Raw genomic sequence first — 72,089 nt, 5'->3', positions numbered from 1 at the left:
CAAGTTCCATATTTTACTACGGACCCTCCGGAACCGTCAAATCATGGGTCCGGGTCCGTTTATACAAATTGTTGACCGAAGTCAACTTAAATTAATTTTAAAGGCAAAACTCAATATTTTTTTAAAATTTTCATATAAGGCTTTCCGAAGGCATGCTCGGACTGCGCACGCAAATTGAGGAGCAGGAAAATTAGGTTTTTAAGACCTCAGAATATATGGAATCGGATTCAAAAACAAAAGATGACCCTTTGGGTCATCACAATTATTGCTTAGTTATGTAATTAATAGTACTTATTATCTATACTTATTTTAGCATGACCTATATAGTATTTTTAGATTATGTTAATTTTCATTATGGCTTATTAATTAGCAATACTGCTTTACGCAATTTTATTATCTTTGTTATTGAATATTTTAGTATAATGCTATGACTTATCTCATATTATTGTGTTATTTTCTTGAAAAATACAATATATAGTTGTATCTAAGAAATACTTGGATCACAAGTTACATATTTTGTGCTATAAAGACTTTACCGAAAAAAAATCGAAAATCCAAAAAGTCAAAAAATCCGAGAAAAATCAAGATTGAAAACCCCGATTTTAATAGTTTGGTTTGGTTTATAGATTTAAAAATCCGACACAATTAATTTGATTTCATAATTATAAAATTCGAACCAATCCGATCTATGTGCACCCCTAGTACAGAGGGGACTTAACGTATTTCACATCCCAAAATAAAAAATAAAAAACTTCTAACACAAACTAACTACAAATATTTTTCTTTTGTAAGAAAACTACTCCATAAAATACTATATGTATCAGAATTTAATGGCCTACTTCAATTTTGTAGTGAATCAGATTGTTCGAATTGGATGTCAAATCTAATCAACTTTTTGAGAGCTATTTGAATTTATTTGGTCAATTTGGTCAAAGTCATTGTAGACACTTATTGAATTGGGCAGTGAATCTGATTATTCAAATTGGATTATAAATCTGATTGAGTTTTTAAGAACTTTTTGAATTTATTTTGTCATATTCTATCTGATTGTTCAAGTTGGTTAGCAAATCTGATTAACTTTTTGAGAACTATTTGAATTCATCTTGACATAATATAAGAATTATAGAGGCTTATTGAATTAATAAAAATACTACCACATCATTAATATTTTTCCTGTGGACTAAATTTATTAAGAAATAAAATACTATATTTGCATTTTAGAATCTTAATCTCCAAAATTGTCACGAATCGGATTTTCTACCCTCGGGAGTCGTGATGGCGCCTACTAATGAGAGCTAGGCAAGCCAATCCTTAACTACTTACTTCATTATCAAATTAATTCTTTTTAACAAATATAAGGCGATAACAGAAAAAACTGCGGAACTTTAAATAATTAAGCGGAATATAACATTTAAACATCTAAAATCTGAGTCTATTACAATTGCTTAAGTCTCAACCACCTAAAACATGGTTTCACAGTATCACAGACGGTCTAAGATTTACTACATACAAAGTCTAAAGAAATAATAATACACTATTTCTGAATGTAAGGAAAATGAAACGGGAAAGTAGGGATAAAGGGAGACGCCAGGGCTTGCAGACACCTGCAGGTCTACCTTGGATCTCCGCGTGAACTGAAGGTAACCTCCGCACTACGGTCCAAAAGCTGCTCCGGGATCTGTACATAGTGCAGAGTGTAGTATCAGCACAACCGACCCCATATGTTGGTAAGTGCCTAGCCTAACCTCGGCGAAGTAGTGACGAGGCTAGGACCAGACTACCAAATAACCTATGCAGTTCAAATACATATATAGCGGAAAGAAATACATAAATAACCAGTCAATATGGGAGGGGAAGCATGGTGTGGGGGAGATAACAATTCCGAATAGAAAGACATCAAGTAATGAAAGAAACAATATAACTTGGATATCAACAAAGAATCAGAAATCAACAAATGCACGGCATCACCCTTCGTGTTTTTACTCTCGCTCTCACCAAAGCAATCATATAATAAAAATGTGCATGGCATCACCCTTCGTGCTTTTACTCTCTTTCCTCACCATATAATCAATAAAATTAGCACGGAATGGTACATCGTGCGGCACAACATCACCCTTCATGCTTTACACTCTTTCCTCACAATAATACACGGCATCACCCTTCGTGTTTTACACTATTTCCTTACAAAAATAAACAATGCACGGCATCACCCTTCGTGCTTTAACTCTCTTCCTCACCCAAATTAACAATCACAAACAAGAGGGCAAGGAAATAAAGAAAATTTGCAATGAGAATCCCAGCAAGGGGGCAACAAGTCAACAATTAAATCCCGACAAAGGAACAACATCAATAACATCCATATTCCAGCAAGGGAGATGACAAATAAATCAACAATAGCCCGACAAGGGTGACAACATAATGATCTCTTCTCTTTCTCACTTTTATTTCAAAATTCACTTTACAACTCGAGCCGATGCTCTAGAAGTTCAATTGTCACTTATACTTTCAAAATTTGTTATACAACTTGAGCCAACGCTCCTCAATGTTCATAGGTCACAATTCTTTCCACAAAATTTATACAACAATTAGAAACCATAACCAAGGCATGAAATATACAATAAAGTAATGATAATCACAATATAATGACTCACGGGCATGCTAGACACCAACGTATAGATACTCGTCACCATGCCTATTCGTCGTACTCAACAATTACCACATAGCAAGTAAGACTCAACTCCTAATACCTCAAGCTAAGGTTAGACCAAACAGTTACCTCGATGCTACAAACACAATTCACGATTCAATTATAGCTTTACCCCTTGATTCCACCACCAATTCTCTCGTATCTAGTCACAAGTTACTTAATTACATCAATAAACGCTAAATGAATCAATTTGAATGCATTAAAATGAATTTTCCAAAGTTTTACCCAAAAAGTCAAAAATTGCCCCCGGGCCCACATGGTCAAAACCCGAGGTTCAAACCAAAACCCGTTTACCCATTTCCCCACGAACTCAAATGTATAATTTATTTTGAAATCGGACCTCAAATCGAGGTCCAAATCCCCAATTATTGAAAAAACCTAAGTTCTACCCAAAACACCCAATTTTCCATGAAAATCATTGATTTTGAGTTAAAATCATGTTAAAAGATGTTAAGGAGTGAAGAAAATGAGTTAGGAATCACTTACCAACGTTTTGGAGAAGAAAAGTTATTTGAAAAATCGCCTCTTATGTTTTTGGAGTTTTGAAAAATGAAAAATAACTGAAAATTCTGTCTAAATATACTCTTCTCAGACTCCCTGTGCATACCACACAAAATCAACTGCAGCCACACAGCCTCTCAGACTCCCTGTGCGGTCCGCACAAAATTAATTGCGGCCGCACAGCCTCTCAGACTCACTGTGCGGATCGCACAAAATCAACTGCGGCCGCACAGTCACCAGTGAACCTGTGCGGACCATACAAGATCCACTGCGGCCGCACAACCACCAGTGCGGACAGCACAAAAGCAGTACGGACCGCACTAGCAGGTTCAGAGAGCTATAATTTTCTGAACCTCCAATAGCCATGTTTAAGCCTAAGACAACTCGGAACCTACCCGAAACTCACCCGAGCCCTCGGGACTCCAAACCAAATATACACACAACCTCAAAAACATCCCACTGACTTATTCGTACGATCACATCATCAAAATAACATGTAAAATCATGAATTAAACCTCAAAACTCAACATTTTCATCAAGAACTCTCAAAGTTCATAACTCTCAAACCGAAAGTCCAACTCATGTCAAATAAGCTCCGTTTTTCATCAAACTTTACAGTTATCTTTCAAATACAATATAAAGTTTGTACCGGGCTCCGGAACCAAAATACGGGCCAGATAATAATGGTTTCAATCATTTATTCTTTTCTTTATTTCTTAGATAATTCAGCAAAATAATTTTTTTCAAAATTGATTTCTAAGGCTTCGGACCTCGGAATTCATTTCTGGGCATAAGCCCAAGTACCATATTTTACTGCGGACCTCCAAAGGTTCGTCGTAATATGGATCCGGGTCCGTTTGCTCAAAATGTTGACCAAAGTCAACCATAATCAAATTTTTAACTCTAGAAATTTCTGTTTCTCATATTTTCACATAGAAGGCTTTCCGGATATAGGTCCAAACCACGCACGCAAATCAAGATAAGGTAAAAGAGAGGTGTTTAGGCCTCGGAACACTGAATTCACTTGCAACTCAAGTGATGACCTCTTGGGTCATCACATTCTCCACCTCTAAAGCAACCGTTTGTCCTCGAACGGACAGAAGAAGGAAGTACCTGAGTCGGGGAAAAGATGGGGATAACGGTTCCGCATATCGGACTCGGACTCCCAGGTCGCTGCCTCCGGAGGCTGACCTCTCCACTGAACACGAACAGAAGGAAAACTCTTCGACCTCAACTGACAAACCTACCGGTCTAGAATAGCTACCGGCTCCTCCTCATAAGACAAGTCCTTGTCCAATTGGACAGTGCTAAAATCTAACACGTGGGATGGATCGCCGTGACATTTCTGAAGCATGGACATATGAAACACTGGATGAACAGATGATAAGCTTGGCAGCAATGCAAGTCTATAAGCCACCTCTCCCATTCGATCAAGAATCTCAAATGGGCTAATAAACCTAGGGCTAAGCTTGCGCTTCTTCCCAAATCTCATCACGCCCTTCATAGGCGACACTCGAAGCAATACCCGCTCACCGACCATGAAAGCCAAATCTCGAACTTCATGGTTGGCATAAATCTTTTGCCTGGACTGAGCTGTACGAAACCTATCCTAAATAATCCTGACCTTATCTAAGGCCTCCTAAACCAGATCTGTACCCAACAACCGAGCCTCTCCCGGCTCAAACCATCAACTGGCGACCGGCACCGCCTACCATACAAAGCCTCATAAGGAGCCATCTGGATACTTGACTGGTAGTTGTTGTTGTAGGCAAACTCCGCTAAAGGCAAAAACTGATCCCACGAGCCTCCAAAGTCAATGACACAAGCTCGGAGCATATCCTCCAAAATCTGAATAGTCCGCTCAGACTGCCCGTCCGTCTGAGGATGAAATGTTGTGCTCAACTCAACCCGCGTGCCCAACTCTCGCTGAAATACTCTCCAGAAATGGGATTTAAACTGCGTACCTCGGTCTGAAATAATAGACTCGGGCAAACCATGAAGACGAACAATCTCCCAGATATAGATCTCAACTATCCTCTCGGAAGAATAAGAGACTACCACAGGAATGAAATGCGCTGACTTGGTCAGCCTATCAATAATGACTCACACTGCATCGAACTTCCTCTGAGTCTGTGGGAGACCATCAACGAAGTCCACAGTGATACGCTCTCATTTCCACTCAGGAATCTCAATCTTTTGAAATGAACCACCGGGCCTCTGATGCTCGTACTTAACCTGCTGACAATTCAAACACCGAGCCACATATGCAACGATATCCTTCTTCATTCTCCACCACCAATAATGCTGCCACAAATCCTGATACATCTTCGTAGCGCCCGGATAAATAGAGTACCAACAAATGTGGGCCTCATCTAAAATCAACTCCCGAAGCCCACCCACATTTGGCACACAAACTCGACCCTGCAATCTCAAAACTCCATCATCACCTAAGGTAACCTGCTTGACACCCCAACTACACCGTGTCTCTGAGGACACACAAATGGGGATCATTATACTGCCGATCTTGGACCAACAATGAAGAACGAGCGACGGTGCAAGCTAGCACACGGCTGGGCTCAGAAGCGTCCAACTTCACGAACTGATTGGTCAAAGCCTGAACATCCAAAGCAAGCAGTCTCTCACCGATCGGAATATAAGCAAGACTACCCATACTGGCTGACTTCCTACTCAAAGCATCGGCCACCACATTGACCTTTCCCGGGTGATATAAGAAAGTGATATCATAATCTTTCAACAACTCCAACCACCTCCTCTGCCTCAAATTCAACTCCTTTTGCTTGAACAAATACTGAAGACTCTTTTGATCCGTGAACACCTCACATGCCACGCCATACAGATAATGCCTCCAAATCTTTAACAAGTGAACAATGGCTGCCAACTCTAAATCATGAACCGGATAGTTCTTCTCATGAATCTTCAACTGCCGCGAAGCATAGGCAATGACCTTGCCATTCTACATCAACACTGTGCCAAGTCCAATACTAGATGCATCACAATAAACTATATAAGGCCCTGAACCTGTGGGCGAAACCAACACCGGTGTTGTAGTCAGAGCTATCTTGAGCTTCTGAAAGCTCGCCTCACACTCATTCGACCATCTGAATGAGGCACCCTTCTGGTTCAACCTGGTCATCATGGATGTGATAGATGAAAACCCCTCCACGAACTGACGGTAGTAACCTTCCAATCCCAAGAAACTTCAAATCTCAGTAGCTGATGCTGGTCTAGGCCAGTTCTCGGCTGCCTCTATCTTCTTCGGATCAACCTGAATACCCTTTACTGATACAACATGACCCAGAAATGCAATTGAAATCAACCAGAACTCACATTTCGAGAATTTAGCATATAACTAACTATCCCTCAAGGTCTGAAGAACCACTCTAAGATGCTGCTCGTGCTCCTCCCGGCTACGTGAATGTATCAAAATATCATCAATAAAGACTATCACGAACAAATCCAAGTAAGGCCTGAACACTCAGTTCATCAAATCCATAAAAGCGTTTGGGGCATTTGTCAACCCGAATGACATCACCAAGAACTCAAAATGCCTGTACCGAGTGCGGAAAGCTGTCTTAGGAACATCGGATGCCCTAATCCTCAACTGATGGTAGCCAAATCTCAAGTCAATCTTCGAAAATACCCTGGCACCCTGGAGCTAATCAAACAAATCGTCAATCCTCGGTAATGGATACTTATTCTTGATTGTAACCTTGTTCAACTGCAGGTAATCAATACTCATTCTCATCGATCCATCCCTATTCTTAACAAACAACATTGGCGCACCCCAAGGCGAAACACTTGGCCTAATGAAACCCTTCTCAAGAAAGTTTTGCAACTGCTCCTTCAACTCTTTCAACTCAGGCGGGGCCATATGATACGGCGGAATAGAAATGGGCTGCGTGCCCAGAGCTAAATCAATGCAAAAGTCAATATCTCTGTCAGGCGGCATACCCGGCAAGTCTGAAGGGAATACCTCAGGAAAACTCACAAACAACGGGCATAAAATCAATAGAAGAAACCTTAGCACTAGAATCACGAACATATGCCAAATAGGTCAAACACCCATTCTTGACCGTACGTCGAGCCTTCACATAAGAGATAACACTACAGGTAGAATGACCAGGAGTCCCTCTCAACTCTAAACGAGGTAAACCCGGTAAGACTAAGGTCACGGTCTTGACATGACAATCTAAGATAGCGTGGTAAGGTGATAACCAGTCCATCCCTAATATGACATCGAAATCAACCATGTCCAGAAGAAGCAAATCTACATGAGTCTCAAGACCCCAATCATGACTATACATGAATGATGGACTCGATCTACCACAATAAAATCACCCACCGGTGTAGACACATAAACAGGAGCACTCAAAGAATCACTAGGCATGACCAGATACGGTGCAAAATAAGATGACACATACGAGTATGTAGACCCTGAATCAAATAACACTGAAGCACTCTATCACAAACCAGAACCGTACCTGTAATAACTGCATCTAAAGCCTCGGGCTGGTTGGAAGTGCATAACATTGGGGCTGGGCCCCACCACCTTGAGCTACATCTTTCGGACGACCTACTGCTGGCTGGCCTCCACCTCAAACGACCTAAGCTCCACATCTAATACCTCTACCTCCACCTCTACCCCCACCTCTAGCTAGCTGGGCGGGTTGTGGGACACTTGGTGCCTGAACCATAGCACGGGAACCCTGATGCTGAGAGCTACTCGATGTTCGAGGGCAAAACCCAGCAATGTGACCCATATCACCACAAGTGTAGCAAGCCCTCGACTGCTGAGACTGCTGGCCCTGAAGACCTGAATGACCACCCTAAAAACTCTAGAGCGGCGGTGTACTGATAGGAGCTGGTGGTGCACTGTAGGACTGCTTATCAAAATATTGCATCTGAGGACCACGACTACCTGAAGCATTGTGAGAAACCTGAAGTGCTGACTGAAAAGGCATAGGAAGATGGCCTCTACCATATGAATCCCTACCTCCAGACGAGCTACCATTGAATCGGCCTGAATGACGGGGCCTCTTGTCCGACCTATGACCACCTCCCTGTGACAAAACCATCTCCACTCTACGGGCCACATTGGCCGCCTCCTGAAAAGTAATCTCACTCCCAGCCTCCCTAGCCATCTGAAGACGAATCGGCTGAATAAGATCGTCAATAAACCTCTTCACCCTCTCTCTCTCGATGGGAAGTATGACAAGGGCATGACGAGCCAAGTCGATGAACCTAGTCTAATACTGGGTAACAGTCATAGAACCCTACTGGAGACGCTTAAACTGCATCTGATAGGCCTCTCTCTGAGTAATAGGGAGAAACTTCTCCAGAAATGGCTATGTAAATTGCTCCCAAGTCAAGGCTGGCGATCCAGCTGGTCTAGCTAAGCAATAATCTCTCCATCAAGTCTTTGCGGATCCAGATAAGCAAAAAGTAGAAATATCGACCCCATTGGTCTCAACTATCACCATGTTCCTAAGAACCTCGTGACAACTGTCTAGATAATCCTGGGGATCCTCAGTAGATGCACCGCTGAAAGTAGTAGTGAAGAGCTTGGAGAACCTATCCAACCTCCACAAAGCATCGGCAGACATAGCTGCTCCACCATCGGTCTGAGCTACCACACCCGGCTAAAATGCTCCAACTGGCTAAACCGCTAGAGTCTGAATCTGGGGAGCTACCTACTCCGGAGTGCGATTAGCACGAGTTTGGGCTCCTCCTTCAGCCTGAGAGATGACTGGTGCTACATGAAGCAAACCTGCTTAGGTGACACTCTCCATGAGGTCCACTAGACGGACCAGAATATCCTTAAGAACTGGGGTAGCAATAAACCCCTCTGGGACCACCGAAACTGCTGGGGCCGGAACCTCATCATCAAAGTCAACCTGAGGCTCCGCCATTAGTGCTGCTACTCGGGGCTGAACTCTGCCCCTCGTGGGAGCTGCTGCTAGGGGCTCGTGCTGCTGGTCAGTGGATGAGGAAGCACGTGTTCTCGCCATCTGCAAAAGAACAAAGTAGAAATTCAATTAGCATCGAGAAACTAAACCGCACGACAAGAGAGAATAAATGTGGAGTTGTTCCTAACTCTGTAGCCTCTAGGGGATAAACTCCGTACTGATTCCTCAGACTCTTCTAAGCTTGTTTGTGAACTGTGAGACCCATGTAACCTAGAGCTCTGATACCAACTTGTCACTACCCAGATTTCCCACCCTCGGGAGTCGTGATGACGCCTACTAATGAGAGCTAGGCAAGCCAATCCTTAACTACTTACTTCATTATCAAATTACTTCTTTTTAATAAATATAAGGCGATAACAAGAAAAACTGCGGAACTTTAAATAATTAAGCGAAAGATAACAATTAAACATCTGAAATCTGCGTTTATTACAATTACTTAAGTCTCAACCAGCCAAAACCTGGTGTCATAGTGTCACAAACAGTCTAAGATTTACTACATACAAAGTCTAAAGAAATAATAATACACTATTTCTGAATGTAAGGAAAATGAAACAGGAAAGTAGGGATAAAGGGAGACGCCAGGGCCTGCGGACGCCTGCAAGTCTACCTTGGATCTCCGCGTGGACTGAAGGTAACCTCCACACTACGGTCCAAAATCTACTCCGGGATCTGCACATAGTGCAGAGTGTAGTATCAGCACAACCGATCCCATGTGCTGGTAAGTGTCTAGCCTAACCTCGGCGAAGTAGTGACGAGGCTACGACCAGACTACCAGATAACCTGTGCAGTTCAAATACATATACAGCGGAAAGAAATAAATAAATAACCGAAAGGGAAGCATGTTGTGGGGGAGATAACAATTTCGAATAAAAAGACATCAAGTAATGAAAGAAACAATATAACTCGGATATCAACAAAGAATCATAAATCAACAAATGCACGACATCACCCTTCGTGTTTTTACTCTCGTTCTCACCAAAGAAATAATATAATAAAAATGTGCATGGCATCACCCTTCATGCTTTTACTCTCTTTCCTCACCATATAATTAATAAAATCAGCATGGAATGGTACATCGTGCGGCACGACATCTCCCTTCGTGCTTTACACTCTTTCCTCACAAAAACAATCAATGCATGACATCACCCTTCATGCTATAGCTCTCTTCCTCACCCAAACAAACAATCACAAACAATAGGGCAAGGAAATAAAGAAAATTGGCAATGAGAATCTCGGAAAGGGAGTAACAAGTCAACAATTAAATTCCGGCAGGGGAACAACATCAATAACATCCACATCATGACAAGGGAGATAACAAATAAATCAACAATAGCCCGGCAAGGGTGACAACATAATGATCTCTTCTCTTTCTCACTTTTACTTCACAATTCACTTCAAAACTCAAGCCGATGCTCTAGAGGTTTAATTGTCACTTATACTTTCACAATTCGTTATACAACTTGAGCCAACGCTCCTCAATGTTCATAGGTCACAATTCTTTCCACAAACTTTATACAACAATTAAAAACCATCACCAAGGCATGAAATATACAACAAAGTCATGATAATCACAATATAAAGACTCACGGGTATGCTAGACACCAACGTATAGATACTCGTCACCATGCCTATACGTCGTACTCAACAATTACCACATAGCAAGTAAGACTCAACTCCTAATCCCTCAAGCTAAGTTTAGACCAAACACTTACCTCGATGCCACGAACACAATTCATGATTCAATTATAGCTTTACCCCTTGATTCCGCCACCAATTCTCTCGTATCTAGTCACAAGTTACTTAATTACATCAATAAACGCTAAATGAATCAATTTGAATGCATTAAAATGAATTTTCCAAAGTTTTACCCAAAAAGTCAAAAATTGCCCCCGGGCCTACATGGTCAAAACCCGAGGTTTGAACCAAAACTCGTTTACCCATTCCCCCACGAACTCAAATGTATAATTTGTTTTGAAATCGGACCTCAAATCGAGGTCCAAATCCCCAATTTTTGAAAAAACCTAGGTTCTACCCAAAACACCCAATTTCCTCATGAAAATCATTGATTTTGAGTTGAAATCATATTAAAAGATGTTAAGGAGTGAAGAAAATGAGTTAGGAATCACTTACCAACGTTTTGGAGAAAAAAAGTTGTTTGAAAAATCGCCTCTTATGTTTTTGGGATTTTGAAAAATGAAAAATAAGTTAAAATTCCGTCTAAATATACTCCTCTCAGACTCCCTGTGCGGACCGCACAAAATAAACTGCGGCCGCACAACCTCTCAGACTCCCTGTGCGGACCGCACAAGATTCATTGCGGCCGCACAGCCTCTCTGTGACGACCCAAAGGGGTCATCACCTGTTTTCTTATCCATTATGAGCTTTCGAGGCCTGAAAACCTCATTTATAAATGCCTCGATTTGTGTGCGCAGTCCGGGTGCATAGCCGGAAGCTCAAATATGAAATTTTGTGAAAATTTGCTAAGTTTTGATATTAAAATGAATAACTTTGACTTCAGTCAACATTTTAAATAAACAAACCCGGACCCGTGATTTGATGGTCCCAGGGGGTCCGTAGGAAAATATGGGACTTGGGCGTATGCCCAAAATTGAATTCTGAGGTCCCAGGCCCGAGAAATGAATTTTCGAGTAAAATTGTTTTCTGAAAATATTTAAGGAAAATGGAAATGAAATTTGATTAGAAAGTGATGGTATCGGGCCCGTATTTTGGTTTCGGTGCCTGGTACAGGTCTTATACATGGTTTAAGCACTTTCTGTAAAGTTTGGTTGAAAACAGACGTCGTTTGACGTGTTTCGGACTCAAAATGGAAAATTTGATGTTTTGAGAAAATTTGAAAGAATTCTTGGATTTTAAAGCTTAATTCGTGGTATATGATGTTAGTTTGGCGATTTGATCGCACGGTTAAGTTTGTAGGATGTTGTTGAGTTAGTGCATGTGTTTGGTTAGGAGCACCGAGGGCTCAGGAGTGTTTCGGAGGTGTCTCGGAGAGATTTCGGACTTAGAAAACAGAAAAATTGCAGAAATAGTACCCTGTGAACAGTACCGTATATAGTACCCCGTGAACAGTATTGTGTACAGTACCTCGGGAAGAGGCAATTTTCGGGATATTTTCAGAGAAAACAACTGGGTAAGTGTTATTAACTTAATTTTGGTTAGATTACCCGAATCTATTTCTATTTTTGGTATTTAATTGGTGATTTTAGTTGGGAAAATTTTGAAAACCCTCTTAGTTTAATTTGAAGATTTGAGGGTCGAGTTGATGTCTGATTTTAGTAAAATTGGTATGACTGGACTCGTGGTTGGATGAGGTTTCATATTCTATAATTTTTGTCGGGTTCTGAGACGTGGGCCCCACGGGTGAATTTTTAGTGCAATTTCGGATTTTTAATGAAAAATGTAGAATTTCATATGGAATTAATTCCTATAATTTTTATTGACTGAATCGAATTGCTTATGACTAGATTTGAGAATTTCGGGCACGAATTCGCGAGGCAAAAGCTTGTTGGAATTTTGAATTGGTTGCAAAGCGAGGTAAGTGTTTGGTCTAACCTTAGCTTGAGGGATTAGAAGTTGTGTCTTATTTGGTACATGTTAATTGCGGAGTACGACGTGTAGGCATTGTGACGAGTATCTATACGTTGGTGTCAAGCATGCCCGTGAGTCTCGTATTATAATTGTTATGACTCCGTTGTGGTTTATTGCGCTTCATGTATTATTATCACCATTGTTCCCTTGCCGGGATGTTGTTTGATATTATTGTTCCCTTGTCGGGATGTTTGTTTGATATTATTGTTCCCTTGCCGGGATGTTTGTTTTGATAGTATTGTTACCTTGTCGGGATGTTGTTGAAATATCATTGTTCCCTTGCCGAGAAGTTGTTATATTGCTCTTGTTCCCTTGCCGGGATTCCTTGTGATTATTGTTGGCTTGTAATTGGGAGCAGGTGGTACGCCTACCACAAGATATAATGAAATGGGAGCGGGTGGTATGCCTACCACAAGATATAATGAAATGGGAGCGGGTGGTATGCCTATCACAAGATATAATGAAATGGGAGCGGGTGGTACGCCTACCACGAGATATATGAAATGGGAGCGGGTGTCACGCCTGCCACGAGATACAGGAAATGGGATCGGGTTGCACGCCTGCAACAAGATGTGAAAAGAAAGTGAAATATGCCTTTGTTTTCCTTATTCTTGTTAGTGGTTGGATTTTGATTCCTTTATAATTCTCTTGATATTCATTTATATGTTCAATACTCCAAATTTCAACAATTGTTACATTTTTAACTCAATTAATTTCTCAACTAAATTTTCCTTAAACCGTTTGAGGTTGTACTTTACTTAAAAAGGAATTTCTACTATGTTTTGATTTATTGATTTCTCGTATTAAAGGTAAAGGATTCATTAGATATTGTACTTTAATTGAAAAGGATACCTTCTTTATCAAATGATTTCTAAAAATAACTTCATCTTTCCTTGTTGATTTTCTAATTGGGTTGGAAGTTGTACTCTACTTTATATTAAGTGAATGAGGCGTCTCAAGGTGATAAATTGATTGCACTTGTATCTATTATTTGTTGAGAAACATTTATGGTGTTCTTGTGGCCTGCTATTTACACCACTGGTTGATCATCGTTGCCATCATTGTTATTTGCTTCCTATTATTTTTGTACGCTATATTGCACAGGTTTATTTGGTAGTCTGGTCCTAGTCTCGTCACTACTTCGCCGAGGTTAGGCTAGGCACTTACCAGCACATGGGGTCGGTTGTGCTGATACTACACTTCTGTACATTTTTGTGTAGATACTGATACCGGAGTGCTTGGACCGCAGTGAGGGTGCTATCTTCAGCCCACACAGGCGACACGAGGTAGTCCTGCAGACGTCCACAAGCCTTGGCGTCACCTCCTATCTTTTCCTTTATCCTGTTTCCTTTACTCATTTCAGAAACAGTGTTTATTTTATCTTTCAGACTTTGTATGTAGTATTCTTAGACCGTCTGTGAAGCTGTGACACCAAATTCTGGGTAGAGTTGTATTTAGACTTCCAAAGTTTTGTATTAAGATAAATTGTCAGATTTTGTCTTCCGCTTAATTATTTTCGCTATCTGCATGATATCTACTCATCACTGATAATGGTTTAAAACTGGAAAAAAAAGTTAAGTAATTAGGATAATTTGGCTTGCCTAGCTTTCACCAGTAGGCGCCATCACGGCTCTCGAAGGTCTGAAATCCGGGTCGTGACACTCTGAGACTCCCTGTGCAGACCGCACAAGATTCATTGCGGCCGCACAGCCACCAGTGCGAATAGCACAAAACCAGTGCGGACCGCACTAGCAGGTTCAGAGAGCTGCAGTTTTCTGAACCTCCAATAGCTATGTTTAAGCCTAAGACACCCCGGAACCTTTCCGAAACTCACCCAAGCCCTCGGGGCTCCAAACCAAATATACACACAACCTCAAAAACATGCCACGGACTTATTCGTACGATCACATCATCAAAATAACATGTAAAATCATGAATTAAACCTCAAAACTCAACATTTTCATCAAGAACTCTCAAAGTTCATAACTTTCAAACCGGAAGTCCAACTCACGTCAAATAAACTCCGTTTTTCATCAAACTTTACAGTTATCTTTCAAATACTATAACAAGTTTGTACCGGGCTCCGGATCCAAAATACGGGCCCGATAACAATGGTTTCAAACATTAATTCTTTTCCTTATTTCTTAGATAATTCAACAAAATAATTTCTTTAAAAAATTAATTTCTAAGGCTTGGGACCTCGGAATTCATTTTCGGGCATACGCCCAAGTCCCATATTTTACTGCGGACTTCCCGGGATCGTCAGAACACGGATCCGGGTCCGTTTGCTTAAAATATTGACCAAAGTCAACCATAATCAAATTTTTAACTCTAGAAATTTCTGTTTCTAATATTTTCACATAGAAGGCTTTCCGGATATAGGTCCGGACCACGCACGCAAATCAAAGTAAGGTAAAAGGGAGGTTTTTAGGCCTCGGAATACTGAATTTACTTGCAACTCAAGTGATGACCTCTTGGGTAAAACAATTGAGAAGAATATAGCGCATTCTTGTCAAAGTTAAAACTCATGAAACACTATAGAATTTTAAATCAAGACATAATTAAGTGCCAAATGTGTAAGAAATAAATGATATATTTTAATAACTTTCTCAATTAGTGTTACGTATCACTATTTCCGCGACGCATAAAAGGAAATTCTTGCCGATAATTGATTTAAACTCCCGTTTATTCATACTACTAGTATTAGTACTCACGCGGATGCACGGACACTAATCATGTTAAATATTTAAGTTATTTGGATTGTATGTAAATAATCTTAAAATTTACACTTTCTCAGTAAATATAGATAATCATTAGATATTAACTATATGAAAAAAATTAGCAATTTCTTCCATTTTTCTTTTTTGGTATCATTATTGTCGGTGTCATTAAATCCTAAAAATAGTCAGGAAGCAAAATAATAACTCATATTTATGGCCAAACAATCAAATGTTGAGACAATGAATGACTTTTTGGATAAGACTTAACTCTTTTACTACTACTTGAACTCTTATTTGGTGTGTTGATATCTCTTAAAAAATATTTCTTTCTTAAAATTTCAGTTTCCAAAGCATTATTTTTCAATAATAATTATTTTTATAATAATATAATTGAAAATATTGTTCTTAATTCAAAACTCATTGAACCTAAAAATAGCCACAAAGTGAAATAATAACTCATATTTATGGCAAAGCACAAAGGTTGACACGATATAAATGATTTTTTGATTACGACGTGACTCTTATACTTACGACTTGAACTCTTATTTGGTGTGATTTTATCTATTAAAAATATTTCTATTTTGAAATTTTAATTTCTAAAACTTTATATATATTATAATAATGATTATCTTTATAATGATACAAGTGAAGATATTATCCTTAATTTAAAATTCACTTTAATCGGCTATCTAAAAATTTAAATGATTCTTTGGCCGGATTTATTTCAGTATGACTCCACTTTAAGCTTATCGATATCTCTAGCCCCAGAATTTAAATTTTTAATACCCTATATATACAAAAATTTTGTTCTTTGAATCATTAAATGTTAAATTAATTGATTATTATTATTATAAAACATTGCATATATTGTCTTAAAATTGTCAAGTAATTTATTTTTCAACATCATACTTGGCTTAACCTCAATACAAACTACTCAAATTGCATTCCAATTCAAATTCGAATATCATATCAGTTTGCTAGTAATAGTGATTTTTTAAAAACGACACATAATGTAAATTAAAAAAAAATATTCGAAGATATCCTTATCTTATAATCTATGTATTTGAGTTGAAAAAAATATATTTGAAATCGATGAGATTAACTTTCAAATTTTTTATATTCAACAAAGATGAAACATAAGAAGAAATTTGTTGTCATCTTTTATTTCTCGTTTTTAGATCTTTCCATCATTTTTTTCAATATTTATTTTTTTATCTTATTTTTTATGTCATTATTTTTGTTGTTACAAAAAATTAATTTATTTCACTATAAAAATATGAGTTTTAATAAAAATTGTCTACATATAAACTTTAATTATATTTTTAGTCTTTGGTTGAAATTATTTCATATTTTTCTTTTGGCTTAATCTAATCAGCCTAAGTTGGTGTTCACCCGACCACTTAAATTAAAAAATTGAATGATGTGTAATTTATATATTAATCCATATATAATACATGTATAATCGTGTGTTTTCGGTATATCATCTAATTATATTAGCTATAAAAAGTAAACAATAAATATGGCCGAATATTATGTAAATATTCCATAAGATTTCGGTTTTTTGAGTTTATCCATGATATAACTTCTATTATAATAATTTTAAAACTCTCTACTAATATTCAAAAATATCTTATCTTTTTATTATCTTTGAGTTAAAAAAATAAAGAGATTTTTCGAAATAATTTGTTTACATTTAAAAAAAAGATATTTCATGTCATACCATTTTTTTCTTTATATATACTCTTTGTTACACTTAAAAGTCGCTATAGAAAATATCAATTAGAAACCAATTTATCTCTTGTTGAGTTTGAAAAAAAAAACCTTTCACATACATGATTCAAAACTAATATTCTTCAACGAAAAAAATATTATACCCTTGCAATATTGGCTTGACTACAGCTAAATGAAGGAGTTTCAGTTTATACCCTTCAATTCCTTGAATGTGCTAAATTGAAATTAATGATAACAATTGTATAGCCAAAATTTTGTTATTTGTTTGATGTCCATTTATGCAAATTGACTCTTCAAACATATATTCTTCAAGAAGAAAAAAGAAACAATTTTTTTTAATATTGACTGATTTTGTGTTGTTTCTTTCTCCAGCATGTATGTTTACTTTATTATATATATATATAAGTAAACTTTTATTTAGTTTTGTACCCTTTTTTGTTATTTAGATAAACATAGACGTGTACCCTATATATTACATTTATTTAAAAGAGTTTTGTTTTATTCAAATCTAGCTACAGTATTTCAAAGAACTATACTTATAAGATTTTAAATGTGAAAGAGTTTTATAGTTATATGGAGTAGTTTTTTTTTGCTAGAGGCGAAGTAGTATTTAAATAATTATAGAAAATAACAAAAGTTACTAACATGATTGCATATGATCATTAACCAAATTAAGTATGATAACATGATAAAAAAAGATATATTTTATTTTTAATTTAAATTCAAATTTTGTGTGTGTGTGTGTGTGTGTGTGTGTGTATATATATATATATATATATATATATATATATATATATATATATATATATATATATATATATATATAACTAAAATAGTCAAATATAGAATAAAGTTACCTTATACTATTGACATTTATTAGTTTGTCACTTGGATTAAGCATAATGTCAAATATATATGGTAATTTTCTTGCTTTAATATATATATAGATGAGAATTTTTCACAAAGCACCATCTTTTAGTCCTAATTAGCCATTAATAGAAACCATTTGCTATATTACGTCCTATAGATATCTTTTATGCAATTCTATAATGTATTTAAGGTAGTGTATTTAATAATACAACAAAAATTATTGATACAAATTATATACAAAAGAAGGTATAACTCTTCTATATATATGGCAAGCTTGACAGTTTTGTTGCGTCATTCTGGAAAGTGGAACGATAAGGGCAATTATATCGACTTTTCCATTGAGGGAATACTGATTAAGGAGTATGCTTCCTTTAATGATCTAGTTGGTTCAATTTCTAATCAACTGGGTATATATTTGAGCACAAATACCATTAAAATACAATACAATGTTGAAGGCAATCGCACGCCAATGGAAATACACAATGATATGGGTTACAGAGTGTATGTAAAATTGAAAAAAGAGAATAGAGAATTTGGGATGTATCCTCTGTGCATTACAACTATGGAAAAAGAGCTTATCTCCGGAGATAGTTTAAATCAAGGCGACATTGTGCAGATAGACGAAGCAGTTCAAATGTACGATTCCGATACAGATGATACACTAGCTATAGAACTTGCCAATTCAGGAGAAGCGATTGGAGTGTTCGAACTCCAAAAGGATTTGATAATTTCAAAAACTAATCAAAAGGAGGTTATGGCTGGACAAGTTTATAAGGATAAGGCTACATTGAAAGAGGTGATGGAGAATTATGTTATAGCTCAAAGGTTTCAATTCCGTGTTGATCGGTCTAATGCTGTCAGGTTTGATGTTTTTTTAACTTTGTTGTATTTAGTTGTATTTGTGTGTTTCCTCCAGATGATGAACACCTTTGAAAATTTATATTTGTTTAGTATTCTTAATAATATGTATTCAGGTGTATTTTACTATTGAAAAAATACAACAGTGGCTATGATTATTTTCATATTATGTCTATAATGTTATTAAGTGTTTGATTATTCATACGAATGTATTTAGTTGTATTTATTGTATTTAATCACATCTAACAATATTGGAATTCGTTAGTACACAAAATTACATATACACAGATATCAATTTGGTACTTTATGAATAAGAAGTATATATGTCAGAATTGTTAAGTTGTCTGATGTATGAACTTTTTTTTCCATCTATGCATTAATATGTATTTCAGAAGATTGTGATTGGAGGTTTAAAGCTTCAAGCATTAACAAATCGGAATTATTCAAGGTGAGAGAATTCAATGACAACCATACATGTCCGCTGAAGGATAAAGTGTACGAGCAGCGACATGCTAGTAGCAGCCTTATAAGTGGTATTATAAGGACAAAGCTTACAAACCATAAGAGGAAATACACTCCGAGGGACATTATTGATGACGTGAAATCAGATCTAGGGGTTGATGTTAGCTACATGTTGGCGTGGAGGGCTAAAGAAAAGGCAATGAATTTTCTTAGAGATGAACCGGCTGATTCATACAAAAAATTACCAGGATACTTATATACAATGGATAAGACATATCCAGGTTCTCACATAAGAATGGAAAAATCGTCAAAGAATGAATTCATGTACGTGTATATATCATTGTATGCATTTATAAGGGGGTTTGATCATTGTAGACCAATTGTTGTAGTGGACGGAAGTCATCTAAAATCCTACTACACCGGGACATTCGTTTCTGCAAGCACGTTGGATGGTGCAGGTGAGTACCTCAATAATAATACAATTTGTTAATATTTAAAGCATTGGAAAACATGTATTTAAAAACAATTATATTCAATTGTATTAAACAGGTCATATATTTCCACTAGCATACGGTGTTATTGATTCAGAGAACGATGCTGCTTGGACGTGGTTCTTTGAGCAATTCAAGATAGCATACGGTGTAAGGGGAAACATGTGCATTGTTTCGGATAGAAATGAGAACATCATTAAATCTGTATCGAGAGTGTATCCGTATTTACCGCATTGTGCTTGCATATGGCATCTATGGAATAACGTATACAAGAAATTCAAAAAGAGACATGCCAAGTTGAGTGAGATATACTTCTCGATGGCAAAAGCATACACACAAACTGAATTTGATAGTCTGATGGAGAAGGTTGAGAAGGTAGATATTAGGGTGAAAGAATACTTAGAGTTAGCTGGTTATGAAAAGTGGGCTAGGTTGTATGTACCTGTTAACAGGGGATGGACAATGACGTCAAATATCGCTGAGTCAATCAATGCAGCACTAGTTTCAGAAAGGGAATTGCCAATATATGACTTCCTCGAAGAAGTTAGGAAGATGTTTGGTCGTTGGAATTGTAGTAACCTTAAAGAAGCTACTCAGACATACAAGACGCTTGGGAAAAAATACCAGGAAATGCTGGAGTTGAATGATACCATGTGTACCCGTATGACTGTAAGTTAATTTTTTATGGCATTGCTGTATACAACTGAATACAATTTTTTTTTTAGGCAGAACTACCCGTTAATTTTTATGAATATTTGCTTGAACTAGTAAATAATATAGATTAATACAGGTAAATATATGTGATTATTAAGACTGTATGCACGTGATAATGATTACAATGGAATTCAGGGGATTGATACAGTTTAAATTGATTGGAAATACCTGAATACAGTTGCTCAAAAAAGGTTGAATACAAATGCATACAAATGCAGACTGTAGAGTAATACAGTTGAATACAGTTGCATACAGTTGCTGGAATCAGCTGAATTTAACTGAAATTGGATGAAGTTGCAATTTTCGAAGTTGATAGTAACCATTTAACTCAGTAGTATATATTTATTAATTCATGTAAATGTGTTTAAAACTTATATTTCTGTTTTTAAATGTAGGTGGTACCCTCAACTGAATACTTACATACTGTTAACGATGGTGGGAGGAATTACACAGTCTGCCTGCTCGAGAGAAAATGTGTTTGTGGGAGGTTCCAAATTGATGAATTGCCATGCCCACATGCCTGGGCTGTATTGAAGAGCAAGTTTTTAATGCCTGAAGAATATTGCTCTAGCTATTACAAGCCAAGTACAATTGTAATGACATACGATGTGCCAGTGTACCCGCTACCGGACAAAAATGACTGGAATATACCAGAGCATGTTGCAGAGGAGGTTGTACTACCACCCAAATGGAAAAGACCTCCTGGAAGGCCAAAGAAGAAGCGCGACAAAAATTTAAGTGAATTGCTGTTGCCGAAAAATCAACATTCATGTAGCATATGTGGGCAGGGAGGACATAACAAGCGAACTTGTAGGAATGCTCCACATAATAAATAGTTGTATTCTGACATGTATTGGTGACTCGACAATTTTTCAACACTTATTATGACATTATCAGCTATAATAAATTCTTTTTTCGAAGTAATATATTGTGGAATGACTTTCGTTAATATTTTCTGAATTTATTTAGTTGAAGTATTTTTATATATATAAATATATATTAAGTGGCTGTGAGAGTATCTTAGTATAGTTGAATACAACTATATCAATTCCTTAATACAGGTGAATACAACATGTTGAATATAGGTTAATAATACAGTTTAATTCAATTGACTTTGGAGGAATACACTGTAATACAGTTGAATACAGATCTGGACAGCTGGTTGAAACAGTTGAATTTAACTGACATTGGATGAATATAGGTAATTCAATTGTTCAATACATTTGAATACAACATGTTCAATAATGTTGACTATATGTTAATAATATAGTTCAATTAAATTGACTATAGCTGAATACATATGAAATCAGAGAAAAATACAGCTGAATACAGTTGAATAATACAACTAAATACAAGTTAATAAATATAACTTGTATTGTTTCAAGTCAATTCAAAGTTATATCTGAATGGATGCAGCTGGATATACTTGCATACCAACTATAGACAACTGATAAATACAACTTAATACAACTGAATTGAACTGAATAATATAGATTAATACAATCAGCTAAACAGAATAATACAACTAAATACAACTGCTTAATACTGAAAGATAAAGCTGATCTTATGCAGCTGAATACAATTCAAAAATTGGCATTAACAAAAATCATTCAGCATACATAAAGTTTCAGAAATTGTAACTAACATGTGCGTTAACTAAAACCTGTTCAAGCAAACTTAACCAAATTTCAGCATGTAAGTAAATAGCATCTACGACCAAAACCACTACAATCAATATCATTGTTCAAGCTAAACTCAAAAAAAAACCTAAAGCTATTCTAAAACTATCTGCATATTTGCCTCCGACTCAGAGATTTGCCTTTCAATCTTTGAAGGTGCTTCACTCTCGCTTATTGCATCAGCATCTATCTTGCGCATAGCATAGTCCTATAATAGAGCACCATATCTTTGACGGAGAAGAGTGGCATCAAATGGTGTTTTTTGTGTAATCTCTCCAATAGTGCTCAGAAACTCCGCGAACGCTGCAACATGCACTCCACAATCCCTAAAAAATAATTGATTGAAATGGAATATAAAATAATTAATACAATTAGATTTGTATAAAACATATAAGAATGATGATTGGATACTTACATGCTGCCCGCTTTCTGTTGAGGCAGATTTGGAACGAAGATAACTTCAAAAGGTTCGTTATGATCCTTGTTTGTGTATGCGGGATAAGCATACCAGTCAATGCCTTGACTATCTCTGTAAAAGCCACTAATTGACAGATACAGAGGTAGTAGCTTAGCTAGCTTTACAATCTCAGAGACTACGTATGCATCATGACCGGAAGTCGTGTACGAGTCGTACACTTTGATACATCTATCTTTGAAAGTCACAACAACCAACACCCAATGAAGTTTTTCCTTCAAGTTCACTAGTATCAAGACATTATCCACTGTATGCCAGGGTACATTAGCATGCAATCTGTAGCCCCTAATATACTCACATACAGCGTCTTCTTGTTTGGCTACATTAGCATCACTATCTGTATCTTCATACCTGTCATATATTTCAGCTATTCTTGTCTTGAATATACAATCAACAGTAGTAAACGTGAAGTCCCTATGCTGATTGCACTTGCCCATCTTTCGCAAATAGTAGAATATGACATCCATATGCTATAAACAAAAGAGGTTGGTAGATAGTGTGAGTTTATTTGCTTGAACTAAGAAATAATATATATGAATACCTCAATACAGATGCTAAAAAAAGTTGAATACAAATGAATACAGAAAATAGAGGAATACACTGTAATACAGGTGAATACAACTGTATTCAGATTATGGACTACAGTTGAATTCAACTGACATTGAATGAATACAACTAATTCAATTCCTTAATATAGGTGAATACAACATGTAGAATAGAGTTGAATATAAGTTAATAATACAGTTCAATTCAACTGACTTTGGTGGAATACACTGTAATACAGTTGAATACAGATCTGGACAGCTGGTTGAAACAGTTGAATTTAACTGCCATTGGATGAATACAGGTAATTCAATTGTTCAATACAGTTGAATACAACAGTTTCAATAAAGTTAACTATAGGTTAATAATACAGTTCAATTCAATTGACTATAGCTGAATACATAGGAAATCAGAGAAAAATACAACTGAATACATAGAAATCAGAGAAAAATACAGCTGAATACAACTGAATAATACAACTAAATACAAGTTAATAAAACAGCATGTTATTATTTAAAGATAAGATTATCAGTTTTGGAAAAGACTCACATTGTCATCCCATAACTTCCCGTAAATGGATAGAAGGTAAAACCAGTTTTTGGAATCAACTTGATCAACTCCAAAATCCAATGGAATGTGAAGTATAGACTTGTTTTTCTTGTAATGGTCGTCGAGATTACCTCTACAAGTATGATATAAAACTCATTATGTACATACCTTAAAAAATGAAAACATAATACAATGAACGGGGGAAAACTCACTTCTGATCATGTCTTGCTAGAAAACCTTCACGAACCCACTTGTCATATTCTTGAATGAGTAACATAGGATGTGGCCCCGTTATTGGATCTTCCTCAAACGGGTGTCTTTTCTCAAAGATGGGTGTCAACTTTACAGAGGAACATGCTGTAAATTGAATTTGTGTTTATGGACTACTATAAATGATTCAATCACAATGAATGCTGAATATTACGTTTGTAAAATCACTTACCTCCTGAGTCGAAGTTAGACTGATAAGGCGAAGAGTTCCTGATGTTCGATCGTGTAACTGGCACCGCAGCCAATGAATGTCCTCAACTCGGAGAAAGGGAATAAGAATGATTATCAGCATGTAAAAAAAACCTTGGGTCATTGGAGACCATTACTTTACGATCCGTCGTTGGACTCAGGGGTTTATCTCATCTGAAGCTACCATTTACTCGGTGGCACTTGAATTGGAAGTTGGTAACTAAGTGAGAAAATGGTGGAAATCTACCAGTACCCGTTGAAGTGAAATCCGCTTCAGCATCATCAACAGACGCAGAAGAAATGGAAAAACCTTGCCATCCCCAGCTTTGTCCCCTGCTTAAAGTTCATTGGCATATTCCCCTTCCCCTTCTATTCCCAATTCAATAGGCTTCCTTTATTGATTCAAAAAGCTTCTTTCCCGCGACAATATTTGGACATTAAGGTTAGTTTCCATAGGGCGAAGCGGCGACCTCATTCATTCATTCTAACAACCAACTCATTGCCCTATTTTATCTAGTCTCTATAATTACGGCCCTTTATTTGGCATCTCGTTTTCCTTTCTGATCGAATCCAGGTAAATACCAAGTTCCCTCTTGTACTCGAATTTTATTGAATGATTAAAATTGTTGGTTTACTGACTGGGTGAATATTTGTTCTAAAGCATGATATAGTGAGGTGAGATGTTGGTTCAAAGTGTTGTAGATAATATCATTTAATCAATGCAGTATACTATAGTTGGTCATGTATGCTTAGGCTAAGTATATTGACCACACCTTATTAAAACTTTGTTATAACTGAATTCTACTTGTATGGTCGCTAAAAGTTCGATTGTCCAAACCTGGAATATTGGAAAGCTCAGAAGAAGTATGGTGCTGAATTCATAAGTCTTAAATGTGCTTAGCCTTGAAATTAAGTATCAAAAGTTGGCGAAGAATTGAAGCTCAGATACGTCAGTAAAAGGTCTTTTTTATTCTTAGCTCATCTTGTTACAATAGTTTAAAAAATATTGTGAACGGATCCCCTCTCTCTGTAGCATGCTTTCACATGTAATTCTATTTTTTAGCAATTGTTATGGTGTCATTGGATCATTGATGTTGATTTGTTAAAAGAGAGATTGATTAGATTTTGTTTGGCTGGCCATTAGAGCAATCTTTTGTACATTTGCTAATTGTTTCTCTCGATCATGAAGTTTGTCGGTTCCTTTACCATTTCATAAATGCATTGAAAATTAAATGTGTCCTTGTTAATAGATCTGGGTGTCAAGGATAATTGATGAACTCTCGGCCTACAACGATCTCAAACGTAGAATGATAATAATACGAATATCGTAGCTTGCTTTAGGCGCGATTAATAATAAAAGATCGTGACTATGGGTACGGTTGCCGTGACATATTCATGATACCTAATTCCCAAATTTGGGTGTGCATTTATGTGATCAAAATCCAAATCTCAACAACGTTAGATAAAATGTGTCGTGGACCGCGGGTGCATTTATGTGACCTGTTTTAGATGACGTTGAATCTTCCTAAAATTAATTAAAAGCAGCTAATAAGTTAAAAAATATTCCATAGGTTGAAACATGTTTTAAAATCAGTTAATCGACCAATTATGATAGTTTAAGCGACCCTGCTAGAACCACGGAATTCGGGGGTGCCTAACACCTTCCCTCGGGTTAACAGAATTCCTTATTCAGAATTTCTAGTTCGCAGACTTCAAAAGGAAGTCGAAATTTCCTCGATTTGGGATTTAAAATAAACCGGAGACTTGGAACACCAATTAAAATATTCCAAGTGGCGACTCTAAATAAACTTGAATAAATAATCTCATTTCGAATAATGTCACTTAAAGTGGAAAAACTCCCCTGTAATACCTTCGGGTGTGTAAAAAGGAGGTGAGACAACTCTGACGACTATACTGGGATAGAAACCTAGAACTTCTGGTTCAGGGTTCAAGGATTCGAGCTTAGAATAATTGTTATAATTGGCTTATTTTTTATCTAATTTTATTGCATGTTTGAGCCTAATGTGCTAAATGCCGCTTTTTACCGCTTTGATATTATTTGAACTGTATATAAACTGTTACGAAACCCTTCTCTTCTCATCTTCGGGGATGTGCACGCTGGCGTGACTCCTCCTTCCGTTAGTGTCATACCTTGAAATAAGAAAGAGGCTCGGACAAGTTACAAAGTCGTATGGCCTTTTGGTTCCCGGTACGTAGCCCCCTACTCGGCTCGAGTTGTCCGCTCGGGTACACAAGTCTAGAACAATATACCCAAGTTTTTAGCTTAGAATAACTCAGCCTCATGCCGGTTCCCTAGTAGGAACGTTTTTTTGTATCATGTGCATTCGACTTTGGGGACTCAACACAGGGGTTGGGTCCGTCTAGGACAGGTGCACCCAAATTAAAAGACCATCCTGATACATCTTACGTGCTACTTGCGTATCTGTCTATATGCTGACTGGCTTCTAGAATAGGGAAAGAAAATGAAAAAAAAAATGAAAATCGAAAAAAAAAGAGAAAAGAAAATAGAGTGAGAGGAAGGTATTTGAACTACCCTGAAATTCTGTTGAAATTTTGAAAGAAAAAAAAGTCATTTCAAAACAAGTCATATTTTCTTTTGTTCCGTCAAAACTGGGTGAACTACGCGGGTCTGATTCTTACCAGATGTGAGATACGTAGGCAAACCTCATCGGTTCTGGCTCATAATTTTCAAAATATCCAAAAATATTTTCCTTTACTTCCTCTCTAGAAAAGTCTTTTTTTTGAGACCCCAATTTTCAAAAAATCCAAAAATATTTTCCATTACTTGCTTCTTTAGAAAGTCTTTCTTTTAGACACTAATTATTATTTTTTTTAAAAAATACAAATTTTTTTTTTTAATTTCTTCCAAAAATCCAAAAATATTTTCATTCTTCTTTCAAAATTGAAAAGAAAATTCAAAATTCAAAAATATTTTCTTTTTTTAGAAGCATTTCTTTCATAAATTCAAAATAAAATTCCAAAAATATTTTTTTTCTTCTTTAGAAGTTTGTTTTTCGAAATTCCAGAAAAAAAAATTCAAAAAAAAAAAAAATCTTTCTTCTTTAGAAGTCTTTCTTTGCAAAAAATGCTGAAAAAAAATCAAAATCCAAAAATATTCCCTTTCTTCTTTATAACTCTTTCTTTCAAAAAACTAAAATAAAAAATTCAAAAAAAAGAGTTAGTTTGTTTACTTTATTCATGATCTTCCTGAACTACACAAGATCTGATTCATGTTCCCACATGATACGTAGGTAACCCACATCAGGTTCGATCACTATTAAAAAGAAATGAAAAAATATTGATAATAATAAAGACCGACTGAGTCTATTCTAACATGTTTTGTTTAGAATTGTGAAGAATGATAACTGACATCGAAGAAAAATGATAACCGACATCGAAACTGTTACAAGTGCTCAAGAGACTCATGGTCAGAGGGTTCGACAAGAGTCTGCTATGGTTAAGGAAAATAGAATACGGAAACAACAAATGACTGAAATGCGTCAAGCATGGGCCAATAGCCAAGGACCGCCCTTTTCTTCTCATGGTTGCCTAGAGTTCACACCCATTTCGACTACTACCACTCAGGTCTCATTGTCTGATCAATCCCATCTACCTGGGTTCAGTCTTTATCCCAACTGTGCGGCTACAGTTGGAACTTCTGTTGCGCTCCTCCAAAGTGTTCCATTGACAACCAATCAGATAACCACTACTGTTATGCCTGTCTTCACCGTCCCACATCCGACAGTGGTGCAGAGGAAAACTCATTAGTCATAGTTTCCTACCCATCAAGAACAATCTCACTCTACTGAGTACCACTCGTACCTATTTGATCTTCCTGCAAAGATTGAGAAGCCTGCCCGAAAGATGGCACAGGAAGAAATGACCCAAATAGTGAAAAGCTTAGAACGACGGTTGAAAAACAAGCAAGGGTTGGCAGGTCAGAAGAGTATTGCCTTCAAAGATCTATGTATGTTCCTCGATGTCCACTTGCTGCCTGGTTTCAAGACTCCCAAATTTGAAAAGTATGATGGACATGGAGACCTCATAGCCCACTTGAAAAGGTATTGCAATCAACTAAGAGGTGCAGGAAGAAATGAAGAATTGTTAATAGCTTATTTTGGGGAAAGCCTTACGGGAGTAGCATCCGAATGGTTTTTGGATCAAGACACATCTCGCTAGTACGTCTGGGATTACATGGCACAGGCCTTTGTCAAACAGTTCCAATACAACATCGACATTACCTTAGACCGTAATTCCCTTTCAAACCTAAAGAAGTAACCAACTGAAAGTTTCAGGGAATATGCCATCAAATGGAGAGAACAAGCAGCTAGAGTTAAGCCACCCATGGATGAACACGAGCTAATCACTATCTTCCTTCAGGCTCAAGAGTCAGATTATTTTCAAAACATGATGTCTGCAATTGGCAAATCCTTCTCGAAAGCAATCAATATGGGAGAAATGGTAGAGAATGGTCTTATGACAGGTAAAATTATAAGTCAAGCAGTTCTTAAAGCTGTAACTCAGGCTGTCCAGGTTGAATCTGATAATTTTAGTGACACGAATGAGAAGGATGAAGAAATCATGATGACAACAGGGTCGAGAAGAGGTCCCAGGAGAACACCTCGAAGGTATAAGCAGCCTCATCAGGTTTCCCATGACTCCCCTGAGCATTGCTATCCACCTCAGAACCCACAATACTCTGTTGCTCCACATCAGTATGTTGTCCAGCCACCAAAACAACCCAGAAGGCAAGCACGAGCATCATAAAATCTCTACCAGCCTCCACAAAATTTTTCAAATACCCTATAACCCACATCCATGCTAGAGGTATAGAGGGGAACAAAGGTTGAAAGATAATTTTACACCAATAGGAGAGTCCTATGCAAGCTTGTTTGAGAAATTAAAGCAAAATGACATGATTGCACCTATTCCTCCAAATCATGTGGACCCACATGCAAGAAGCTTTGACCCATCTAAAAGGTGTGAATACCATTCCAATGCCTAGGATCACAATGTTGAAATCTGTCGGGATTTGAAAAGAGAAATAAAGATGATCCAGGAAAAATTGATTGTGATCCAAGACAGTGACACCCAGAATATTGCGCAGAATCCTTTACCTACACATGATGATGCACACTCTGTGGGGATGATGCGTGGTGACAGGGAGTATGAGAATCCTCTCGGAAATTTTCTAACTGAAGTTAATGATTTGAAATTGGAGAAGGCTCTGCTGATTCTGATGAGCAAATTTGTGGCTAAATGTCAAGCTTAGCAATTGAAAAGTCATTCTCTCCTCACTAGGAAGGAATATTGGTAGTTTGTTTTGATGTTTTTTCTATTATCTGGGTTATTTCAGGGTTGTGATCCAGATTTTATTTGTTTTATTGAGTCAAACCCTTATATCCCTCCATTCTGTTTGCGTGAGTCTTTTCTTTCTGTTCATTTGCTATTTTCATTAGCCGGGTTATTTAGGGTTGTAACTTGGATTTGATGTTGTTTGTCTTGTTGTTTACTCAATGAAATACAGTTTGTCCTTTTGTGTCATTCCATGCTTAGTTCTTTTCCCACTAGTTTTAATGACATGACATGCATGTGGAATTTTGGCCAGATCTTAGAAAATTGATTTAAGTTTGAATTGGACAACTGAGGAAAAGGCATTTTTGAGGATGAATAAAGAGTTGAAATACTTTGGAATTAAGGTCGAGTAACCTTCAAATCACTGTGAAGATCGGGCTTGAGGATGTTTAATCAATTGAAGTTTGTTAGAAATTTTGACATTAAGGGATGGAGAGTGTCTTGTGACCACGACACACCAAGACGACAGACATGTTCGTCAATGCTGTGACCGCGAAAGATACTATGTTTGGCGTTCTCGAGGCTGGGAGGCCCTCTTTTTGCTATCCAAACACTTTATATCCTTCGCTACCCCTTTTGAGCCTGTATTATTTTATTTGACTACCCTCTTTTGGAACCAAGTTTAGAGTCAAGAGTCAAAAAAAATATATATACAAAAAAAAGAAAAAGAAAAAGAAAAAAAGAGAGAGAGAGAGAGAGAGAGAATCCACGTCCCAAGAGTACAAACTGGGGCAATTCTTAGGAAGTTCAAGTGAAAAAAAATGAATAACAAAAGAACTGGCAAAGGTCCATGCCACCCCCTCCCCCCCCAAAAAAAAGAAAAATAGAAGTTGGGGCGATTTGTTTTGAAAACAAAAAAAAGGAGAAAAAAATAGAAAGAATGATGAAAATTATAGTTAGGTCAGATGTTTGAACTACGTTTGACTTGATTCCTTAAAAAATAAGGATATGTAGGCAGCCTCACGGTTCGGTCCAACCAAATAAGAATTTAGAAAATAAAAAATAAAAAAATTCGAAAATCAAAATCCCAAATAGCTGAAACTAGGGCAAAGATTTTATTTCATTTTTAAAAGAGTCGATTCCAAAAGTTTTATGTATACAACCCCGTCATCTTTAGTCTGTTTTGAGCCTCATGTCGGCCTTTCGTCCAACCCTATCCAAAAACCTTCCAAATAAAGACCTCCCGATATGCCTTCAAGAATGCCAAGAGAAGCATGCAATGAGCAACGGTTGTCACGCGACATATAACACTGTCAGGATGCTCGTGCAAGAAAGCAAAAGAAAAAGAAAAATAGAGAAGAAAAATGAGAGAGTCTTACTAGTGAAAACCCTCACGGGCACTGTAAGGCGACGGTAAACAGAGATGAATAAATGAGAGAGACTTGTTGGTGAAAACTCCTCGGGGCACCACTAGTCGAAAATGAGTCGTGAAGCTGATGCAAAGGATTGGCACGGATAGGCCCGACTTCAAAGATCATAAGAATGGTAAAAGGGAAGATTTGGTCAGTTTGATAGATCAGCTGTTAAGTCCAAAATGCATGTCATGATCATTAAGGCTAGTTATTGAAAAAAAATTCTTCCTTCTGTCCTTCCGACAGGGGCATTTCTTGTTAATACTTGTTTCTTTGCATCATTCTGTCCTTCACTTTGAGTCAGTCCTTGTCAAATTAAGCACGAAAAGATTTCAAAATCTGCTATCAGCTTTTTAGTTGCATAAAGTAAATTTGGTCCGCACTCAATTGTTACTGTCAATATACTTTGAGAATTCATGCAAAGGCTTCCCTAAAAAGATACTCTTGTCAGCCTACTTGGTACAAACAAAGATGACTGGTGATTCTCTCTAACAGACAAATTACTCAAAAGTTGAAAGTCATTCAAGATATCAGAAAAGGTCACCTAAGCAAAGATCTCTAGTTGGGATGAGGCTGTTTGAACTGCAATACAAATGGTACTGGATGTGAAACAATCAGAGTTAGGGCAGAACAAAAGTCTCTTGAGACCAACTCAGGTTGATCGAGCAAAAGCCAAGTTATTCAAGACTCAAGGCCACAAACCGACCACCATTTTTAAAACTGATAAATTTTTCTTTGTGTGAAACAGAAAACAAAACAGGCAAGAAAAGTGGTTCAAAAAAAAAAAGACAGAAGAAAGAAAAAAAACAAAAACAAAAAAAAGAGAAGGAAAGGAAAAAAAAAAGCTGACAAAGGGAAGTTTCTCAATTTTTTTATTTGTTTTGCTATTGTGCATAAAATCTTGCCATTGATCTTCATATTTTTTCCTCCTAGGATAAAAAGTCCTAGTCTGGTGGATTTTCTTTCCGATCAAAATCTTAGTCTGATGAATTTTTCTCCTAAGATAAAAAAAACCTAGTGTGATGAACTTTCTCCTAGGATCAAAATCTTAGTCTGATAAATTTTTCTCCTAAGATAAAAAAAAACCTAGTCTGATGAACTTTATCCTAGGATAAAATCTTAGTCTGATGAATCTTTCTCCTAAGATAACAAAAAGGGAACCTAGTCTGACAAATCTTCTCCTAGGATCGCAATCTTTGTTTGATGAATTTTTCTCCCAATATAGAAGACCTAGTCTGATGAACTTTCTCCTAGAATAGAAATCTTAGTCCGATGAATCTTTCTCCTAAGATACCAAAAAAGAAGTAGAAAAGAGACCTAGTCTGATGAACTTTCTCCTAAGATCAAAATCTTAGTCTGATGAATCTTTCTCCTAAGATAGAAAACCTAGTCCGATGAATTTTCTCCTAGGATAATAATTTTTAAAAAAAAGGGGAAGACTGAATTTGGAAAAAAAGAGGGGTCAATTTTTAGTTTTCTTAAGTTATCAATGTTTATTTTCTTAAAATTAGTGGCCCAGCCTGGAGAATAGGGTCAGTCTTAACTTTAGTCAAGCTTAGTTTATAGTTTTCCACAAGCTCAATCACATTTAGGAGATGCACATCCTAGTCGAGTCATTAATTTTACTCTCATCATTGCATTCATCATCAGCAGCGTAGGTGATTTATAATTTTGCTAACAACTCACAAATCTTCCTAGTGCAAACTGAGGCAGAAAAATTTCTTTTGTTTTGTCTGTTTTGTTGCAATCAGGCGTCCACCTGGAGAACAAGGGAGGACAATTCAAGTTCCAAGGAAAAGCAGTTTCATAAGAAAGCAGTTCAAGTTTCAAGGGAAAGCAGTTTCAAAGGAAAGCAGTTCAAGTACACCAATCAGGCGCCCACTTGGAGAACAAGGGAAAACGGTTCAAGTTTCGAAGGAAAACGGATCAAGTTCAGCAATCAGGCGCCCACCTGGAGAACAAGGGAAATCATTTCAAAATTCGATTCAAGTTAGAAGTAGCAGAAGCTCGCCTCCAAAATGCGGGTCGACAGGGGTCCGAGATAACAAAAAAGAAATCTCAATCAAGAATAAAAGAAAAAAAAAGTAAATCCAAAGTGCAGAAGCGGAGAAAAGATGTGGACTGCTCAAGACGTAATTAAAGTCACAAGCTCTGCATGTCCCGTCTTGATCTGAAAAAGCTGAAGAAGATTGAGCCAACACCTGCAACTAACAAGCATCAAGATTCAGATCAGAGTTCGTATGAAGAACCAACCAAGACTCAAGATCAAGCTTCAGAAGACTCATAGATAGGAATCTTGTAACTCGTAGTTGATAGGCTTAGTTAGTCTTTTTCATTTTTGATTTTTGACGTAATAACGGGATCGGGGACCGAAACCTCGACCGAATGGCACCTCGACCGGCTCTCCACCTCAATATACTCTATTACCTCATTCACTTCTGAACTACACGTGACCTGATTCCTTTATAGCCAAGGATATGTAGGCAGCTCAGATACCAGGGCTCGGTCACATTCTACTTTCTTTAGCTTTTGGTCTCTTTAACTAAGATTCGGGTCAAAAAATCTGTCTAGTCAATATTTGTCTGAAAACTCTTTGCGTTTCTAGTCAAAGAGGGGCAACTATAGACATGTGATTTTTGACCCTCCCCAAGATTTTTCATATTTTGGCACATAAATATTTAATTTAGGCCCAATATAGCTATTTTAATTAATTTTGACTCTTTTACTTTATTTTATTGCAAGAAAACGAAAATTACAAAAAAAAAAAATTCATTAATGTTTTGTAGTCATTTTTAATCTTGAAAAATACCAAAAAAATAGTTTATTTTAACGGTCAATCTTATTTTAATAGTTTATTTTTTACTTAAGTAGGATTAATTAATAAATGAGATCGCGTTTTTTATCTCGTTCGCAGGGAAAGAATAAAACTTGGACTTGAGCAACCCATTTTTAGGCCTAAATTTAGACCTAACCCATAATTTTCAAGCTCATAATTCCTAAGCCCATACTCCTAACCTAATTTATACCCCTATATAATAGTACCTAATTCTAAAAGGGAGTTAAGAAAATCCGCCGTTGAAGATAGAAGGACCTCTCGTTGCCTCTTGCTTCTTCTTCATTTTTTTTTCACAGACCCCCTTTCTTCAAGGGAGAACAACAGTAGTTTCTCTGCTCATAACCAAAAATCAAGGACACCCCTACAACGAACGGCGCTCCTGGCTGCTCCATTCTTCATCTTCAAAACCAACAAACCCCTTTTTTTTCTTCCATTTCCATGAAGGCTCCAAAGAAATACGCACTCCCTCACTCACTGATACCACACACTTTCTGAAATTTAAAAAGAAAGGAGGAAAAGCTTTGAATTAAAATTTCGGATCAGCGATGCTAAGAACTTAACAAAAAGAGGATAGAAAACAAGGCTTCATCCCTGCTTGAAATTGCTGTCTTCTTCTTTCATATTTCTGGGTTTCAATAATGTGTGCTTGAAGCTTGTTGTGGCTCGCTGCTGAGTCTGCTAACCTCCACTTCTCTGGCCCTTTATTTGGCATCTTGTTTTCCTTTCTGATCGAATCCAGGTAAATGCCAAGTTCTCCCTTGTACTCGGATTTTATTGAATGATTAGAATTGTTGGTTTACTAACTGGGTGAATATTTGTTATAAAGCATGATATAATGAGGTGAGATGTTGGTTCAAAGTGTTGTAGATAATATCATTTAATCAATGCAGTATACTATAGTTGGTCATGTATGCTTAGGCTAAGTATATTGACCACACCTTATTAAAACTTTGTTATAACTGAATTCTACTTGTATGGTCGCTAAAAGTTCGATTGTCCAAACCTGGAATATTCGAAAGCTCAGAAGAAGTATGGTGTTGAATTCATAAGTCTTAAATGTGCTTAGCCTTGAAATTAAGTATCAAAAGTTGGCAAAGAATTGAAGCTCAGATACGTCTGTAAAAGGTCCTCTTTATTCTTAGCTCATCTTGTTACAATAGTTCAAAAAATATTGTGAACGGATCCCCTCTCTCTGTGGCATGCTTTCACATGTAATTCTATTTTGTTTAGCAATTGTTATGGTGTCATTGTATCATTGATGTTGATTTGTTAAAAAAGAGATTGATCAGATTTTGTTAGGCTGGCCATTAAAGCAATCTTTTGTACATTTGCTAATTGTTTCTCTCGATCATGAAGTTCGTCGGTTCCTTTACCATTTCTTAAATGCTTTGAAAATTAAATGTCTCCTTGTTAATAGATCTGGGTGTCAAGGATAATTGATGAAATCTCGGCCTACAACGATCTCAAACGTAGAATGATAATAATATGAATACTGTAGCTTACTTTAGGCGTAATTAATAATCAAAGATCGTGACTACGGGTACGGTTCCCGTGACATAGTCATGATACCTAATTTCCAAAATCAGGTGTGCATTTATGTGACCCAAATCCAAATCTCAACAACGTTAGATAAAATGTGTCGTGGACCGCGGGTGCATTTATGTGACGTGGTTCAAGACGTATTTTAGATGGCGTTGAATCTTCCTAAAATTAATTAAAAGCGGCTAATAAGTTAAAAAATATACCATAGGTTGAAACATGTTTTAAAATCAGATAATCAGCTAATTATGATACTTTAAGCGATCGTGCTAGAATCACGAAATCCGGGGGTGCCTAACACCTTCCCTCGAGTTAACAGAATTCCTTATTCAGAATTTCTGGTTCGCAGACTTCAAAAGGAAAGTCGAAATTTCTTCGATTTGGTATTTAAAATAAACCGGTGACTTGGAACACGAAGTAAAATATTCCAAGTGGCGACTCTGAATAAAATTGAATAAATAATCCCATTTCGAATAATGTCACTTAAAGTGGAAAAACTCCCTTGTACTACCTTAGGGTGTGTAAAAAGGAGGTGTGACAGCAGTCAGCTCTTGTCTTTGGCACATCCACTCCTTCAACATTCTTCTTTGTAGTTGCCAGAGGACTATCAGTGACTATGTCCCAAAGTTCATAGTCTTCTCCTATGATGTGATCTCTCATCCTGTTCTTCCACCAACAATAGTACTGACCATTAAAGAGTGGAGGCCTAGTAGTGGATTGCCCTTTCCAGTTTTCAGGTGATGCACTCATTTTGATCTTTTCCTAATGTGTTAGCCTCTTCAAGGATAACCTGCTCTGATACCTTGATGTTTTAAGCATCAATGCCACACAAGAGGGGGGTGATTTGTGTGGTACCCAATTTTCGCTTAACTGAACTATAGAAGAACCTGGTTCTTTTAGGTGTTCCAACTACTACTGTTTGCGGAATAATAAATACAGAAAATAAAGAACACAGAGATTTTTACGTGAAAAACACATGGCTTAAAAGGTGAAAAAACCACGACCTACTACTCAGTAGGATTTTCCAAAAATTCCACCAAAATCACTGAGCCAAAAAAATATTTACAAAAACTCTTTGTAAACCTAAGGATTAACTCTAATCCCGTTGTGGCACACAGCCTCAACAGTTGCGACAACTTCAAGTTAGCTATAACTTGAACACTCTAGGTACCTAATACAATTGCTTCTATGAAAGCTGAAAGGTACAATTTTAAACCACCTACTACAATTGAACTAGAATAAAAGATAGACACAATGGAATATGTTCTTCTATCTCGTTCAAGTAGCTTAAGGATTGCACGCTTGAATCACACATAAATTGTTCACAAAATCGCCTTGCTCTTTTGCTTTCAATTTACGTTTAACTTCTGCTTAAGTGCATTCCTATAAAAAAGAACAACACTGACATTTAATATTAGTAATCAGAGTTTGATTGGGACTCAATTGCTGCTCTTCTATCGTGGAAGAGTTCATGATGCTCTCAAACTCTAACACTATCTTCATCCTAGATTGTGTTCTCTTCATATAAGGAGACTTTCTCCCCTTATCTAGTATGCAACATTTTCGATCAGATCAGGAGATACTGCTGCTTGATCAGTAGGACTTATCTCCTTCACGTGCGTCTCACATGTATAGGTTGATCATAATTGTGCTTCACCAGATGCACCTGGTCCATGACTGAGTTCTTTTGTCAATCTTCAAAACATCAAATGTTCTTGGGCCAACACTGGGTATCCTGAGGATCTCTCGGTATCCTCAATATCTCCTAGGGATCTCTTGGTATCCCGAGGATCTCTCGGTATCCTCAATATATGCTAGGGATATCTTGTTATCCCAAGGATCTCTTGGTATCCTCATGCCAGGGATCTCTTGGTATCCCGTACCTCAGTCCAATCATAAATATGCATAGGCGATCTCCCGGGATGCCGTCCCGTAGTTCCAAATTAAAACACACAACAACAACCCAAGAATACCCAATTAAGCTCAGTGTCGTATCAAGTAAACAGATAATTCTAATCTAACATGCTTCACATAATTCAATTAAGGCAATTTAAGCAAATAAATAGTTAAGTCAATTAGACATGCTCTTTCTAAGCTAACAACAGGTTCAAATTGCAAGTAAAATGAAACAGGAAAAGGAACACAATTGAAATTACTTAAAGAAAACTAGATTTTCAATAATTAGCTCAAGTACGCACTCGTCACCTCACGTACAAGGCATTTCAAATATCAGATATACCGAATCCTAAGGGGAAGGTCCCCCACACGAGGTTAGACAAGCCACTTACCTCGAACCGGCTCAAAATCAATCTGAAACCATGTTCTTGCCATGAGTACTCGACTCCAAATGGCCCAAATCTATTCAATTCAATTTCATAATGTGAATAACACTTCAAGTAACTGATTCTACAATTAAATTCTAAGCTAATACGTGAAATTAGGTAAAGTGACCGAAATTCCCCTTGAGCCCACGTCTCGTAATCGGGAAAGATTTATATTTCCATAACCCTCGCACTCTCACGAGTTCAGTCATATCAAGAGTACCAAAATCGGACCTCAATTTGTCCCTCAAATCATCACTCAAAGGTCTCCAATTAGACAAGCCCTAACCTCCCAATTACCACTGATTTTCCTTAATTTTTCATACTTAAATTGATAAAAATCATTCCAAAAATGATTTTGGGGACCAAAGACCTTATCCCAATGAACTCCTCTAAAAATCCCTCTTGAAAAGAGTGCCCCAAGCTTCTTCCTGTTTTGAAAAAGATGAAAAATAGCTAAATTTCGCGAAGACAAGAATTTATATGTTCTGCCCAGCGATTTCCGCATATGCGGTCCCGCTTTTGCGGACCAAAGGCCGCACATGCGACTTTTCACTTAATGTCTAGGTTCCACATCTGTGACTACCAATCCACAGATGCGGTACCGCTTCTGTGGAATCACCACAGCTTCTGCAGTTCCTGAAGAAACTCACATATTCCGCTTCTACAGCCGCTGAGCCACTTCTGCGGCGCCGTACCTGCGGAACCCAAACCGCAGGTGCGGTTATGACAGAACCAACAACTGAGGCTGGAACTCTAACTCCAAACTCTTTTCGTCAACCATCCAAATTCATCCCGAGGCCTCCGGGATCTCAACCAAAGGCACCAACAAGTCACAAACCACTATCCAAACTTGTACCAATCCTTAAAACACCTAAAACAACATCGAAACCTCGAATTAACCATGAATTTAAGCTTAAGAACTCCAAATTTCTCAAAAGATGCTTTCGATCAAAATGTCTATCAAATCTTGTCCGAATGACCTGAAATTTTGCACACAGGTCACATTCAACACTACAGAGCTACTCCAACTTCCGGAATTCCATTCTGACCCTTAGATCAAAATCTCACTATAAGACTGGAAACTTCAAAAATTCAACTTTCAGCATTTCAAGCCTAAATTAGTTACGGACCTCCAAAACACAATCCAAACATGCCTCTAAGCCCGAAATCACCTAATAGAGCTAACAGAACTATCAGATTTCCATTTCGAGGCAGTCTTCACACTGTTCTGACTACGGTCAACTTTCCAACACTTAAGCTCTCATTTAGGGACTAAGTGTCCCAAAACTCCCCGAAACTCAAAACCGAACATCCCGGCAAATCAAAATAGCAGAAATAAACTCGGGGAAAACAGTTAATAGGGGATCAGGGTGTAAATTCTAAGACGACCGACCGGGTCATCACAATCTTGCAGTCAGTATATGATGCTAAATGTTTTCATTGTAAGAAGAAAGAGCATTGGAAGAGAAACTGCAGGGAGTATCTTGCAACTCTAAAGGACAAGAAACAAGGTGAGACATTAATGTAAAATGTTTTCAAGGTTTCTTTAGCTACTACTAATTCTTCAATGTGGGTATTAGATACTGGCAGTGGTTATAACATTTGTAATATGTTGCAAAGGTTAAAAAATAAGTAGGAGGTTAAAGAAAGGAGAAGTTAGTCTACAAGTTGGAAATGGTGCAAAAGTTGTGGTCGTAGTTGTATAATCAATTTCATTAATAATCCCTACGGGCAAAGTACTTATGTTGGATGATTGTTATTACGTTCCTAAATTTGTTTCGAATATAATTTCAGCTTCTATGTTAGACAAACGTGGTTTTCGCATTAATATAGGCAATGGTATTTGCTCTATATATTATAGTGATAATTTATATATGAATGTATATCTCCAACATGACATTTATGTCTTACCTAATGTGAATGTTAACTCGATTATGCATGTATCAAGTCTCAAGAGGAAAAGAGAGGATCAAGTAAACTATACATACCTTTGGCATTGTAGGCTTGGTCATATTGGAGAGAAAAGAATTAACAAGTTGTACAAGGAAGGGTACCTTGAAAAATATAATTTTGAATCATATTCAACTTGTGAATCTTGTCTCAAAGGAAAAATGACCAAATCTCCATTTACTGGAAGTGGAGAAAAAGCTTCTGAATTATTGAGAATAATTCATACAGATATTTATGGGCTCATGAAAATTCAAGCTAGAGGTGTATATTCTTACTTCATGACCTTCACTGATGATATGTCAAGATATGTATTTGTGTATCTTATGAAACATAAATCTGAATATTTTGAAATGTTCAAAAAGTTCCGTAGTGAAGTTGAGAAACAGACTGGTAAAAGTATCAAAGTACTAATGTCTGATAGAGGTGGAAAATATTTTAGTGAAGATTTTACTGGGTATATCAAAGAGAATGGGATTCTCTCCCACTAGACACCTCCTGGAACACCACAACACAATGGTGTGTCTGAAAGGAGAATTCGAACCTTATTAGATATGGTGAGATCTATGATGGGGTTCACTGATCTTCCAATTAATTTATAGGATATTCTTTGGAAGCAACAACATAGTTACTTAACAAAATTCCCATTAAGCCAGTCTTTATAACACCATATGAGATATGGAAAGGACGTAAGCCTAACCTTAAACACATTAAAGTTTGGGGTTGTCCAGCTTATGTTAAGAGACTATAGTCTTATAAACTTGAATCAAGATCTGATAAGTGTAGTTTCATTGGGTATCCCAAGAAAACAATGGGATATTATTTCTATCACCCTTCTGACCATAAAGTGTTTGTGGCCAGAGGAGCAACCTTTTTGGAAAGGGAATTTCTTTTAGAAGGAAATGATAATGGAGAAATAGAACTTGATGAAGTTCAAGAAACTAACGAATCAACACATTATAAAGGTCATGAGACCCAAGTTGAAGAATCCTTATTGGATGTTTTGAAGTTGCCAAGGAAGTTGCTATCTTCAACGGTTGAAGTTCAAGAACTAAATGTAATTCAAGAACAGGTTAATGAACTAGTTCCAAACCAAATTGAACACCAACCAAATCCAGCACAAAGTTTACAGGTTGTACAAGTACAAAGTTCTAATTATGAGAAATGACAGAAGGCCATAGAAACCATGAAGGAAAATAAAGTATGGAATTTAGTTGAACCTTCAAAGGATATAAAACCTATTGGTAGTAAATGGGGTTTTAAGAAAAATATTGGAGCAAACGGAAAGGTGGAGACCTACAAAGCCCGTCATGTTTCTAAGGGATATCGTCAGAAAGAAGGAGTTGAATATGACGATACTTTCTCTCCCGTGGCAATGCTCAAATCAATTCGGATTTTGCTTGCTATAGCTGCATACTATGATTATGAAATATGGCAAATGGATGTGAAAACAACTTTCCTTAATGGTGAGCTAGAAGAGGATGTGTACATGACACAACCTGAAGGTTTCACATCTTCGTCTGATCATAATAAAATTTGCAAGCCGCAAAGATCCATTTATGGACCAAAGCAAGCTTCTCGAAGTTGGAATATTCACTTTAACAAAACAATTGAAAAGTTCAATTTTGTTAGATGTGAAGAAGAACCTTGTGTGTACAAAAAGGTTAGTGGGAGCATAATTATATTCTTAGTGTTGTATGTTGATGATATATTGTTCATAGGGAATGACATACCGGCATTGCAAAGTACCAAGATTTGGCTATCTGAATAGTTCTCCATGAAAGACTTGGGAGAAGCAACTTATATATTAGGAATAAAGATCTATAGAGATAGATGTAAGAAGCTGCTTGAACTTCCCAGTCTTTGTACATTGATACCATCTTAAAGAGGTATAACATGGATAATTCCAAAAGAGTCTATCTACCAATAGGCACTGGAATTACTCTTAGCAGGGAAGATTGTCCTAAAACACCTGAAGAGATAACTTATGAGTAGGATCTCATACGCTAGTGCAGTGGGAGCTATCATGTATACCATGACATGTACACGTCCTGGTGTGGCTTATACACTTGGAGTGACTAGCCGATATCAGGCAATTCCTGGTGAGGAACATTGGAAGGTGGTGAAGACTAATCTTAAGTACTTAAGAAGGACTAAAGACCAATTCCTCATTTATGGAGATTCTAAATTAAAAATTGAAGGTTATACTGTGCAAGTTTCTCTTCAGATAGATGATAGCAACTATGTTTCTGGTTATGTATTCACCTTAAATGGTGATGTAGTGAGTTGGAAATTTTCCAAAGAGGCTATAATAGCTGATTCAGTGACGGAAGCAGAATATATTGTAGCTAGTGAAGCTACTAAGGAAGTTGTATGGATGGAAAAGTTCTTAACTGAACTTGGTGTGGTTCCTTCAATAGAAGGTGCAGTTCCATTATTATGTGACAACACTGGAGCCATTGCTCAAGCACAGAACCAAGATCACACCAAAAGTCCAAACATGTTCTACTGGAAAGGAAAATATTGAAAACCAATTCACTAAAGCTCTTGGCGCAAATGAGTTTGGCAAGAACAAGTGGAAATTGGGAATGAAGTACATGAGCTATTGGCTCTAGTGCAAGTGGGAGATTGTTAGGGATATAGTAGATATGCCCTAGATCCAATATCATATTTGATGATTTGAACATATTTCTGTGAACATTATTTGATATAAAAATATATGGTATTTGATATTCTTTTATCATAGTTATTTTTTAATTGTTTGATTAACTTGATAAGGTCTTTGATTAAATTTTGAGACTTGACATTGTGATGAAGATCATGATAATGAGAGTGGAGTTTTTTATAATTTAATCTAAATTTGTTATTGATCATAGGATTATTAATTTGGACATTAGTAATCTGATTAGATCAATATTTATGCGATCGTCTTTATGGATAAAGATTAGTTGATCTCATTAACTAAATTACATAGATAGATGATGCATATAGAGATATGATCATTGAACCGACTCATTGGATAATTCCTAATGGTTAGAATTACCATAAACTGTCAATAGGATATTCTCTTGAAGAATGTGATGTAAAAGTTTCCTTTGACCTGAGATCGTCATAGTAATTGACAAGTTATTTATTGTGTTTTGATACTAGACACCTATGGCCCTAGGGCAATAGTTGAAAGGATATTGTGTACGATTAAATACTTGTAGAATTAGTGATTGATCAAGATGGAATCTGTCAACTCCTAGTAATGAGTTTAACTCCATGTTGTCATGAATTCTAAACAACCAAACTAAGACTTTGGCCAGGACAATTGAATGAAAGAAGAATGAGTTTCTTAGGTCATTCAATGGTCGATTATATTTGACATGAACACATAGTTGGTCACCTATTTGGATTTGACAGTTGAACCATATCATAGGGTGACCCAGAGCTATAAGGACAGAAGGAATTACTACATTATTCTTTTACTGGTTCTTGAGAGTAAATTGTATACTTCATGCTATCCGGTCGTTAAGGAGTGTTGCTAGACGCCACTCTTGATTAGTATATTGATGTGATCAATTTACTATCGGCTTAGTATTGAAACTATGTGGTCATATGCAAACGAGGGTCCTGATCTTTGCTAAAGGATTAATTAACTTATTATTTGATAATTGAATTAAAGAATTTAATTAGTCAAATAAATAAAGTTGTTAGTCCAAATGAAATATTAGTATACTCTTTGCTAGCACAGAGATTATAATTAATATTGTGAACGAATTGAAGTTTTCTATTTGGAATAGAAAATTAAATTACATCTCTTGATTAAAATTTATATGTGACATATATATATAATATTAATGAAAGACTTATGAATCAAATCCAATTTAGAATTGGATTTTCACGTATAAAGTCCAGAAAGGACTATGGCATACGTGTAATCTCCATTAGGAATGAGATATACCTTTTCCATTGTAAAACCAGTATAGTGTTTAACTTGGAATTGGACTTATAAAAGTCAATACAGTATCTTCGGTAGTCACGTTAACGTGATTTATCAAATTTTCCATAAGTTGATTTTTGGAATAAACTTTTACCCTAAGTAAATTATTACCTCAACCAAATAGGAAAATAGTTTGTATGTGATGCTATATAATGGGTAATGGAGAAAATTTGCCGAACTATTAATTCTTGAGAAGATAAAATACTTTGTGAAAGTAAGAGTGCAATACCAAGCCAAAAGAGAAAATACAATTACAAGAAAAGTGTTTCTTGTTCTTCTAATTTGAGTTGAGATTTTTGAGAAAAATTTCAGCACAAGTTTTTCCGTTCAATTTGTTCGCGGGTTTCATTCATCAAAGAGTTGATAGCAAAGATCGGTCTCGGTGTGGATACGCATAGAGTCGTCGCATCATCGAAGAATTTTGAAACGAGACTCTCTTCTCTAGGTACGTCTTAGATCCGATCTTTGACATGTAAATAAATTTTAAACACGAAAAAATCTGCCTAGGATTGTTATTGTCTTCCGCTGCATGTTACGAACACCTATACGCAATCCTTCAAGAATAATGTTCTTGTACCAAATCAAAAGGTCTAGTATAAATTCTTCGAAAACATCTGTCTTCCTGTCGCAACTATTATCAAGTCACCTGCATTTTAGCTACTACTTTTTATTGGTAATTGCATCAAATAGGTTAATAGTGAGCTTGATAAACTACGCGACCATGTAGCATAGACTGGAAAAAGTATTGCTTCAATACTGAATATCGGCATAACATTTAAAGTTCTCATATTGAATTCTTATAATTCTTTTAACTTCAATTTTGGCCTTACCTAATGTTGTGCTACAACATTTTCCCGGACATGCATCTGGTGATCAATATAAAGTTATCAGACACCATTGATAATTAATGGTGTAAGCCATCTCTTGAGAGTTCCAACCTCAATCTGATGATATCACTGCTTTCCTATTTGTAGATCACTGTTTCTAGTTCTGACATTGAGAAAAACAGCTGAGATGGTATTAGTAACATTTTGAGTATCCCTCATGGAAAAATTGCTAAGGTGTGAAGCACACAGGTACAAATTTGCATCCTTTCTAATGTGCATAACTGTTTGGCTTTATAAAATGTCATCTGTTGTTCTATGCATCCATGTTACAAGTAATACACTTGTTCGTAACTCTCTATTGACCTTTGAAATGTTCTGCTGGTAGTATGGAAATAAGTGCCCCAATATTCTTCCCTCTGGTCACTTTTGTAAGAAACTGCAAATTCTGTTTGTACGACTCATGACAAAATTAGCTCGTATTGGCCCTCATAAGTATTTATCGTTCCAGGTATATAGTGACTTGTTCGTTATACTTACTTATAAGCTTTTCTTGTGTAAATTGCTGAAGCTATTGTGGAACTTTCTTGGTATAGTGCCGTCAGTATAGTGCATAGTCACGACCGAGCTTGGTAGTTTATGTTGTTTCTCTAAGTTGACAAACTGGTGACGGCTTGACCAAAAGATGTCAAAACCTTTATAATTAAATCAACTAATGATAAAGATGAGATCAATCTTAGTCAAGCACAATAAAATCTAGATCAAGTGATGAAAAAAGTAAGCAAGATAATGATGTAAGAAATATGTTTGGAATCAAATAAATGCTTATAAATGTGAATGTATTAGGAAAAATTAAGTTTGTATATGGAATTCATTATAAGATGACACGTCATGACACGTGGACCAATAAAAGAAGAATAAGTGATGAAAAATAATCAAAGAAGGCACAAGCTTCAACAAGCACGGGTAGATGTTCAGAGAAAAAGCAAGGAAGATATGTACTTGAACCTCTTTATGATGGAAGGGAATGAATCTGATAGTAAATAAGGTATAGATACGTACTATTGGACATTAAATACGGAAAACATTAAGGAATCTGTATTGAATCAAATATGATTGCTGATTGTAACGTTACATTAAATGTCATTAAATGCCATTCATAGACAATAATGACTCAATTATGGTAGAAACGAAACATATTACCTAGAAATAGCTATAAAAGGAGAAGACCGATCATTTGTAAGGATACGAAATATCATCGGAATATACTGATTTACTTTGCTTTCTTCTATTCATCTTATTATTATCAAAATCAATTTCCTTTATTCATTTTATTTTTAGATTATCAGTAACCTGAGTTCTTCTAAAGTACAACTTTGACCGAAATTCATATTTTTGGTTAAACAAATTGGTTCCGTTACCGGGAATCTGATAATCGTTTACTTTCTTAATCAATTCTTTCATCAAAAAATTTAACATGTCGAATAACAGCGACAACAACAAACAATATCCTCAACATCAGGAGAATGATGCGGGTGATAGGACACCACTTCCCTCACCGCGTGATTCACAACGTCATTCACGAGAAGGAACTCCAGAAGGCTCTGAAACAAATAATGGGATTGCAAATCAAAACGGATTCGTGGCGAATCAAAATGCTGGAGTTGCAAATGAACAAGCACCCGATGATGCCTTAAAAAATCTCATTACTCAACAAGTCAGCAATGCTCTCCGAGCTTTTACCAGCCAATTGCCAATTGCACCAACAACACCGACTCCGAATTAGAATACTTTGGAAAACCCACGTTTTTGGCTCGTTAACTTAGGCACTAGTGGAACTCCAAGCGAATTTCGCGATGGCGAACCAGGTAACATAGTTAATTCTGATTTACAAAATTTAGTTCTAACCTTGCAGAAGAAGCTCAAGGAGCAAAGCGATCGCATAGAGCAAATACCTGGAGTGCCACCTGTAATCAAAAGAATAGACATGGATAAGTACTCACAACAATCATGGAAGCCTAGTGTTGCTCCGGTGCCGATACCGAAGAAGTTCAAAATGCCTTATATTCCAAAGTATGATGGCACAACTGATCCACGAGACCACGTGACTACATTCACAACTGGTGTGAAAGGCAACGATTTAACCAAACAAGAAATTGAATCAGTGTTGGTCAAGAAATTCGGTGAAACACTCACCAAGGGAGCAATAACATGGTATTCCCTTTTACCTAAAATTCTATAAATTCTTTTGCTGAGCTTGCAGATTCCTTTATCAAAGCATATTCGGGAGCTCAAAAAGTTGAAAAAAGAATGGAAGATATTTTCAAAATCAAGCAAGGAGATTCAGAGCTGCTTAGAGAGTTCGTGGATAGGTTCCAGCGTGAAAGAATGACGTTACCGCGCGTACCTGATAACTGGGCGGCTATGGCCTTTGCTAGTAATTTGAATGAGAAAAGCTCAGAAGCCACGAGACGACTCAAGAAAAGTCTGCGTGAATTTCCAGCAACAACCTGGAATGATGCTTACAACAGATACAACACGAAGTTGAGGATAGAAGAAGACACTATCTCCCGATCTCAGAAAGAGGAAAAGGTAAGTTCGAGAAGTTCAGAAACCGAAAAAGGTCCGGTAAAAATAGATACGAACCACATATGGGCCCGGCAGGAAAAGACTCACGATCAAAGCAGGATAATTCAAGGTACGATCACAGATCGAGAAATAGAGAGTCGGGTTCATCATCAAGGTTTGGAAACGATCGAAACACACGAGAAACCCGAGATGATGATAGAAACTTGAAGGAAAGATTTGGTGGTTATAATTTTAATGTCAGCACTTCAGAGTTAGTAGCGGTATTAAGAGGCATGGGAGATAAGGTACGGTGGCCAAAAGAAATGAGATCGAATCCAAACAAGCGCAATCCTAATCACTGGTGCGAATTTCACAACGATCATAGTCATAAAACGGCAGATTGTAGATTATTCAAGGGTGAAGTTGACCATCTATTAATGCAAGGGTATCTCACCTAATTATTTAGTGAGAAAGGTAAGCAAGCATACATGAAGAACATGCAGAAGCCCCTTAAACCCCCTTCTCCAAAAAAGACCGTCAATGTTATAAGCAGGGGCGAGGAAATCAATGGTGTGACGTATACCGCAGCTAATAAGGTCTCTAAAGTTACAATCACCCACAGGAAGCGGATCCGACATGTGTTGGAGGAAGAAAGTATTACATTTGATGATGCAGATGTGGATGACGTGTTAACTCCACATAACGATGCACTGGTATATCTCTACTTGTACATGATACTAATGTGAAACGAGTTTTGATTGATCCAGGTAGTTCCATGAACGTTATTCTGTTAAGAGTACTAAACGAGATGCAAGCTGAAAATAAACTAGTACCAAAGGTACATACTTTATCTGGATTCGACAATTCAAGCGTTGTGATGAAAGGGGAGGTAACACTTACTACATTCGTAGAAGGGGTTGTCAAAGATACAAAATTTCAGGTGGAAATGACTTACAATATGATTCTCGGGAGACCGTGGATCCACGAGATGGATGTTCCGTCTACCTTACATCAAGTTATTAAATTTTCATTACCATTAGGAATATGTCAAATCCGGGGGGACCAACAGACATCCAGGAACATCAACTCCGTAGCAGATTCAAATACGAGAAATGAAGAAAAATAGCAGTTACAGAATCCAGTTGAGGATACCACAACACAAGCCTCAACTGAACAAGGGCGAATAGATGTGGACTCAAGGCCCGATTCCATTCAAGAACCATAGGAAAATAAAAATATCAATACAACGATTGAAGAACTAGAGGTTGTAGAGTTATTTATGCAATGGCATGAAATGAAAGTCTATGTTGGGGCCAACCTAAGCCACAACACGAAAGGTAAGTTGATTGAATTTTTAAAAACTAACGTGGATTGTTTTGCCTGGTCCCATTCTGATATGACAGGAATACCACCGGAAGTAATGACCCACAAGTTAAATGAAGACCTATCATATCCACCCGTCAAACAAAAGAAGAGAAAGCAGGGGACTTTCAAAAATTAGGTGATTCAAGATGAGGTTCAAAAACTATTAAAAATTGGGTCTATCCGCGAGGTAAAGTATCATAATTGGTTAGCCAATACTGTTGTAGTACCGAAAAAGAATGGTAAATGGCGAGTTTGTGTAGATTACATAGACCTTAACAAAGCTTGTCCTAAAGATTCTTTTCCATTACCACATATAGATCAATTGATTGATGATACTGTAGGGCATGAGTTGTTAAGCTTTTTAGATGCATATTCAAGTTACAACTAGATCAAAATGGATCCCCTAGATAAAGAAAGAACTTCATTTATAACAGACACGAGGACTTACTGTTATAAAGTAGTGCATTTTGGTCTCAAAAATACTGGTGCAACATATCAAAGATTGGTAACTAAAATATTCCAAGAACATTTAAGGAAAACTATGGAGGTCTACATAGATGATATGCTCGTTAAAACTCAACATTTAGGAGATCATATGTCGCATTTATCTGATACGTTTCAGGTAAATGTGCATTCGGCAGATTAAAGCCATTGAAGAAATTCCTGACATGCTTACAAGTAAAAAAGAAGTGCAGAGATTGATAGGAAGAATTGTAGCCTTGTGGAGATTTATTTCCAAGTCATCAGAAAAATGTTTTAAACTTTTTTCAGCTCTTAAAAAACAAGATCGGTTCGAATGGACTGAGGAGTGTCAACAAGCACTCAAAAACTTGAAGACATACTTGTCAAATCCACCGTTGCTTGCAAAACCGAAGGTTGGGAAAAGGTTACTCATTTATTTGGATGTGTCAGAAGTAGCAGTGAGTGCTGTTTTAGTTCGTGAAGACCAAGGTAAACAGTTTCCGATTTATTATGTTAGCAAATCATTGTTAGATGCGGAGACGCGGTATCCTCAATTAGAAAAGCTTGCACTCGCATTAATATCTAGAAAATTAAGGCCTTATTTTCAATGTCACCTTATTTTTGTAGTAACTGCTTATCTATTGCGCAATATATTATACAAGCATGAGTTGTCAGGTAGGTTAGCCAAATGGGCTATAGAATTAAGTGAATATGACATCACATACCAGCCCAGAACCGCTATAAAATCTCAGGTGTTAGCAGATTTTTTGGCTGATTTCAGTCAAGGAATGCAGTTAGAAGCAGAAAAAGAATTATAGGTGTTCAACGGGTCTAATCCAGGAATTTAGACCTTATTTATTGATGGCTCATCTAATGTGAAGGGGGACAGGCTTAGGAATTGTTTTGGTGCCACCTACGAGTGAAACCATTCGACAAGACTTTAAATATCATTCTATAACTAATACTGAGGCAAAATATGAAGTTGTGATTGCAGGTTTAGAACTGGCACGTGAACTCGGCATTAATCAGATTGTAATCAAAAGTGATTCGCAGCTTGTAGTTAACCTAATGTTGGGGACTTATACAGCCAGAGAGGCACGAATGCAGTAGTACTTAGAGAAGGTACGGGATTTAATTAGGGAATTTCAAACCTGCAAAGTCACGCAGATACCAAGAGATGAAAATGTCGAGGCAGATGCCCAAGCTAATCTCGCATCTGCGGCAGACGTGGAAAGTAATGAAAATGCCTCCGTAATTCATTTGTTTCACTCAGTACTCGATCCAGACAAAAATGAGGTAAATTTCAATAACATAACCTGGGATTGGAGGAACGAGTTTGTTGCTTTATTGCAGTATGGTACCGTCCCTGAAGACAAGAAAAAAGCTCACGCACTTCGAAAAAGGCTGCTCGATATTGTTTAAAGTAAGGCAATCTTTATCGAAAGATGTTCGGTGGTCCCTTAGCAAGATGCCTCGGGCCTTCTCAAATAGAATATGTAATGAGAGAGATACACGAGGGGCATTGTGGAAATCACGCAGGAGGGAGATCACTGGTAAGAACCATGATTAGAGCAGGTTATTATTGGCCTAAAATGGAAGACGAAGCGGAGAATTTCGTGGCTAAATATGATAAATGGCAAAGATACTATAATAACATGCATAGACCTGCAGAGTTGCTACATCCGGTCATTGCACTGTGGCCTTTTATAAAATGAGGGATGGATATCGTGGGTCCACTACCACTAGCAAAAGGACAGGTAAAATTCTTGCTTGTACTCACTGACTACTTCACTAAATGGGTAGAAGCAGGAGCATTTAAGCAGGTGCGAGATAAAGAAGTCAGAGATTTCATTTGGAGAAATATCATATGTCGATTCGGGGTACCAAATGAAATCGTGTGTGATAATGGCCCCCAATTCGCCTAGGCGCACAAATCACAGAATTTTTTCAAAGTTGGCAGATCAAGAGGATTACATCCACGCCTTATCATCCGGTGGGTAATGGACAAGCAAAATCAACAAATAAAGTCATTGTCAACAATTTGAAGAAACGATTGGAAGAATCTAAAGGTAATTGGCCAGAATTGTTACCTGGTATTTTATGGGCGTACCACACAACAACAAAAACAAGCACAGGCGAAACACCGTTCTCATTGGTATATGGAGCTGAAGCTTTAATTCCAACTGAAATAGGGGAGCCAAGCACGAGATACACGCAAGTGTTAGAAGAATCCAATGAAGAGGAAATGCGCATAAACCTTGATTTACTTGAAAGAAAAAGGGAAGGTGCACTAATAAGATTAACAACACAAAAGCAAGTCATGGAACGATACTACAATCTAAGAGCACGACTAAGATACTTCAAGATTGGGGACTTCGTACTCAAGAAAGTTTTTCAATCCACGAAGGCAGCGAATGCTGGTAAATTAAGTCCAACCTGGGAAGGACTGAGCATATGAGATGGAAACAATGGATGTCAAGATATTACCTTCACATTGGAATGTCGTTCACCTGAAGAGATACTATTATCTCTTCAGGAGTACACACAGTCAGGTACCCTCATTTTAAAATTCTATTTTTGAATTGTTAAAATTTTACTAATGATTTTAGATGATAGGCAAAAAGCTAGCCAGTACTAAATAATGAATCACGACCTGCAAGGCATGTGCAATAAATTAAAATCCCAATCTAGGGTTACACCTATTCTGATAGAAATTGATACGGGTTAAGCAGTCTTCATCTATAATTGTACCTTCGAGTCCCGTGTGTTTTATTCCTTTATAAGAAGAGGACCAAACAAGAGGAGTAATCAAGTGCTCGAGACTTCATACTTCAAAGCTCAAACACTTGGGGGACTATAAAATATACATAGACATGTGTATAAAGAAGGCAAAGAAGATTGGGAAATAATCAAAGTTCAAGCCTGAAAAGTTTACTCATTGAATGAGTCAAGTGCAGAGCAAAAGCCAATGAAAGTCAAAGAAAGTCACGAGCTAAGGCCAATGCAAAACCTTATCTTAGCTAGGTTGAAGGCAATAGACTGAAACGGGTTATAAATAGAAACCTTGTGTTTTACTGAAATGGGTTATAAATAGAAACTTTGTGTTTTTTAAATTTTTTGAAATCTGTTATAAGGAAAACAGTTACGAAAAAGTTATAGAAGTTATTTAAATACATGTAAAGTGTTATTTAAAACTTGGCAAAGTTCAAATAAAAACTTGTCAAAGTTATTTCAAGAAACATATGTATTCCTATTTCTTTTGTCGTATATTAACACCATTATGAAGTTGAGACATCTTCTTCATTAAGTGTCGAATATAAAGGCTCTCTTAAGTGAGAAAGAAATATATGCCGGTGAACTCATGCAGACTCTGATCCAAACTCAAGAAGACCTCCGGGAATCTTCTGATAAAGTTCATTCCTTGGAAAGTTCACATGCTTCTCTTCAAACCTCTTATGATTCTGCCTTGTCTGAGAATGAGAAGCTTAAAAATGAAATTGCTGACTGGGAAAGAGATTATGAGATTCTTTAAGACAAAACCACAATTAAAGTGAGTTGGGCGTTTCTGAATACTCGCCATGATACCCTTGTGGAAGTTAGTCAGGAGAATTTTAACTTGGAAGCTAAGTTAGCCAAAATAAAAGAGACTATTGAAAAGATTCAGTAGAGCCAAGACTTTCCTTCTCCCGTGGCTGAAGCTTCTGAAATGTTGAAGATTATATGAGTATTCCAATTCCTTCAAGTCAAGTTGAGCCTGCTGTTGCCGATGACCCTGCTTTGGTTCCTTCTTCAACTCCTTAGTGACAAGTTAATGAAGTGTGACTCTTTTTTTCTTTTTCCTTTGGTGGAATATGGTTACAACCCTAACCTGCTGCTCTAAGGTACATTTGCTTTCTCCTAATATTTCCATGTCGATTTGAAGATTTTCATACTATTCCTTCCAATTGTCGGCTTCCACTTGGTAATCATGCATTAATTGCTCTGAGAGGGAAACCCTCTTCATCATCTCCGTACCAATTAGATTGATCTAAAGAAAGAGGAAAGAAAAAGTGAGAACCCTAAAAATAGAAAAAAGGCAAACAAAAGTTTGAAAAAGGTTACCTTTAAAGAAGATTGTACTATATCTTTCATCAAGGTCAAAGAACTGTGGCTATCAAGCTTAGCTCTCTTAACTGGAATAATCAAAGGTTTCAACCATATGTTAGCTCGACCTGATTTTCTCAAAAGGTTACCCTCAGCAGGAATTTCGATGGTAACTTGCCTCATAGCTTCACCTCTGCTCGAGGAACCAACCTCAGTGTAAAAGACAGTTGAAGAAGGAACAGTTGAAGGAGGAACTGTAGAAGGATTAGAAACAGCCTGGGGAGTCGAAACAACCTGAACGGGTAACAGTCACGACTGGCAAAGAGGGTATCAAATGAACGGGTGTAGAAAAAGAATCAAGGGGTGATTCATAAGAAGGTGATTCATAAGAAATTGGCTCTAAACTTTCACTACCAAACCCGCGGGCAAAAAGATGTTCAACAGAATCATGAGCAGCAGCAGGAGTATCATCATCAGAAATCACCAACGAGTCTTCAACAGGCTCAGTGGAAGGAATAGAATGAGGGCGGGATGCTTCATCATCTGAAATAATTCTTCTTCTAGCCCTTGGCCTTTTTATCAGAGAACCCCCCGTCTTGTTCTTCTTCCTCCCTAGAGTCTTGGTCGACAATAACCTTCCTTTTTGATGAAGAACCCAAAATTATCTCTTGGGCCCTATCGAAAGAAATTCTGGAAGCAACGATGACCTTAGCACTTATGCCTCTAATGGGAAATCCTAACAAAAAGAAGGATCAAAATAATTTTTGAAGAAAACAATAAGTAAGGTAGGAAAAGAAAAAAATAGCTCTTACCGTGAGTTTTCACTTTCCAGTCAAATCGATGAGAGAGATTTTTCCATGACCTACCGTCCATCGGAGCGGTACGTAATAACTTTCTACCGAACCACATAAATTGGGAATCTCATCGATAATTCCCATGGTTGCTAAAAAGAAAAGGAAGGAAATTAAAATGGCGATCATCAGAATTTAAAAAAAGGTACGAGAAAGTTATAAAAAAACTCACGTGCAAAATTCCTTTTTTCGGGAAAGGGAACATTTCCATCACCCACTAAACTAATAGTGAGGGCAGCAACGAATCTGGCGTACCGGCCACGATCTTTATCATCTTCTAGGTTAACCAGAACTCTTTTACTTCTTGCTACTAAAGTAAAGATTCCTTGGCGAAAGAGCTTGGGAGAATATATGTGGATTAAATGAGAGAAAGTAAGAGGCACGCCAGCCATGATGGTCAAGTGCCTCAAACAGGCAACAACCCTCCACACAATAGGTCCAATTTGTCCTAAGCAAACGTCGAAAAAACGACAGAATTCAAGTATAACAGGGTCAATAGCAGGCTTAAAACCCAACGTTAAAGGGTAAGTGTAAACAAAAGAAAACCCAATTAAGTAAGAGGTGATTCTTTGGTTCGCATTAAGGATTATAATGGGAAAGTCATGGCTCCAATGACAATCTCTACGAACTATTGAAATCAGACCTTCAGTGATTTGAGTTGGGTAGATATCAGCACGATCTAATGAAGATAATTGATTTCTAAGGGATTCTCTATCATTGTAGAAAGATAGTTCCGCAGGAACTATTTCATCCACTAAAGGTTCACAAAGAGGTTCAATGGGTTCTTTACCTCTAGATGAAGACCTTTGAGAAAGAGAACCTCTGGTTCTAGATGGAGGAGCAGAACTAGATGAAGGAACAGAGGGAATTCGTGATGAAGAAGACCCTAAACTACGAAGCTTTCCTCCTCTCCTACTTCTAATATGAGCAAGCGAAAGGTTGTCAATAATGGGGACTCTCCGAGGGTTAGGGTTTGAAGAAGACATAGTAGTACGAGGAAGAAGAAACTATGAATTGAATATTTGTGAAAAAGACAAAGTTAAAAAGTTATATTTATAATCAAAAGCAACCGTCAAATAAAAAGGCACAATGATGGAAACATCATAATGAGAACTGTTGACTCGCAATTGGTAAAGACATAAAAAAGTATTAAAAGGCGCTGAAAAGTTGCAGAGCCAACCAGGAAATGCCACATGTCATGGACATTAAATGGATGAGACAGATGAAGCATCAGTTCCAGAGAAGAATTAATGACGGCAATTATTCTCGCTTTAATGAGGTCCACTTCCCAAATATTCTATTGTTGAATAAATGGCAAGTGGGGAGACTATCTGTATTGGGAAAAATTAAGTTTATATATGGAATTCATTATAAGATGACATGTCATAGCACATGGACCAGTCAAAGAAGAATAAGTGATGAAAAATAATCAAAGAAGGCCCGAGCTTCAACAGGCAGGGGTAGATGTTCAGAGAAAAAACAAGGAACATAGGTACTTGAACCTCTTTATGATAGAAGGGAATGAATCTGATAGTAAATAAGGTATAGTTACGTACTATTGGACATTAAATACGGAAAACGTTAAGGAATCTGTATTTAATCAAATATGATTGATGATTGTAACGTTAAATTAAATGCCATTCATAGATAATAATGGCTCAATTATGGTAGAAATGAAACGTATTACCTAGAAATAGCTATAAAAGAAGAAGGCTAATCATTTGTAAGGATACGAAATATCATCGGAATATACTGATTTACTTTGCTTTCTTCTGTTCATCTTATTATTATCAAAATCATTTTCCTTTATTCATTATATTTTTTGATTATCAGTAACCCGAGTTCTTCTAAAGTACAGCTTTGACCGAAATTTATATTTTTGGTTAAACAGTGAAGACTTAAATGCACAATCAGTCTTAAAAGATGCCATTGGCGTTGAGAGGGGAATAAGTATGAGATGATTGGGGAATCTTTTGATCTTCTCAGACGAACAAGATTGCTTTTGTATTCACTCTCAGAGGATTTTTTACAAAGTGTTCTTTTGTCGTTTTTCTCCCGTGCCCCTTTTCTTTACTCACCCTTCCTATTTATAATAGACAATCTCCCAAAAAACTCTAAAAAGTACAACATAGAGAATATTCGAAAGACAGATTCTTACTGTCTCCCACTAAGTTTACATTGTCGTGGATGTCGTGCATCGACTGACCGCCCTTAATCATTGCCTTTCACCACGACGACCATCAGACAATGCTTCATGATAACCTCGTTCTACTCGGTAATGGTCGTGGTTGCTAAATTTGGACCTATACAGTTAGTCCCTCTGCTTGTTGAGGTCGCGACCCTGTGCGTCCTTGATAAGCGGACGTCGCCCATACTCGCGGAGAAATTTGGTGGTTGGGTTGTAACAGTTTGATCAATAACGAAAGAGCGGTGCGTTCCACATTATCGCAGATAGTGTAGCATAGCGGGAAATGATGTCACTCTCACGTGCATCATCATTGCGCGTCTTCCCGAGGCAGAGACCAATTGTCTTGTCGCTTTGGTTTGGTTCCTCTGGCAGCCTTTTGCTTCGATTCTGGCGCCATCCAACCTTATAAATAGATGAAGGGTTGGTTCTTTCAAGAACGTTTGGTCATTTCCTCTCTAGTGTATGTATTGTCTTCTTTGGCCATCTCTTCTCATATCTTGAGCTCTGTTTTCGTGATCTTTCTTCTCACCTTCTTCCATTCATCGTTCTTTGCTCTGTATTTTCTCAATATACCTTTTGCTATCGTGATGTCTAGAAAACATCGGTGATACGAAGAGATTTCCGATGCCACCCCGCTATTTATGGCACCTCCCTCTGGTAGTGAAGATACGACAGTTGCAGAAGGGGACATCCTTCCCACCGTGGAGGAGATACTACCGAGAAACCCCATGTGTCGAAATGATTTTCTTGAAGAACCTGTCCCTTCTCCTGCTCCGGTAGTTTCTGAGACTGAACAGGCTCACATAGATGACCTCCGATCTATGTATAACATTCCCTCCCATATCGAGTTGGTTCCGGTTGGGAGGGACTTCGTGGATGTCCACAGACTGAAATATTATGCTTTTTACATGTGCCCCTTTGTGATCGACCACTCCCTCCCTCTTCTTCTGTTAGCGGAGGAATTCTGTTTGTTTTATGAGGTCTGTCCGGCGCAACTTTCTCCATACACGTACAAGATATTTCTGGTATTGACGAAGTACGCGGAGTTGGGGGGTGTGAAATTGGCTTTCATCACCTTTTACATTTGTTTTCCCCTAGTTTTCACATGGGCACTATGATACATTTGAGGCACCGTGGGACCAGGGGACTAGTGGTCGGAACAGACGACCGGGCAAGCTGCAAATTTTGGCATAAATACTTCTTCAGTAGAATCGAGCATTTGGTGTCAGACCCCGCTAGATTCCTAGAATGGTGGAATCATAACCGTAGGTGTTGGTACTTGCAAGTTACTTTTGTTCTTTCCAACTTTGTACTTATTTGTAACTTTCCCGTGTAGTTGTGAGGCATACACCTTGTCCCATCGCCAGTATCGAGGATTGGGTAGCCCGCTTATCACCTCACGCGGTGGAGACTCAAGATTAGCCCGCTTTCATGAAACTATTTGGGCCGAAGGTTCCATCGGGTAAATATGTTTCTCTGTTATGACCTTTGGCTGTTTACCGTTGTTTCTTAATACGACTCTTTGTAGACATGTGATTTTTGACCCTCCCCAAGATTTTTTATATTTTAGCATTTAAATGTTTAATTTAGGCCTAATATCGTTATTTCAACTAATTTTGACTCTTTTACTTTATTTTATTACAAGAAAATTAAAATTACAAAAACAAATAGTTTCATTAATGGTTAATGGTTATTTCTACTTAAGTAGGGTTAATTAATACTTTGGTAGTATTTTTATCTTTGTTTTTTTATTTTTATGGCAAGAGTTGATGTAGGGTGGATAAATTCTTGGTTAATTAAGCCAATTGGGTTATAAAGGCCCAAGTTTTAAAGCCCATAATTCCTAGGCCCATACCCCTTAACCTAAAAAAAACCCTACAAATACCTAGACCCCTACACTTTATAAAAGTGCTGTAAATATACTAAGACCCTAAGAATCAGCGCCGAATATAATAACACGACCCCCCAAGCCATCATCTTCTTGAGAAGTAAAACAATAAGAACAAAAAATCCATCAACGAAAACAACAAAAAAATGACTAAGATCCTAAGACCTATACACTCTGCAAAAAGGAGATCTGCCGCAGGCCCCAAAATCATAGACCCTCCCCTACTCGTCTTCTTTATTGGAAACACTGAAGACATATAAACAAAAAATAAAAGGCATCCATTACACCCGTTGAACATACACCCTACCCTAATAGACTCCTCATCTTCTTCAACTTGGAGCTCACACAAACCAGCGACCAAACAACTTAAACCAGCCGCTGTTCGTCAGAAACCAGACGCACGACGTCACCGACGACCACCATTGAAACCGATGAACACACACACACACACACACACACACTACTACCGTTCTACCCTCTCACATTTGCCGCTACCATGAATGGCGGGAAATACAGTAGAAACAGTGACAACACGTGAGTGGTTTCCCGTCATCGAGCTGTTGAGGTTGTCATCGAGGTTTCCAGTCCAAGTCCTTGTTGCCGATTTTCTGTTGAAGTCGTATGTACAATTTCGTTTGGAGGGTCGATTCATTGGTTTAAATTCACAGGAAAGTTAATCTGCTTTGAGTTCCATCTCTATCCCATCTAATTATTTATTGGCTTTATATTGTTCTTATATGATGTTTGTCTGATAAATGTGTGTGAATTTCATTCTTGTTTGTGGTACCTTGAGCTGGAAATTGTCTAATTAGGAAATGAGATTTCATTACTTGATTTAAGAGAGATTGGCTTAATGTTCATTAATGCAACAATTTACATGAAATGTTTGCTGTTAGTATATGCAGTTTAGACTCTTGCTTAATTAGGTAGTCATTATGAAGGAAACAAAAATTAAAGGGGATTCGGGCGCCATAGCGTGAGGTGACTCAATTTCCTTCAAAAGCAATTTTCATAATTCTGAGACCGATCACAATAATCTCGAAGCGTAGGAAGAATCATGAACATCGTAGTGCGCTTCCAGCGCGTTATAATTATTATCATGGCTACAGGTATGGTTCTCATGATGTTGTTGTGATTTGTAATTTCTAAAATCCGGGTGTACATTTCATGTGACCTGATTCTAATTTCCAATAAGGTTAAATAGAACGTGTCGTGAGTGCATTTCATGTTGCGTGGCTTACGATATATTTTAAATAACTCTGAATTTTCCTGAAATATTAAAAGCGGCTAAAAGGTTAAAAAGGGCACGTAGGCTTAAAATGTGTAATTAAATCAGATAATTGGGCTAATATTAATAGTTGAGCAACCGTGCTAGAACCACAGAACTCGGGAATACCTAACACCTTCTCCCGGGTTAACAGAATTCCTTACCCGGATTTCTATTTTCGCGGATTGTAAAACAGAGTCAATCTTTTCTCGATTCGGGATTTAAACCGGTGACTTGGGACAACATAAATTATCTCAAGTGGCGACTCTGAATAATATAAATAATCCCGTTTCGATTGTTACTTAAATTGGAAAAAACTCCCTTATACCCTTCCGGGGTAGGTAAAAAGGAGGTGTGACAGCTCTGGCGACTCTGCTAGGGACAAGAACCCAGAACCTCTGGTTCAGGGTTCAGAATTCGAGCTTAGAATAATTGTTATAATTGGCTTTATTTATTATCTAATTTTTTATATGTTTGAACCTAATGTGCTAAATGCCGCTTTGATATTGTTGAAATGTATATAAATTATTATGAAACCCTCCTCTCTCTAAGTCTTCTAAATCATCGGGGAAGTTTGCACTTCGTGTGACTTCTCTTCTGTTAGAGTCATATTCAGATTTTAGAACAAGGTTTGGACAAGTTGCAAAGCCGGTGAAGCTTCTGTATTCCCGGTACGCTACCCCCCTCGGCTCGAGCTGTCCGCTCGGGTAAGCCAGGTCTAGAATAAATAAACCCAGGTTTTTAAACCTAGAATAACATAGCCTCATGCCAGATCCCTAGTAGGAATGCTTGTTTGCATCACGTGCATCTGACTTTGGGGACTCAACACAGGGGTTGGGTCCGTCTAGGACAGGTGTACCCAAAATAATAGAGCATCTTGATGCATCCTATGTGCTATATGTTGCATTTCTTCGAGGGTAAAAGGGTCATTTGGCAGACCAATGATAGTTGAGGGCAAATAGAAAAAGAAAAAAAATGAGAAAGAAAAGAGGTTGAAGTATAAAAATGAGTTAAGTGGGGCCTAGTTATAATTTTCTTCCACACCTTTTCAAAAAAAAACCAAAAAATTGAAAATGAAAAAAATCCCAAAAAAAGAGTTTGCATTTTCCCCCTCATTTTTTTGTAAAAAAGGAAAATATCAAAAAAATAGAAAAGAAAATCCAAAAAAGAGTTTACATGTTTTATCCTTTTTCAAAAAAGGACAAAAAAAAATATTTGTTCTCTGAATTAGTTGTTATTTTTATTTCTCGCTCGTATCCTATCTGCCCGAACTACGCATACCTAATTCTCATTTTTCGGGGTGTGATACGTAGGCAACACACATAGGGTCCGGTATTCCTAGTGAGTTTAGGTTCTTGGCTTCGCGAGATCTTAGCCAAATCTTGCATATTTAGCCACTTTTAGCCACATAGGTTAATTTTAGAAAAATAGTAACAATCATGTCTTGCATTTATCCAATAGGAAGGGTTATTGTCTCACATAGTCTTCTAGGTCTTTAACTTATTTGGTTTTACTTTTCTCATACATGTGTGGATTTACTTACCGGGGTTTGAGCATGACAGACGCCCCAGGACTATCTAGTCAGGATCGCTCGATCAGAAGTGGCTTATGGAGATTTGTTTTTATTTTTTTAGGTTGAGTTTTTTTTTATGTCGTCTTTTACCTTCTAGTTTTGTATGATAATGTCGAGTCTTTTGTTTTTGTATTTCCTATTTTGTATTGAAAAAAAAGATGTGTCATAAAAAAAAAGATATTTTGCGTTTTTTTATTTTCGTTAGAATTTTCTTTAGAAATACTGCTACTAGAAATTTAAAAAAAAGAAGAAGAAATGTTAAGTTGGCTTTTCCTTAGAAATTAATAGCTAGAACTCAAAATAAAAATTGATTGTATATTTCCTTTAGTATATTAAGCCTAAATTCAAAAAAAAGGAGAACTTTCTTTTAGTACATCTTTAAATGTTTTCTTTAAGATATTAATTCCAAAAATCTAAAAAGATTTTCTTTTGAGGTTCTTTGGGAAATTAATGGAAAATGAATAGAAAAAAAATATTCCTTTTATTTTTACTATAACTTTAGGACATTGTACATAGAAGAAAAAAAACATACATTATCTTTTGTTTATCTTTAGAATTTCTCCATTAGGTAATTAAAAGTTAAAATCCAAAAACAATTTTTTAAATATTTTTCAGTTCTCGTTTCGAAATCTTTCTTTAGGGATATCAAATGAAAATTCAAAATATTTTTCTTTGGTTTATTCTTTAGACTTCCGTCCTAAAAAAAGAATCAAACAATATTTTTCTCTTCTAGGGATTTTTCCTTATTCCCATAGAGTATTTGTTACGAAAAGAAAAAAAGGAAAAAAAAATATAAGCTCGTTAAACTTGAGTTTAGAATAGGTTATAGAACATTAAGTCTAAAAAATTCAAAAAAAAAAAAAGAATTTGCTTCTTTTATTTCTCTTTTCTCATTAGAGTAGTCATTAAGGTAAAAAGAAAAGAAAAAAAGAAAAATAAAATGAGAACGTTAATTTGTTTACTTTATTCATGTTCTTCCTGAACTACGCAAAGATCTTATTCAAGCAGCGTCATGATACGTAGACAACCTACATAGGGTTCGATTGAATCATTTTTTGTTAAAAGAAAAAGAAAAAAAGAAAAAGAGAAAAGAAAAAAAGAGGGTGAAGTCGTGGAACGTGAGAAATGAGAGGAAAGAAAAGAGCAATAATCAGAAAAAAAGGAAGGAAAATGAGCAAGTCAAGAAGTGCTAGAAAAGAAAGAAAAGAGAAGATTGAAACGAACAAAATTGGGATGATGTCAAGTGTCCTTGTGACCCTAGAAGTCATTATAGAACCGTTAATTGTTGCTAGGTGTATTGCACGCAATATGATATTTTTAGCTGTTAAATGCCCTAATGCTAACAGGATGACCCCATTTTATTCCTTTTGTTATCTTCATTGAGCAGAAGGGTGGTTGGTTTGTGGTTTTTAAGTAACTCATCCATACAACACAAGGTCAAAGAGCAAGGTAGTCATGGCTGGTAAAGAGTTGAACCCGGGTGTTACTGATCCGTCTAAGGAGATGGTTGAGTCAGAATCTGAGTTAAAAGCAAAAGTTTTAAGGTTGAAAGGACAGATGGCCGAAATATACCATGTCTGGATTAGTGGGCGTCCTCCACCATCAGTTTCCACTAACTACACTGAAAAACCTGCAACTATCCCACCACTATCACAAATCTAGATTCTCACTGCTGCTGATATCTCTCCACAACCTTTTCACACTCTACCCGCCAAAACCACCTCATATCCTGCTCCTTTGGCCACTCATGCTCTTGTAGCCCCTCCACTTGCTACCTTTCCTCGATCCACTAGCAAAACCGTGTTCAAAATCCTCGATGCCCAACATTATGCTCCAGAACCAATTTTCAAGGTCTCGGGTTCATACTCTTACGCTCCTCATTTTGAGCCTCTCAATGAGACTACAAATCCTACTAAGACAGTGGAGCAAGATGAGATATTCAGAAAGCTGAAAGAGTTTAAGATGCCAAAGTTTAATTTGTATAATGGGCGTGGAGATCCTGTAGCCCATCAGAGTGGTTATTGCAGTGAAATGATCAGTGTTGGCGGGAAAGATGAGTTGCTGATGGCATATTTCAGTGAGAGCCTAACTGGGGTAACTTTGGAATGACATACTTGTCAAGATGTTGGTAAGTGGCATACATGGGATGACATGACTCAAGATTTTGTGCGACATTTTCAGTACAATATAGACATTGTTTCAGACCACTTCTCCCTATCTTAGATGGAAAAGAAACCCAAGGAAAGTTTTAGGAAATTTTGGTGCAGATAGAACAAACAAGTTACTCGGGACAGTCCTCCCATTGATAGAAAAGATGTTGCTGAGCCTCGCCAACGATAGGATCCAATGGGCATTCCTGCTAAACGCTTTCAGCCTCAATACCGACCCCATGAACATCCACAAACTCCACATAATCCACCCCAATATTATCCTCTGAACAACGTCAGGCCATCTGTCCAACCACTGGGTCACTCCAAAAGGCGATCATGAGCACCGCAAAAGCTTTACCAGCCTCCACAAAATTTTCAAGTGCCCTATAACCGACATTCAAGCCAAGGGTGTAGAAGGGAACAAAGGATGAAAGATAATTTTACACCAATAGGAGGGTCATATACAAGCTTGTTCGAGAGATTAAAGCATTGCAACATGATTACACATATTCCTCTAAATTATATAGACCAACGTGCGAGAAGCTTTGACCCTGTTAAAAGCGGTGAATACCATTCCAATGCCCAGGGGCACAATGTTGAAAATTGTCGTGCTTTGCAAAGGAAATAGAAAGAATGATTCAAGAAGGAATAATTGTGATCCAAGGCAGTAATACCCCAAGTGTCACACATAATCCTCCAATGTGCATGACAACGCACAAATTGTTGGGATGGTTTGCAATGACGAAGGGTTGCTCAAAGGAGTCAATGGGCCACTTGGTGAAGACAATGTGATTGAAGTTGGTGAAGGCCCCAGTGATATTTATGTGGAACTCAATGGCTAAGATGCCGAGCTTGGTAATTGGAAAGACGCTCCTCTCTTGGCTAGCCAGGGAGGAGTCTTGGTGGTTTATTTTGTTGTCATTTCTTTTGTCCGAGTTATTTTAGGGTTATAATCCGAATATTGTCTTGTGACTCAAACCCTTATATCCTTTTATTTTGCCTAGTTTCTTTAGTTGTAGTAACTCATTTAGTGTTATCTAGGTTTGTTCCAGGGTTGTATCCCAGTTTATTTTTCTTGTTTTGTTGTTCAAACCCTTTAACCGTCGGTCTAATGCAATTTTCTATTTTCTGTTATTTCTAGTCATTTTTGTTTACTCCTCTTCTCTTTTTATAGTTCTTTTCATACTGGTTATAGTGACATGACATGCACGCATAATTCTAGGCCTGGTCTTAAAAGTTAGTGTAGTCATGAAGCAATGAAGCAATTTTGAAGATGATAGGGACATTTGAAGGAAATAAGTACAGATTTGGACATTTTGAGATCATTTGAAGCCCGAATCATGTGAAACTAGGGCAGATAAAGCCAAGGGAGTTTGCTCTGAACTGACGGAGGGTGTCCATTGTGAAGAAAAATTACCCTATGAGAGTTCTGTACTTAACAAGACACTAAAAAAAGTGGAAAGCCTATCAGTGATATCAATGCTGAAGCTATAAAAGAAATATTGTGTGTGCTGTTCCTTTTTCATTTCAAGTTGCATGTGTTGTACTCGGCATTTTCAAGGATTGGGAGGCTCTCTTTCAGCCACCCAAACACTTTATATCATTCGATACCCTTTTGAGCCTGTACCGATTTCTTTGACCTTCTCTCTTTTGGAATCAAGTTAGAGTCATACGGGAAAAGAAATTCATGTCCCCGTAGGTTTATTTTAGAAAGTTCATTCCAAAAGAAAAATTCAAAAAAATATAAAAATAGAGATAAAGGAAAAAAAAGGAAAAAGAAAAAAGAGAAAAAAAGAAGAAAAAGAAAAAAAAAAGAGAAAGAAAAAAGGAAAAGAAAAATAGCAACAAAAAGAAAGTATTTGTGTGATCTACGTTTGACCTAATTCTTGTCACCACAAGATACGTAGGCAGCCTTACGGTTCGGTCATACCAAATAAAATATTTCATAATCCCACGAAATCGAAAGTGAGGCAGTCTTTCTTAGTAACTCCATCAAAAGAAAAAGCAAAAAAAAGAAGAATCAAATTCTCTTATTTCAGAATTGGGGCAAAGTTTTTAAAATGGATTCCAAAAGTTGCAAATAAATTAACCTTGTTATCTTAGTTGTTTTGAGCCTTTGTGATATCCTTCCTTTCTAACCCTATTCAAAAGCCACATTACAGTCCAAAAAGACCTCCCAGATAATCTTTGAGAGTGCCGAGTTAGCCATGCCAGGAGCATATGATATTTTTACTATGGTCAATGCTTTGTCATCTACAGAATCGGAGGAAAGAAGAAGAAAAGAAAAAATGAGAGACTGAAAAATGAGAGATTCTTATCGGTGAAAACCTTCACAGACACCATAAGGCGACGGTAAGTTGTGAGAAAGCAAAATGAGAGAGGCTTGATGGTAAAAACCCTTCGGGCACTACAAGTCGAATAGGATCGTGAATCAAATAGAATAATCGAAGCATTGAAGCCCGGTTTCACTGCGAAAAGTTACAACAAGATTTGAACATTAGACTTTCTTGACAGATTAGGCCATTAATCCAAAAATGCGTGTCATGGTCATTAGAGTTGGTATCCACATCCGATAAGTTTCTACTTTGTAGTTTTCTTGTTAGGAATCATCTATTTCCATTGTCCTTTACTATGTTCCTTTTATCTTCTTTACTTCCTCTTCCTGAGTCTGTTTGGACAGAACATGTGAGAAATGACTACAAAATTTTCTACTAGATTTCCAATTGCACAAAACGGAATATGTCTGGCACATCAAAGTGGCATAAGTCAAGAAAGAACAGCAGACGCACTGAGTTGGCAACAATCAATGTGTTTTGGGATTCATGTAAAATACAAAGGTTCGGTATGTGTCAATTCATGAGAAATGCAAAAGATAAAGGGTATTGGGTTTGAGCGGATAAGAGGTATTTTCTGTGATAAGGTTGACAGAGAAAGTGGTTAGCCAGTGACAAGCAAGGTCTTCCAAGCGGAAATCAAAGTTATCATGGCAAGTAAAGGGGCAATAGACCTCAAGGCCAAGACCAGTGGGTTAAGTCAGGAAAGAATAGCATGCGCACTGAGTGGATGGCAAAAGACGTGCCTTGGGATTCATGTGAAACACAAAGGCTCAGTATATGTCAATGATTGAGCACAATGCAACAGATGAATGGTATTAGGTTTGAACGGATCAGAGGTATTTTTCGTGATAAGGGTGATAGAGAAAGTGGTCAGTCAATAAACATGCAAGGTCTTTCGAGTTTAAACCAAAGTTATCATGGGAAGTGAAGGAGAAATCGTCCTCAAAGTCACGGCCACAAACTAGCCACCACATTTATAAACTCATAAGTTTTCTTTGTTTGAAACAGGGAGGAAAATTGTGTCCAAATAAAAGCTTGGAAGTTTGAATTTTGTTTCAAGTGTCGTGCCCAAATTTTGTCAGCACAAAGGCAGTTTGAGAAGGGGAAAAAGAATTTGTTCGATCTACAGGAACCCTCCATGAGGAAAAGCATGGTTCATGTGCAAGGAATTTTGTTCGTTCTGCAGAGATCCTCCAGGAAGAAAGCATGGTTCAGGTAAGTTCATTCTCGGCTTTTCAGGACCCTCCTGAATAATGAGATTTAATTTTAAAATTTTAGGGCTCTACTGGATAATGAAATTTAATCTTAAAAATTCTCATGACCCTCCTGGACAATGGGACTTAGTTAAAATTCAAAACATTCATGAGTAACAAGATCTAGCATTGGCTCTACCTTGAGGAAATATAAGTTTGACTTTGAAGTTTTCATGCTTAGGATAAGATTCAAATTGAAATTTTCAGGACCCTCCTGATTAATGGGACTTAGTTTTAGACCTCCCTTAGATGCTGAGATTTAGCATAAGTTTCACCGTTAGGAAGTTGAATTTAGCTCTGAAATTTTCACCCTTAAGATGAGGTTTGATTTTAAATTTCAGGACCCCACTGGATAATGGGATTTAGTTTTAAGATCTTCATAGATAACAAGATTTAGCGGAAGTCGTACCTTTAGAAAATATAACTTAGCTTTAAAACTGTTATTTAACTAGGAGTTTTCAGGACCCTCCTGGATAATGGGATCTAGCTTTTAAAATTCTTTGAGATTTTCTAGAAACATGATTCAATTAACACTCACAGAAGTGCCCAGCTACCAAATTGGGGTAGAAAATTCCGTTTGTTTTGTCTGTCTTGTTGAAATCAGGCACCCACCTGGAGAGCAAGGCAAAATAACACGAGTTTCAAGAATAGAAAGCAGTTCAGGTTCAAGCAATCAGGTACCCACCTGGAGAAACAAGGGAAGACAGTTCAAAGGAAAAGCAGTCGCAAAAGGAAGTAGTTAAAGTTCAGCAATCAGGAGCCCACCTGGAGAACAAAAGGAAAACAAATCAAGTTCTGTGGAGAAGTAGTTAAACTTTTGGCAATCAGGCGCCCACCTGGAGAGCAAGGGAATACAATTCAAGTCTTGGTAATCAGGATCCCACCTGGAGAACAAAGGGAAAATCAATACAAGTCTTGGTAATCAGGAGCCCACCTGGAGAACAAAGGGAAAAGCAGTTCAAGTGTTGGAAATTAGGAGCCCATCTGGAGAACAAAGGGAAAGCAATTCAAGTGTTAGTAATCAGGAGCCCACTTGGAGAACAAAGGGAAACCAATTCAAGTGTTGGTAATCAGGAGCCCACCTGGAGAACAAAGGGAGAGCGATTCAAGTGTTGGTAATCAGGAGCCCACCTGGAGAACAAAGGGAAAACAATTCAAGTGTTGGTAATCAGGAGACCACCTGGAGAACAAAGGGAAAACGATTCAAGTATTGGTAATCAGGAGCCCACTTGGAGAATAAAGGGAAAGCAATTCAAGTGTTGGAAATCAGGAGCCCACATGGAGAACAAAGGGAAAACAATTCAAGTGCTGGTAATCAAGAGCCCACCTAGAGAACAAACGGAGAGCGATTCAAGTGTTGGTAATCAGGAGCCCACCTGGAGAACAAAGGGAGAGCGATTCAAGTGTTGGTAATCAAGAGCCCTCCTAGAGAATAAAAGGAGAGCGATTAAAGTGTTAGCAATCAGGAGCCCACCTGGAGAACAAAGGGAGAACGATTCAAGTGTTGGTAATCAGAAGCCCACTTGGAGAATAAAGGGAGAGCAATTCGAGTGTTGGTAATCAGGAGCCCACTTGGAGAACAAAGGGAAAACAATTCAAGTGTTGGTAATCAGGCACCCACCTGGATAACAAAGGGAAAACTACAATGTTCAAAGGAAGATAGCACAAGTTTCAAGGGAAAATAGTTTAAGGTAACAAAGGGAAGACAATTCAAGTTTTGGTAATCAGGCGCGCGCTTGGAGAACAAGGGAATACAGTTTAAATGTTGGCAATCAGGCGTCACCTGGAAAATAAGGGAATTCACTTCAGAATGCAATTCAAGTGAGCAACAAAAGAAGCTCGCAACAAGAATGCAAGTCAACAGTCCGAGATGATCAACGGAAGTTAGTCACAATCCAGAATTAAAAAAAAAGAAAAGCAAGAAGTGAATCCAAATGCAGAAGTTGATGAAGATGTGAGCTGCTCAAGATATGACTGAAGTCACAAGCATGGTATGTCCAGTTTTGGTCAAAAGCTGAAGAAGAATGAACTAGCACCTATAACTAGTAAGCGTCAATGTTCAAATCCAAAGTCTGCATGAAGAACCATTCAAGACTCAAGATCAAGCTTCAGAAGACTTATAGATATGAATCTTGTAACTCGTAGTTGACAGGCTTAACTAGTCATTTTCATTTTTTGATTTTTGATGTAATAACAAGACCGCGGACCAGAACCTCAATGGAATGGCACCTCTATCGGCTCTCCACCTCGGTATAAAACATCACCTCATTCACTTCTGAACTATATGTGGCGTAATTCCTTTATAGCCAAGGATATGTAGGCATCTCAGATACAAGGCTCGGTCACATCCCCCTTTCTCTTAGTTTTGGTCTCGTTAAATAAGGGTCGGGTTAAAATACCTATCTAGTCGTTCTTTGTCTAAAAACTCTTCACGTTCCCAGTCAAAGAGGGGCAACTGTAGACATGTGATTTTTGACCCTCCCCAAGAGTTTTTATATTTTAGCATGTAAATATTTAATTTAGGCCTAATATCATTATTTCAACTAATTTTGACTCTTTTACTTTATTTTATTACAAGAAAATGAAAATTACAAAAAAAAAATAGTTTCATTAATGGTTAATGGTTATTTCTACTTAAGTAAGGCTAATTAATACTTTGGTAGTATTTTTATCTTTGGTTTATTATTTTTATAGGCAAGAGTTAATATAGGGTGGATAAATTCTTGGTTAATTAAGCCAATTGGGTTATAAAGGCCCAAGTTTTAAAGCCTATAATTCCTAGGCCCATACCCCTTAACCTAAAAAAACTCTACAAATACCTAGACCCCTACACTTTATAAAAGGGCTGAAAATATATAAAGACCCTAAGAATCAGCGCCGAATACAATAACACGACCCCCAAGCCATTATCTTCTTGAGAAGCAAAACAACAAGAACAAAAAATCCATCAACGAAAATAACAAAAAATATGTCTAAGAGCCTAAGACATATACTCTCTGCAAAAAGGAGATCTGCTGCAGGCCCCAAAATTCTAGACCCTCCCCTACTCGTCTTCTTTATTGGAAACACTGAAGACGTATACAAAAAAATGAAAGGCAGCCATTACACCCGTTGAACATACACCCTACCCTAATCGACTCCCCATCTTCTTCAGCTAGGAGCTCACACAAACCAGCGACCAAACAACTTAAACCAGTCGTTGTTCATCAGAAACCAAACGCACAACATCACCGGCGACCACCATTGAAACCAGTGAACACACACACACTGCTACCGTTGCACCCTCTCACATCTGCCGCTACCATGAATGGCTGGAAATATAGTAGAAACAGTGACCTCACGTGAGAGGTTTTCAGTCATCGAGTCGTTGAGGTTGTCATCGAGGTTTCCAGTCCAAGTTCTTGTTGCCGATTTTTTATTAAAGTCGTATGTACAATTTCGTTTGGAGGGTCAATTCATTGGTTTAAATTCATAGGAAAGTTAATCTGCTTTGAGTTCCATCTCTATCCCATCTAATTATTTATTGGCTTTATATTGTTCTTATCTAATGTTTGTGTGATAAATGTGTGTGAATTTCATTCTTGTTTGTGGTACCTTGAGCTGGAAATTGTCTAATTAGGAAATGAGCTTTCATTACTTGATCTAAGGGAGATTAGCTTAATGTTCATTAATGCAACAATTTACATGAAATGTTTGCTGTTAGTATATGCATTTTAGACTCTTGCTTAATTAGGTAGTCATTATGAAGGAAACATAAATTAAAGGGAATTCGGGCACCTTAACGTGAGGTGACTCAATTTCTTTCAAAACCAATTTTCATAATTCTGAGACCGATCACAATAATCTCGAAGCTTAGGAAGTTCAATCATGAACATCGTAGTGTGCTTCCAGCGCGTTATAATAATTATCATGGCTACAGGTATGGTTCCCATGATGTAGTTGTGATTTGTAATTTCTAAAATCCGGGTGTACATTTCATGTGACCCGATTCTAATTTCCAATAACGTTAAATAGAACGTGTCATGAACCGCGGGTGCATTTCATGTAGCGTGGCTTACGATATTTTTTAAATAACTTTGAATTTTCCTGAAATATTAAAAGCGGCTGAAAGGTTAAAAAGGGTACGTAGGCTTAAAATGTGTAATTATTTCAGATTATTGGGCTAATATTAATAGTTGAGCGACCATGCTAGAACCACGGAATCCGGGAATGCTTAACACCTTCTCCCGAGTTAACAGAATTCCTTACCCGGATTTCTGTGTTCGCGGACTGTAAAACAGAGTCAATCTTTCCTCGATTCGGGATTTAAATCGGTGACTTGAGATACCATAAATTATCTCAAGTGGCGACTCTGAATAATACAGATAATCCCGTTTTGATTGTCAATTAAATTGGAAAAAACTCCCTTATACCCTTCGGGGGTTGGTAAAAAGGAGGTATGACACTCCCTGTGATGACAGGTTGTAGGGCTTCCAGGAAGAAGGCCCCAGTCCCTGCATTTTGGCCAGGCCGTCGCATCAGCGGGGATGCAATTTACCTTGGCTGAGTCCATCCGAGGGGGCCGTGCTCAGCCTACACAGGCTAGAGACTCTTCTCTTGACATGATTGTTCGGGATGATATCTCCTCTCGACCAGTCTATCACCTCATGGATGAGCCCTCCAACGGGGACATTTAATATGACCACTCTATGCGTGCATTACCCGTCCCTTCCTTACGGCCCTGGAGGTGTTTATGACCTCTAATAAGGTAGTTCTAGACTCTCCTAAAGAGCTTGAAAGGAAAAATCTAGGCGACAAGCAAGAACAAATAGGACATTCGCATAAAGGACAATTAAAGGCTCATTTTTACCTCCTCACACAAGAAGATAATAGCACGTCATAAACATCAAGATTTCAGATATTTCGAAGGATCCTAGAGTAGAATATCTAGGTGAGCATGACAAACAAAATATGTGCAGTGTTTTATTAAAGCAAGGTAGTAGAGACCTAATCAGTTTGTCTACTGATTTTAGGGCTTACTGAATCTGGATAATTCACAAATAACAAAAGCACATTTTTATAGTTTGAAGGATTTCAATTACCTTATATGCATGCTGTCTAGGTAGAGAAACTAGTTTTAAATTTATAGACAATGATGGCTAAATGCAAAAAAAATTGTTTTAAAATCCTATGGACATGGCATCTAAATGCAACAATTAGCTTTAAAAACCTTATGACATGCAGAAAATTGATTTAAACCTTGTTAGCATGTAGAGACTGATTTTTAAACTTACAGGCATGATGTCTAAAATGCAGGATTGATTTTTAAACCCTATAGGCATGACATCTAAATAAACAATGATTGCGATAACCTATAAGCATTGTATCTAAATAACAGACATTGCAATAACCTATATGCATGATATCTACATAACAGACATTGCAATAACCTATAGGCATGATTTCTAAGTAAACAAATATTACAATACCTATGGGCATGGTATCTAAGTAAACAAATATTGTAACAACCTATAGGCATGGTATCTAAATAAACAAATATTGTAACAACCTATAGGCATGGTATCTAACCT

General features: G+C 37.2%; 1 protein-coding gene and 1 long non-coding RNA gene across 2 annotated transcripts; both read left to right on the top strand.

The window, feature by feature from the left end:
- The first annotated feature begins 18,387 nt into the window (after positions 1–18,387).
- LOC142172611 (uncharacterized) lies at positions 18,388–21,483 on the top strand. Its single transcript, XM_075236274.1, has 5 exons — positions 18,388–18,983; positions 19,269–19,279; positions 19,373–19,900; positions 19,992–20,602; positions 21,043–21,483. Exons 1-5 carry the CDS (start codon positions 18,388–18,390, stop codon positions 21,481–21,483), a joined length of 2,187 nt encoding a protein of 728 aa, XP_075092375.1.
- Positions 21,484–34,148: 12,665 nt separating this feature from the next.
- On the top strand, positions 34,149–60,967 carry LOC107780553 (uncharacterized). Its single transcript, XR_012702223.1, has 5 exons — positions 34,149–34,655; positions 44,024–44,156; positions 44,686–44,787; positions 46,027–57,317; positions 57,389–60,967. It is a non-coding gene; the product is annotated as an uncharacterized LOC107780553 (long non-coding RNA).
- The last annotated feature ends 11,122 nt before the right edge of the window (positions 60,968–72,089 follow it).

The sequence above is a fragment of the Nicotiana tabacum genome, chromosome 18 (assembly GCF_000715075.1).
Source record: "Nicotiana tabacum cultivar K326 chromosome 18, ASM71507v2, whole genome shotgun sequence".
NCBI lineage: Eukaryota > Viridiplantae > Streptophyta > Magnoliopsida > Solanales > Solanaceae > Nicotiana > Nicotiana tabacum.
Note: the sequence above shows the minus strand (reverse complement) of the source record. Positions and strands in the feature narration are given on the sequence as shown.

Bases quoted from the DNA above. Each gene is read 5' to 3' on its own strand.
- LOC142172611 (XM_075236274.1), top strand. From the start codon at position 18,388: ATGGCAAGCTTGACAGTTTTGTTGCGTCATTCTGGAAAGTGGAACGAT. The intron at 19,901-19,991 runs GTGAGTACCTCA...TGTATTAAACAG, and splicing joins AAGCACGTTGGATGGTGCAG to GTCATATATTTCCACTAGCA. The intron at 20,603-21,042 runs GTAAGTTAATTT...TTTTAAATGTAG, and splicing joins CCATGTGTACCCGTATGACT to GTGGTACCCTCAACTGAATA.